The following is a 72089-nucleotide window of genomic DNA, read 5'->3' on the forward strand; positions in this document are numbered from 1 at the left end:
ATTTCCTCTTTTTATGTGTAAAGCAGAATGCATCACGCGTGGAAAGAGGAAGTAATACAGACATTTCTTCTCGTTACACCTCTCTGTGCTAGGAACAATCCCAGAGTTATTGCTTTAATAAATCTGGGATTTCATCAAATTACAATGTTGGATGCAATGACATGCCCATGCTCAACCCATGAAACTCCTACAACAAAAAAATGTAATGCATCGAACCGCAGGCCCCAGCATTATATTACTTTTTTTTGCCAAGTCATACAAGGCAAGGCAAATATCCCCTTGTGTGGCACTGTAAATCCCACTTATGGACTTGTGTTGCCTTTGCGACAACTTGTGTCATGCACAGACAACACAAGTCTGCCCCCTTGCTCTACTGTTTGGAGCGTGGACGCCAGAGTGGGGCATGAGATATCTGGATTTCTCATTAAGCTAAATGCAGAGATCCTGGACAAATCATCTTTCTGTTTCTCAGCCCCCTTATATGCCAAAAAGTGTGGGAGCCTGGAAATGATTCAATTGGCTGTGTGTGCATCCGAAAATCACTCCACATTTTGTTAACACCAAGACAGAGCCAGCTAGCTCAAGTACCGTGCAGATTACACAGACACAAGTGGACTGTGCACACAACCACAACAGGATCCTGCACACAACATGCAACTAGCACTATTACAGAGAAAACCTCAGAAAGTCCCACCAGCCCCAGGTCAGTGGAGCACAACACGCGGCCTTTAAAGTCTTAATAAATCTAAACCTTCACAGCTGCTACTTTATTACCATTATTACAACAAATTGTTCCAGAGTTTCTGAAAGAAAAACTATCAGGAGAAAAACATAACCTTTTGCTAACATCTGCAGTTCAATTAACTAATGATGCCATGCGGGACCTTTGCCAAGAATCACAGGGAAATATTTGCAGCATTTCTCCGGTATCACTGATCCCGTGCTCAGATTGGGGGCTGGTGGGGGTAGCCGAATGATATTTTCACAGCTGTGCAGGGGCGTTTGTGTGATGGGGTGAACCGGCCGCCTACATATGGGAGCAGAGGGGAATTAGGGGGATATCTCGCTCTTTCTGCTTGTCTCCTGGCTTAGGGCCTGATTTAAGAAAAGTGGCTGCATCCAATGCAGCGCCACATTTCTTGCGCCCTACCGCCACCGTGTGTGCACCATATTTAATATTCGGCGCACCATGGCACAAGGTAGGGGCAATATCGTCAACATTTTTAACCCTATTGATGTACTGTGTAGGATTAGTGACAAGATGTTGGCGCTAATCCTGCACAGTAAATAGGGGCCCATTGAAAGCAATGATGTACCGCCCTTTTAACGCCTGCTCTATGCAGGCGTTAAACGTAGCCGCAAAAAATGACGCAGTGGAACCTCTTAGATTCAACTGCACCATTTTTGCAGTCCCCCTAATGGGGGAACGCTTCCTTACATACATTATGCCTGGTACAGGCATTATGTGGCGCAAGGGTTTACAAAGTGCCACTTTGTAAATATGAGGCAGCGCTTTTTGCCTCGTTGAGCCACATGAAACGTAAAAAAATGACACTAATGTGGTGCAAGTCAAATCAAATCAAATCATTAACATTTATAAAGCGCGCTACTCACCCGTGCGGGTCTCAAGGCGCTAGGGGGGAAAGGGGGGGTTATCGCTGCTCGAACAGCCAAGTCTTTAGGAGTCTCCGGAAAGCGGAGTGGTCCTGGGTGGTCCTGAGGCTGGTGGGGAGGGAGTTCCAGGTCTTGGCCGCCAGGAAGGAGAAAGATCTCCCACCTGCCGTGGAGCGGCGGGTGCGAGGGACGGCAGCAAGTGCGAGGCCAGCGGAGCGGAGGGGGCGGGTGGGGACGTAGAAGCTGAGGCGTCTGTTGAGGTATTTGCAAGGAGGTGCTAGACCCTCTAAAATCTGTGCCTTAGTCCCACAGTCTACCGTTAAACCTACCTAGCAGAAACATAATTACCCCAATTTTTAAAGCCAAATGTGTACCGTAATTAAATGTGTGTGCGCAAATTGTCTGCTTTACCAGTGCAAATTGTCGTTTCGTATGCACACAAATGTATATGCACAAAAAGTTAATTATTTACCCTTTCACATGGTTTACTCGCAAGTAACTACCACCATGCTGGCTAGCCCTCTTTTTTGCTTTTTGCAGGATGATGAAAACCCTCATCTGGTGTACACATAAGCACCTCACTATTTGAATCCTCTCCAGTAGCAAACACTGAATCCTAAGAGAGATGTCAACCACTGAATTTCTTTCCACTAGGAACATATCAAACCTCTCAAAGGAGAAAACTTTGTAGTCCCAAAACAGAAGAACATCGAGCCCTGACCTTTAGAGAAGAAACAACTCCATGCCTAACAGTGTGGCAGTGTGACAAAACCAATCTCCTAGAGATAGCCTCTTCGATTATTCCCAGTACAAGAAGTTGACCTTTCGACACAAAAGATAAGGGTCTCAGGCTTGGACAGCAGGACAGTGACACAATTACTGTCCCACTGGATTCAAGGTAACCTGGCTGATGAAGGGTGATACCCTGAAACCGGTCCCAGGATGCCTGTTTCAAGTCCAGGGAGGATCTGGCCTGGCAGATCGGGCTGGACTGGGAGACACGGTCAAGACAGATTTACATAGGGCTCGGTCCAAACTGTGCTGACATGGTGAGCAAAAGAAGGATTGATTAAACCCAGATCTGTGCCTGGGGTGGTGAGTGTTTGAAAGGTTTCAACACTCCGTCCTTCATCCTTTTGTGTTGCTATAATTACTGTGGTACCTTTTAGTGGAAAGCTAATTTCCTGGATTAATGAAACTATCCAGTTTTCATGATTAGCAGGACACCACAACATCAGGATTGGGGCAACCACCATGTCCTCACATTCTGAGGACTCCCCGTCGCAAGGAACATCAAGTCCATCCTTCCAAGTATGGCAGTGCAGCATCATACAAATGTTACTACAACACTAGTAAGTAATGGAAGGATCCAATAAAATACCTGTAATAGATAGTCACTACAACCTTGAGGTGTAGAATAACCAAAACTATTGCTGGTTTTAACTATTCTAACATCTTCTGTAAAAGTTGCATATCTTCTAGGTGAATGTAGGAGGTCTTGGAGAAAGTGGTGTTGTGGGTCACTCTACCACTATTGATTACTCCATCGGTGCTCATGTTTTTTGTGTTAGCTCAGAAGGAAAAGTGTTAATACAAGAGAAAGCCCTAACATCCATACCTCATATTTACACATATTCATGGAAAGTGCCCCTTAGTGAGATGCTAACTAAAGTTTTGCCACTAATTATGTTTTAAAGTGAGGCATAAATGTATTGCTGCAGATGTTTCTGAAAGAAAGGCTTCATTTTGCAATCATGAATAATCAGATATGATGCAGTTCCCTTGCTAACAATGAGTGTAATGCTGCCTATGAGAATGGGTTCATGCATGTTGTACATGTGTTGCTGCAGAATTATAAATGTATAGCTGCATAATTTTATTTTGTTAATTAACTAATTTTGCAACCATGGATCATCACTTGATATCCATTTCTCTCTTAACCAATGATTGCATTCCCTCCTATGTTATTGGGATTTTGCAATATTCTTAAACATTGTGCACATGAAGATAAAATTGATTTGACAAGATTAACAAAATCTTGCCTCATCGACAACCACTCCTCCGAACATGGAACCAATCACAAATAAATTGCTAGTTTGAAGGAAGACTCAAACCACCATCAGGAGTCAGCTATCTCTCACATACCTGCACCCTTGGCAGCACCATTGCCGACCTAAGACTGGACTGTGAGCCTGGGCTGAGAAGGTAACTACTGCACAGTTTCCATTGCAGACTATGAGATTCCACAATATCACATCAGCATAAAGCCTGTAACAGCTTTAGAACAGTGGTTCCCAAACTGTGGTCCACAACAGATTAGAAAAATAAATGATATTAAGAGAGTAGGTCCACAGCTTTTAGTAATGACTCAGTGAGGGGGTCTCCGGAATCCAATAATAATTCACTGGGGGTCCCTGGGTTCCAGGATTGATAAAGTTGGGGTCCACAGAAGTCAAAAGGTTGGGAACCACTGCTTTAGAACACACTACAGCCTGGGTTGTTGTAGCAAGAGACTTCATTGAGATATTCACTCGCATGTGAGCTTGAGCAAGCCATTCCAAGATTGGTTGACTGCAGTCCGGGCTCTAGATCCAATCAGGCAGGCCACACAGTAGTGCTGGAGTGTGATCACAGTCACATTCCATGAAAGGCTGAGCCACCCACTAATGTTAGGATTGATGTAATCTATAACAGTCAAGTAACCCACACTTGGTTCTTTTAGTGCATGCACAATCCATATGGATTTTATAAACTGACTCATTGGGTCTCGTAAGATCTAACTCAGCATATTGCACAAAGAATTGTAGAGTAGATCCTTATTTCAAGCTGTCCAACTTAAGAATGCTCTGTAGCAGTGGTTCCCAACCTGTGGTCCGTGGACCACTGGGGGTCCGCGGAGCCTTCTCAGGGGGTCCGCGAGAGCCTAGAAAATTAAAAAATATTAACAAATATTGACAAATTAGGTCCCCAGTTTCCAGTAAGGACTCGGATTCCCATGATGATTCAGTGGGGGTCCCTGGGTTCCATTAATGTTAAAGCAGGGGTCCACAGAAATCAAAAGGTTGGGAACCACTGCTCTGTAGTAAAGAATTTATACTTTTATCATTCAACGTAAGTACTGGAAGTAATATGCACAATATAACTTGTAATTGTGTTGTGTTTTTTGGAGTTGTGAAAGGTAATGCAATTCAGGGAAATCAACAAAAGCTGGAGTGATTTGTCTCCTCTACACTGTTTGAGCTTTTCAAGTGCCCGCGTGGGACTGAAACAATTAGTCTGAGTTAATGGTGTTTGTGTGAAAGTAAATATACCAAGTGAAACTGCCTTCTGCAATATGCTCTGTTGGAGGTAATTCAGAAAAGAGGAAGATAGATGATTGCCTCAGAAAAGTATCAGTGTTCAAAGCAAATTTGTAATAACGTCACATTACTGATTACCTCTCAGCAAAGAGCAAAATGGGTCGGGGTTAGGAAAAGGCTATGTATTAGGTGCAATATCTCACTTGTGAAAACCTAGGCAAATGGGACCAATAACTGAAATTAATATTTGCTGCAGATCTGTCCTTTCAAAGTAACTACATATTTTAGGTAATATCACCATCACACTAGCAATACTTCTGGCTGTAACTTTCATATGCAAATTACCTGCATCAGCATTGTTTTTTTATAATCATACTGCACAGCAGAGTCCCTCTCCATCTGCCCTTCCTGACCCTGCATGTGCAACTGCCCATTTGAAATGAAACTCCTCTCTCCAACCTGTCATGCCTTTTCTGCCCATGGACGTTCTTTGCTTAGTCCCCCACTGTTGCCCACTTTGTGGGTCCACTTTCAGTTTCTACTTCCTACTTGCAGGCCTGCTGTCCCCCTTTTGGGAATGAGAATTTCTGGTTGAAACCTGTTGTGTCACTCACTGCAGGTCCATTTCTGACTGCCTTCTCCCCAAAAACTAACTTATACAGATAAAGGTCCTCATTACAACCCAGGCGGTCGGTGTTAAAGAGGCGGTAACACCACCAACAGGACGGCGGGAAAAAAATTAGATTGCGACCTCGGCGGAAACCGCCAACATAGACAGTCACCTTAACACTCCGACCGCCACGGTGGTAGCAACAAACACCGTGGCGGTCACTGCCAACAGACAGGTGGAAGACAATGTACCTCCCACCCTATCATGAGAGGCCAATCCGCCAGCTTTTCCGGGCCGGTGCCAACAACATCAAAAGCATGGTGGAAACAGTACATCACATGTTGGTGTATCTTCTCATACACCATGAAATAGAAAGAAGGCGGCGGCGACGACGGTGAGTACTGAACCTAGCACACAGGGGAGGGGTAGAGGGAAAAGAGAGTGACACACACACGCAACACCCCAACCCTCACCCACAACACCATACACACTAACACAACCAAAAACATTACTGATACACCCCGTCATCCCCCTGGAAGAACGCAAGGACAAAAGGAAATTAGTTTAACCAGTGATATATTGGAACATTCAGATATAGCAATAGAATTTCAAATAATCAGTAAGTACAAATTATCGCATTATATACACAAGGCCGTACACTGTCCCTTGTAAATGCCTGTGGACCAGTGGTCCCAAAAAGCATGGGTGAAGCCCACACATGACACCTGCCTCAAAACGGAGAGAACACTGCAGGGACATCAGGTCGAAAAAACACAGGCACCTCAGGGGGAAGGGGAGAAGGGGCACCTCAGCCAGAAGATGGTACGATGCCACTGCTCCTTGAGGGGGCTCCATGCCCATTGCTTGGTCCTGGGGAGTGCAAAGCCACAGTCTCTCAAGTCTCTCAAGTGGGTGGGTTGCCCACTGCTTGGTCCTGGGGAGTGCAAAGCCACAGTCCCTCAAGTGGGTGGGTTGCCCACTGCCTGGTCCTGGGGAGTGCAAAGCCACAGTCTCTCAAGTGGGTGGTCTACCCACTGCCTGGTCCTGGGGAGTGCAAAGGCACAGTCTCTCAAGTGGGTGGTCTGCCCACTGCCTGGTCCTGGGGAGTGCAAAGCCACAGTCTCTCAAGTGGGTGGTTTGCCCACTGGTTCTGGAGGGGGCTTTGTGCCCAGAGTTCTTCATCCTGACAAGGATAGTGATAGTGGATGCATGTCTCCACTGGTTCTGGAGGGGGCTTTGTGCCCAGAGTTCTTCATCCTGCCAAGGATAGGGTGAGTGGATGTATTTCTCCACTGGTTCTGGAAGGGGCTTTGTGCCCAGAGTTCTTCATCCTGCCAAGGATAGTGATAGTGGATGCATGTCTCCACTGGTTTTGGAGGGGGCTTTGTGCCCAGAGTTATTCATCCTGCCAAGGTTAATGATAGTGGATGCATGTCTCCACTGGTTGTGGAGGGGCCTTTGTGCCCAGAGTTCTTCATCCTGCCAAGGATAGGGTGAGTGGATGTATTTCTCCACTGGTTCTGGAGGGGGCATTGTGCCCAGTGATGCTGCACCTGGGGTGTGGCAGTTAACATTCTCTCACCTGAGTGTCTGAGCCACGAGATGTACATGGAACAGGTAGCATGATACTCCATGGAGGCAGAGCCACACTCCATCCTGCAGCTACTTAGGCTTCAAACTGCTTGTACTGCCAGTGCTGGTGGTGATGCCTCATGTGGTGTATCCAGGGACCAGAACATCACCTGCAGCCTCGGACGGCTGCCCACTGTGGATGCTGCTGACATCCGATATAGTGGCACCGGCTGGGCACGTGGCGGTGCAGATGGTGGTGCAGGTGGCGGTGGCGGTGGCTGTGGCGGTGGCTGCGGTGGAGATGCTGCTGGTGCTGCCCATGGTGCAGGTGTCTGTAGTGGTGGAGGGAGACACCAGCCTCAGATGGCTGATCTTTGGGGAGGATGCTGCAGACTGACGTTGTGGCAGCAGCGGTGCAGGTGGCGGTCATTGCAGCGGTGGTGACCGTGGCACAGGTCGCTGGCATCTCTGGGGAAATGGTGGTCACCAGTCCCTCACCAGGAGGCTTCATGCCCTGAGGTGACTTGGCCTTTGTCTTGTGTCCCATCCCCACCTTGCTAGTCGCTGCTGGGACCTTGGCACCGTCCTCTTTGGGTTCAGATGATGCCTTGCTGGGTGGGTGGTGTGACTTTCTCCTGCTGCATGCCGGCCCCTTCTTGACCTTGGCAGGTGGCGGACTCGGGTGGTCCTTCCCATCTGTAGGTGGCACATTGGTAGCTCTGACGGGTGCCCCCTTCGATTCCCCGGACTTAAAGGGACCACAGCGGATGCAGATTTGGGGGCTGAGGTGCTGGCCTGGGATCTAGACATCCTGGCCCTAGGGGAAGGACAGGGGGGAGGTGTAGGGAAAAGGTCAATATTAGCCAGGAAAGGTTTCTTTGACACACTTGGACGGGCAGATGGAGGGGGTGTGGGAGTGGAGGAAGCGGTAGTGGTTGTAGGAGGTGTACGTCTGCTGAGGTTGGGTGAAGGTGCATGGGCTGGAGGCTGTTGTGAGGTGGATGGCTGTTGAGTGGGTGTGTGCCTGTGTTTGTGTACTTTGAGAGGAGGGCTCACAGACACAATGGGAGAGGACACAGGGGACGTGTGAATGGTTGTGGGGGTGGTGATTGCTCGTGAGCAGTGTGTTGTGATGGGCGTGCTGGTGATGGAGGCAGTGGCTGATGATGTAGTGCATGCAGGTGTGAGTGGAGATGAGACTGGGAGGGAGGTGGAGGACGTGGAAGAGGGGGACACAGTGGAGGAAGTAGATGTTGGTATGTGTGCATGGGTATGGTGCTTGTGTGAGTGCCTGTGTGATGATGTGTGGTGCTTATGTTTTCCTGAGCCACTTTTATGTGTTGATGTGTGTGCATGCTGGTCTGAAGGTGTGCTTGGGATAGGCTGAGGTAGAGGGGATTCGGTGTGAGTAGTGGAAGTTGTATGGGGGATGCTGGACACAGGGATGGCTGCCATCAGTGCTGAGGCCAGAGCCTGAAATGCTCTCTTTTGGGCCGCCACGCCAGAATGAATGCTCTTCAGGTATGCATTTGTTTGTTGCAAATGCCTCTCGACACCCTGGATGGCATTCAGAATGGTTGACTGCCCAAAAGTGAGGGATCTCAGGAGGTCAATAGCCTCCTCGCTGAGGGCAGCAGGGCTGACTGGGGCAGGGCCTTCGGTGCCTGGGGCAATGGAGATGCCCACCCTCCTGGTTGAGCGTGCACAGGAAACACGCTGAGGGGCTGCTGGGAGAGCAGTGCTGGTAGGGGGGTGGAGGCTGTACCTGTTGTTAGGGTGGGCACAGAGGTGTCCGCCCCGGCAGGGAACTTCCATGAGAAGAGGAGTCGCTGTCACTGGTATCCCATCCTGTCCCCTTCGTGGAGCTCCCCTCGCCCTCCATCCCACTGGTGCCTTCACCCTCTGTGGATTCACCCTCAAGGGCCATGAGGGATGCAGCTCCCTCCGTTGCCGGTGCCTCTGCTCCTCCTCCAGATGATGCTAATGCACACAAGGACAGGGAGACAAAATCAAAAAGAGGGGGAGAGACAGAGGATACACATGGTTAATGCCAGCAACACCACTACCTTTGGGGGACACAACACACACTGAGCTGCCCTATGCACTAGGCCTTTCCCAACCACTCACTACGGTAGTCACCAGCCCATGCGGTACAATGCCTAACGCCAGCACCTGCACACCTGACACCCACAGGACCCTGCACACTAGTAGTTGCCCAGTTGTACCATTGGGTAGGGGTGCTTCTGAGCCTGCAAACAAGGGACCTACCCTGGCATGATCTTCCTGGCCTAGGGGCACTCACATGCCACATCCCCCACCCAGCCAGTTCCTAAAGCACGCAAAGTCATCTTAATGAAACTGTACTCACCCCCTTGTGGCTGCTGTGATGCCCTCAAGCGCCCATCCAACTCCAGATAGACCACCGCCAGGATGAGGAACATCAGGGGGGTCATGGTGCGACGGGCACCCCTTCCACGTTGGGAGGCTAGACCCAGCTGGGCCTCCACCGTCTTCTTGCTCCAGCGGCGCAGGTCCTCCCATCTCTTGAGGCAGTGGGTGCTCTGCCTGTGATAGACCCCAGGGTACGCACCTCCTTGGTGATGGCACGCCAAATACCCTTTTTCTGGTGGGAGCTAACCTAGAGGGTTGACAGAGCGAAAAACTTTACTTACTTACCCGTCCTGACCGTCATACTCATTGCCCACCATTTCCCACCCATGCCCTGATGCACATACACTCACCACCTCACATGCAGCCCTCAGGCCACCCCCCAACATGTGGCTGACATCCACACCACTCCAAACAGGCATTGCCCACGCATCATGCTCACAGTGTACTCACCTGTTTGTCCGGAGGACCGTAGAGTAGCGTGTACTGGGGGAGGGCCCCTTCCACCAGTTTGTGCAACTTCTCCACAGTGAAGGTAGGGGCCCTTTCCCCAGACACATGAGCCATTGTCGCATCCAGACACAGGTCACAGCAGCACTTGCAGTGTAGGTCCTCTCCTGTTGATGGTCAGGTATCAAGTGAGTGAATGGGTAGAAAATGGTGGTGATGTCCGTGGCGGTGCATATTGTCACCGCCGGCGTACATCGCCATTGGACCCATAGGGCCCAATGATAACCAATGCGGAGTTGCGCGGCGGTGTTTGACCGCCTACCACGACGCTTCACAATGCCAGCGCAGTTACCTCATTTCCCCTTGTCCCTCCTCACAAGTCAGGCAGCTGCCATTTCAGGGGAGCACATGGCATGGCACCTAACTGCGTCACAGCACATATTGGCACACATACTGACTCACAATTTAACACACGGCTTCTGTAACATTAGTTCAGACACAGTTGTACTATCTATGTGGTAAATGACCTTCTGCTCACCGTTTCAACTCAATAGGCTACAACCGCTAAGGCAGCATATGGGATGGCTGCATACTCCGGTGTACAGACCCCTGGTGGACCTGTCGACAATGGAAGACAGACACAACATAATCACATACAGACTTGATCATGCCACAATTCAAGAACTGTGTGCCCAATTGGAGCCAGACCTGATGTCAGCTATCCGCCAGCCCACAGATATCCCCCCTCTAGTGCAGGTCCTGTCAGTGCTCCATTTCCTGGCAAGTGGCTCCTTCCAAACTACAGTGGCCATGGCATCAGGGATGTCTCAACCAATGTTCTCAACCGTGTTGAGCAGGGTGTTGTCTGCCCTGCTGAAACATATGCGCAGCTACATCGTGTTCCCCCAGGTGTAGGATTTGGCCAAGTGAAAGGTGACTTCTATGCCCTGGGACATATCCCCAACATCATCGGTGCCATTGATGGTACCCACGTAGCATTTTCCCCCTCACCCCCCCCCCCCGGAGAAATGAACAAGTGTACAGAAATAGAAAAAGCTACCATTCGATGAATGTGCAAATGGTGTGTTTGGCGGACCAGTACATCTCCCATGTGAATGCCAAGTATCCAAGCTCTGTGCATGACACCTATATCTTGCGAAATAGCAGCATCCCTTATGGGATGGGCCAACTCCAGAGGCACCGGGTGTGGCTAATAGGTGAGCCCAAGGTCCCCACACAGTATGAGTAGGTGTCTGGGTATGGGGTTGTCCCTTAGGGTTAGTGTGTGTCTCACAATTGTCCCTCGATATTTGCAGGTGACTCTGGTTACCCCAACCTGTCATGGCTACTGACCCCAGTGAGGAATCTCAGGACAAGGGCCGAGGAATGCTACAATGAGGCACATGGGCAAACTAGGCTGATTATTGAGAGGACATTGGCCTCCTGAAAACCAGATTCCGGTGCCTCCATCTGAATGGTGGCTCCCTGTACTACTCACACAAGAAGGTGTGCCAGATCATCGTGGCATGCTGTATGCTGCACAACCTGGCATTGAGACGCCAGGTGCCTTTTCTGCTGGAGGATGAGGCCAGTGATGGTCTTTTGGAAGCGGTGAAGCCTGTGGATGGTGAGGAAGAGGAGGAAGAGGAAGAAGATGTTGACAACAGGACAAACATCATCCTGCAGTACTTCCAGTGACTCACAGGTAAGAGACTGTAACTCCTCTTCACATATCACTTTACTTTAGGACATTGTATATGGCAGCCTCTTAACCTCTGTCTATGGGCACTGACTGTTCCCTTTTTTCAGATCTGTGTCCCCCATTCTGGCTCCTGCTATGTGTACTGCTGCCCACCAACTGTCATACATTGGTATAATTCAATGAACATAGACGTTGCAATGCTTTGAGAATGTTGTAAGAATACATCTTTCAAATCATTACACTGACTCCAGTATGGGTTTTATTTAAATGGTGTTTATTTTTTGTGCTAAAAAGATGGGGGTACGGGCAAGGGGCTGGGGTGATGGTGGAGGAAGTTCCATGGTAGAATCCAGTCTCTTGGTATCACAGGTGCATTGTTCAAGGGGGCATAGGAAGTGGAGCAATGGCAGTTGAAGGTGGACAGGGAAACAGAGTGGGACAGAAGGGTGACAATCAGGAGGGTTCTATTTCCTGGCGGTGGTCTTGGCAATGTTCTCTGTCTTCTGCCTGGATCGCAGGGACCATTTGCTGGGTGGTTCTCCTTCTGCAGGGGGTGGGGTGCTGGTGGCCTGTTGTTCCTGTGGCGGGTCCTCCTGTCTACTAGCGCCGGCGGAGGTAGAAGGCTGTTCCTCGGTTTGGCTAGTGTCAGGGGCCCTTTGTTGAGCCATTGCCTCCCTAATGGTCTTGCCCATATCAGCCAGCACCCCTGCTATGGTGACCAGGATAGTGTAGATTTTGGTGAGGTCATCCCTAGTCATCCCTGATCCCCATGTACTGTCCCTCCTGCAGCCGCTGGGTCTCCTGAAACTTAGCCAGTACCGTGCCCATGGTCTCCTGGGAATGGTGGTATGCTCCCATGATGTTGGAGACTGCCTCATGGAGGGTCGGTTCCCTGGGCCTGTCCTCCCCCGTCACACAGCAGTCCTCACAGCTTCCCTGTTGTCCTGTGCCTCTGTCCCCTGAACCGTGTTCCCACTGCCACTGACCCCAGGTCCCTGATTGTCTTGGGTTTGTAGGGTTGCCTGGGGTCCCTGTAGTGGTGGACACACTGCTGATTGATGTGTCCTGGGGACGGTGGCATGGGCCCACTGGGTGCGTGCTGTGGTATTGTTTCCTGAGGGGGGAGGGTCTGTGGTGGGTTAGGACTGTGGCAGGGGAACCGACTGTCCAGAGGTCGCAGATGGGCCAGGCTGGTCATCGTGATCCAAGCGTGCAGAGCTACTGTCATCACTAAGGTCCTCTTCTGTGGGGGGACTGGATGTAGCTGGCTCCTCCTGTCCGGTGACGTTGGGTAAGGGTCCTGTTGGGATGCAAATGCATTGTTATTGTATCTATGTATGCCATCTTGTGCAATGAGTGTCTTTCCCTTATAGAATTGTGCTTTCCCTGTCGCCTTGGCCTTGTGTGATTGCTGATTGTGTGGGGTGGGTGAGTCTCTCTAGAGTGCAGATCTGTGATGGGGGTCCCTGCATTGGAGTTGCATACAGGGCTTGGTATTGGGATGTGTGGGTTGTGATAGTGGGGTATATGTGAGGTGGTGGAGTGATGGGGTGAGGGTAGGGGTAGGAGTTAGTGACGACATGCAGGTATGGTGGGGGGGATACTGTAGTAAAGATTTGACTTACCAGAGTCCAGTTCTCCTGCTACTCCTGCGAGGCCCTCAGGATGCATGATCGCCAAGACTTGATCCTCCCATGTTGTTAGTTGTCGGGGAGGAGATTGGGGTCCACCGCCAGTCCTCTGTACAGCAATCTGGTGGCTTAATACCATGGAACGCACCTTCCCCCGTAGGTCGTTCCACCTCTTCCTGATGTTATCCCTGGTTCTTGCATGCTGTCCCACGGCGTTGACCCTGTCCACGATTCTCTGCCATAGCTCCATCTTCCTTGTAATGGATGTCTGCTGCACCTGTGATCCGAATAGCTTTGGATCTACCTGGATGATTTCATCCACCATGACCATTAGCTCCTCCTCAGAAAACCTGGTGTCTTTGAGGTGCCATGATGTGGTGTGTGTGTTATGTGTGAGGTGATGTGTGGGGTGATGTGTTGTGATGCATTATGTGATGTGCGTGGATGGTGTATGAATGACGGTGTTCTGTGCCTCTGAGTGAAGGTGTGCTCTTTGCTTTTCTCTCTCTGCTTGTTCTAATTTTTTCATTGAAAGGGTTGTGGGTAATGTGGGTGTGTGTTTTATAGTGGTATGAGTGTGAGGGTGTGGTGTGTGTATGTGGGTCAGGTGTGTGTATTTCGATTTGTCCAATGTTGTGTGGTTTTGTAAGTGTGTGTGCATTTTGAGCACACCAGTGTGTACCGCCAATGTTGATTCGTGGGTCTTGATACTGTGGGCGTGTTCCTGTTGGCGTGACGGTGTGGGTTTTGCTATCGCCAGTTTATCACTGACCTTTGGTGTGGCGGACTTGTGTGGGTGTCTGTATTGTGGTGGTATTCTCTGTGTGGGTCATAATACCCATGGTGGTTTACTGCCACGGTCACAGTATGTTGGCACCCGTCAGCACGGCGGTATGAGGCATTTACCACCAGGGTTGTAATGAGGGCCAAAGTGAGTTAAGGGTTTTTGGACCACATCTCATCAGCAGTGAAGAATTACCGTTTACAGTAAGGCTATTGCATATTTTAGGCACTTGTAAGGCCACAACTCTTGCAGTAAATTGCAGGACAACATAAACTAAAAAAGTTTTTGGATGTGGCTACTTTATCAACTTTGTACTGGTTCATGTGCTTGATGAAGCATTACCTATGCAGGATCTTCCATGATGGGCTCATTAGTCGACAGTCATATGCTAGAGCACATCTATGTGGGTCCATGCCATTGTAACAGGCTTATTAGAAGTTGCATATTGATGTGGAACCTTTATGTGCTCAGTGCTTCTGTATCTGGTGACTCTCTGCCGTAGTTAATGTGTAGTTACCCTTCTGGCAACATAAGTCCAACGTATCCTGGGACCTTCACAGCTTAGCCACTCAAATCTGTTTGTTGAAGCCAGGAATGATTAGAAAGGGACGGATTATGTATAAACTTTTCTATGCAGAAACCTTGTGTTAATCCTTTCTATAGGATCCTCCGCCTTCCGTTGTTAGGCTTCCTTTAAGAGCAACAGACAATAAATTCGCCTTGCTTCTGCAGTAGTGATCAATGCAGTTCCCAAGGGGAAGAAAGTACATATTAGGTGGGTTTAAACTTTAATATTGCCCTTATGTCACTGTTGTGTAATTTCACGAGAGAAGCAATAACTTATTGAGTAAATCTACTTGTTGGTGGGACAGAGGTGCTGTCACACTAGTAATTGGGCAAATGAAGGACAGCGAGGATGAATTGGGGAAGTTATGTTTACATAAATATTTTTTTATTACAAATCAGACTTAATAATAAGCATGCACCCATTGTTTAATGTGGTCCAAATAAGCAGTGATTACAGCTGAGACTGAGTGTGGGTTTACGTGTGAGAGGTCTTTTGCTTCCCCCTCACCATATACAGGGAGCTTGTTGCCATCAGCATAAAGCTGAACGGAGAGCCACTGGTATTAGTTGAATAGAGTCCCTAGTCATGCATGCAGTCAAAGGCTTCTTAAAAAGCAAGAAACATCGTTGCATACAGTATATCTTAGTGGTGTGGCTGTGGAATACTGTACCATCCTTGATCAAAGGGTCAGCTCAATGATGAAACACTGAAACCAGTTCTAGGCTGACCTCGCGATTTCCATGTGGCCATTTCATTACTGATGTAGTCTAAAGTGGTAGAAAACATTAAAGTCACCTGATGAATCAAGGATAATGAGTGCTGCTAGCTTCCCAAGTACTGGGCAGTCAGAGGGTCCTAGCAGATATCTAAAGCAGTTGGCACTGCCACGTGGGTAGGACTATTCCTTTGTTGGGTGCAACGGGTGTCTGTTTTCTGGGACTTTACTTATCATGCATTCTATAAAAAATAATATACATTGAGTTTAAAGTGAGCCGGATTCAGCATAGGCTTTGTTAAGGGACTAGTCATTTGTTCACTGGACAGGAATAACCACACCGCTGAGGAAGAGGCTTGTACACTGTGGGCAAGACTTCTGCCTTCCTCTTCCCAAAGAAGGTTACATTTGTAGCTCTCACGAGCTGATAGGACACAGTGCTTCAGTGGATTATGAAATGCTTTGAAGAATTTGCAATGTAACCTAACCAAAGCTAAAGGGTGGAAAAGAGTCACTCAATGAATGCAAGGCATATCCAAGAGAACCTTGTTTGGTCAATGAACACGTGCCTTCTTTTACAAAAAATGTCAGCATTTGCCTCCTTATTGTCCAAGGACTCCCATGTACCCAAGAGAACATTGACTGAAGCCAGTGCACTGCAGCACTTAGAGTAAAGAGAAAATCTGAACTGTATCTTGACTGCTTGTAATGGTCGTTGAGCTTTACTGTGTCCGCATGATCACTTATACTTCTGTCTGGGGCATGAATATGGGAAACCCTTTGCTTTTCCAGATATCACATTCTGTACCAAGATTTGATTCTTCCTATTCCCTCCCTAACCATCAAGTGCACTCCAACCAGATCACCTTTCTGTGAGGCTCACATATACTTTGATATCAGCATGACTCTGAATTAATCTGTATGGCACCATATTTAAAGGCATGCTGAAGAACCATAGTCAAGATACAGTTATAATTGCAAATTAAAACTCAGAAACCATTGAAATTAGGGAGCTATAGATAACTCCACAAACTATAACTTGCACAACAGCGATGCATACCATAACTCGCCCACCAAATGCAATATTCACAACCTCAACCTAACATTGATAGATGCAATTACAAATGTATAGAATCTTTCAGAGGAGAATTCATACCACTCAACCTGCATTGAGATTGGAAGAGACAATTATATATGTGGCATTGTTTATTAGACTGTGTGTTGTAATTTAATTACCCTGTGTTATTAGGTGTTGTTTCTTATTGGTACAAATATTGTGAGTTGATAATAATTCGATCTGGTGTGCAATTTATGGTCCAACAATGGTCCAACAGCTCTTGAAGCAGGTTTGCGGACTGCTATGTCAGAATTTGTGAACATGTGTGGGAACACTCCTGGCCCACAAACACTGGCTCAAGGTCCTCCGACCCCACTGCAAAATCTATGTTTCAAAAAATGTTGAACCTAGGAAGAGTCCTTTTGCACCTTCCCCATCAACTGAGCCTGATGGGCGGGGATGCTTGAAAGGCTAAGACTGCTCAAATTGTGTTCCTGCAAACATGCAGTCATGCATAGGTATGGGTGTAGGAGAAAGGTGAGAATAGACTCTGTTCAGCATCTACATACTTACAATCCTTGAAGTTTCACTATTCTTAGAGAGGTCTTTATAATGCAGCTACACCACAAAATGGCACAGGAAAGGGGTGGGATGGGAGGTGCTACGATTACGCGGTGCAATCTTCTACCAGCTATAAAATATAGGCCCATATTTACACTTTTTTTAGCACCGCATTTGTGCCACTTTTTGAAGCGAAAGTGGCGCAAACTGACAAAATTCAATTGTATTTTGTAAGTTTGTGCCGTTTTTGCGTCAAAAAGCGGCGCAAATGGGGCGCTAAAAAGTATAAATATGGGCCATAGTGTGAAGAGTCTGCCCAGCTGCAAAGAACAACTAATAGGAAAGGCATTATACAATCAGTCATAGAGTATGATCTCTGTGTCCACCCAGGAGTGAGAGATAACACCCTACCTGAATGGGTAAATACACAAGGATCAAAACTCCTGAAGAATCCACTCAGGAGCAGTCGGGAGAAACCTCTATGAATCTCCATTATACAATCAGCCTTAGTACGTGCTCTGAAGGTTTTACCGAAGTTTAACTGCTATGAATTGCTAAATACACATCCAGCTGTGGACTATGTTGTGATGGGTCCTCACAGGAGCAACAGGTAACAACCCATAGGAATGGATGATTATGCAAGCACCCCGTTATCTGAGGACCTCACTCAGGAACACCAGGAACCAAGTCCTATGGGTGACCTATGTACACAATCAACTATAGTATGTTCTTTGAAGGGTTCACCTGGGTGCAACCTATAGGAATGGCTAAAGATGCAGCCAGCTATGGTATATGCTGTGATAGCTCCGCCCAGGAGCCACAGGGTGCAAACCAGAGAAATTTGTAATTAATCAAGAAGCCATGGTGCATTCTCTTAAGAGTGGCAGTCAAAAGCTCAAGGGAATTCCCCACTGGAACACGTCAAGGGGAGACAGGAGCAATGACGTCACTGCACCTACAATAAGGTCCATAGAAGCACACATTTAATGGTTCATGTCAGCTTTCACATTTCAGGGGCACTAACTGTTATTTTTTCGTTCCCTAGGCTGCATTACTGTCACCGGGCAATGCTGGGCACTGATGTTTTGTGTAAACTTGACATGCCATGGGCAAACTTGGCGTCCACGTCACAGGAGACCCCCAAAGATAAACAGGGTAAAAGCAAGCCGCTGGCGCCGACAAAGGCCAGCTCTGCGTTCTCGTTAACATTAAAAGGTGGGAAAACATATTCACGTCACCTTCAAAAATGAAAATAAATGTTCATTGTCATCAGTAATATAAATAGGCCCATTGCTGCAAAAGGATTTTTTTCATTTCCTTTAAACAAGACGAATGTAATGACTTTTAAGAGTCCTCCAACCTTTGATTCAAAAACTTAATTTACATGAACTATTATCGACCGCTATTTGTATTTTAGTGCAGATCTCTCCAACAGCCCCATTTTTCCAATTACTGATGTCAAGTAGCGTTATATGCGGGATGGAAAATCATTAGAACACCAACAATATGAAAGATTCGTTCTGAAACAATTGTCTTCAATATCGACCCTGCTTCAGACTGATTGCCAACCGCATTCTCACTGTGCCTGGGTGACTGCTGGGAAACGTATTACAATAATTATTTGGGCCTACCATAGCTTGAGAAAATGGGCATTTTATTAAATTAAAGAATTGTAAATGTGACCATCTCCTGGACAAATGTAAATGTGGCCATCTCCTGGACAAATGTGACCATAGAACGTGGAGTGCACTAAGTGCTCTCCAATGGTACTTATTAATTAACTTATATAGTTCCGCACTCGTTTGTAGAGAGTTGCTTTTCAGAAATCCATATTTGCATAGGTTTCACCCTAATACAATTCTATTTTTTATTGTTATATATCTCCTTCAATATATCAGCGCCAGTGCACTCCGGAGCAGCCATCCTCTTGATTGCACCTGATTTCTATCATAAGGCAGGGTAACCTCAGCCTTAGTACGCATGTAAGTGGGATCTACAGGGCGTGAACCCACCCAAAAGGCAGTAGAGTGCTGTTGAGGGTTGGTGTTGGGGCAGCGGTCATGTGCGTTTAATAGTTGTGTGCAGGAAGCAGGGCCACACATTGGTGATGAGTGTGTATTGGACTGTATTATTTTCCACCTACTGAAGTCTTTACCAGCTAGAGTTGGACTTCACCTTGTTAGAACTGCTGCTAAGAATGCAGCTGCAGAAGTTTTTATTTTACTGCACAATGCAGCATCCTTTGCAGAGACTGTAGTTCCCAGGTAGGCCTGCTAGGGCTTTAAACAATAGAGCTGCACAGGCGCAGGAGAGGCGTGTCAGCGGACGCTGTTGTGCACAGCTGTACAAAACACCAGCCCCAATGTGTCATCCGGATAGTTCGGCACCTGGACTACGGTTCTTGGTTCTTTTTTCTCGCATTTCACTTTCTTGTTCTGCTTTGTCTTGGACTTGGATCTTAAACAGGAAGGGATGTTGCACAGGCCAGGGCTCAAACTATGAGTAACTCGGAGACCACCTAAAGGAAATTATGCTTCCCTTTGTCCCGGAAACTGCTGCATGTCATTTGGGCATCATCTTGTGGCCATCAAGAAAACAAAGAAACAATGTTCAGTGACAATAATTCTGGAGGTGCTGGCGTTCACAAAGGAAGTAAGAACAAAGGAGGATTTTTGTAGGTCAAAAATGGCTTCAAGTTCCCCCATACCAATTGACAATGAAGCTAGATTTGTTATTCAGTTTTCCACTTACACATGGCAAGAGTTTAATATGGATACAGAGACATTAAGGTCTACTCACCAGCCACTTATGCTTCAACTGGATTTGTGTGGCCTACAGACAAGGTAATAAACCAGACTAATTAAACTAAGGAATTAAGGGCCTCATTATGAACATGGGGGTCTGCCCCGCCATGCCGGCGGAGGCGGTAATCACCGCTGGCATGACCCTGTGCACAGCCCTATCGTGCATGTCATTGCCCGATTTACAGGCAGGTATATGCGCAATGGGTGCTGCTGCACCCGCCGCACTGCTACATTGCCACCGGCTCCATGTGGAGCTGGAGAAAATGTACAGGCCCTGCATTCCCCTGGGCTGGCTGTTGGAAACAATGTTTCCGCCTGCTGGCCCAGCGGAATGTCAGTAATGTGGCCGGTGGGGTCTTGAACCCGGTGAAAGTCTTTTGTAGGCCACCAGTGCCAAACTCAGAGGGTTTCCAGCAAGTTCGTAATGACCATCTAAATGTCATTCCTCTATCGCATTTTCGCCTTCATTCTATTCATGTTTCATTGGGGGTTGCTACACTCCTCAAATTAGATGATGAAGCACTTGTCAATGTAAACAATAATATCACCAATTTCATTGGTCAGTATGACCCTAAGGGAGGTAATGATAAGTTGAAAACTTAGAGCCTGGTTTAGAGTTTGGCAGATGGGCTACTCGGTCACACATGTAACGGGTGTCCCTTCCTCATTGTTAGAAGTGCATTATATCCTATGAAACTTATAATAAGACAGAAAGGATATCTGTAGTTTGTGATGGAGTACACTTTTGCCATAACCTAAATGTGGGCCTTACTCTACGCCCATGGTCACTATGCCCATGAAAATATGTCAGAAAAAAGAGGGAATGGCATCTAAAGTTAGTAACTCTTTATTAAAGGATGTTTATAGTACAATATATATTGTCATAATGTAAGTGCTGATTAGACTAAACATCTGTTGAAGACTGAATATCTACTACATGAGGGACACATAGAACAATTATTTGGACTACTTGGATTTAACTTAGTGATACAAATACTGTATATCAGAAAACCCCTACCACTCATGCAAATGTGACCTATCAATCTTTAACTCTACGACAATTAGAAATACACAATGAAATGTGCGAACCGTATTTTCTTTGAATGTTTTGTAAATTTTAAATTGAAATTTCACCTTGCATGCCTGAGAGGAATGAATGAAAAAGACTGAACGAGAGCGATTATGGCGAGTGAAAAGCCAGATGTGGCTTAATCTAATGATTTCATGCTCCTATCCCTTTTACTAAAACAGCAATACTTTAGCTTAACTTTCTATCAAAGGCTGGGGTGTGATCAGCATCTTTGATGCAGAAATGAGGACATATAACTTTTATTTGAAGAGGTGAAATGATGCAGCACCTAAAGGCCCTTCATAGAGGAAGTGTTGGCAAATGAAGCAAAGACATACCTTATGGTAAAAGGGAACCAGTAGCAACTCATCTTTCAGGCAGATGGGCAGACCTGCCAAGAAGCACTGTCTGAACCACCATTGTGTGGGGACAAGGAGCTGGGTAGCAGCCATGCAGACAAGCCAGAGTGATCCATATATGCACCGCATACATTTATCAGAGGCATGGACACAAGGCAGAAGCTCATTTGTCACAGAGCAGCTGGTGAAAGATGATCCAGTGTAAACCCTTGATCGCCTTCAGGTTAAAAGTTCAGAATAGTCCCAAAGTGAGACGGTAGAAATCTTGAGATGCCTTGAAAATCTTAGCGTATGAATATCTGTTTTTGGTCATAGTCCAAACAAACATCAGACATTGACCTTAGGATAAAAACCACTCTTCTTTTTCTCGTCTCCTATTACATTGTAGACTTATAGTTGTATATTCATGGTTCATTTGTTAAATAAAATTACATATGACTGCTCTATGAACAGCTGCTATAACAGAAGTTTTGAGTAAGAGTTTTTTGGTGGTTAATTGGTAAGCTCTGATTGTTGCCTTGAGCCTGTATCATGCTTCATCTTGAGCGTTTCCATTTCTTCTACTGTGAGATTTCCATTAGGTGGTCACCTTCGCAGAGGATTCTTCCATAATGTCATCCTGAGCACATCTCCAGTATTGGGTCAATGGGAGAATTGCCAATGTTGATTCAGCAGTTTGGTCTTTTACTGACTAATTAATACATTTGAGAAGAGGGTTTCTAAAGTGCTCCATATGGCCTTTCAGTTATTTCAGAGGACCAAACGTAGTAAAGAGAATTAAGAATTTTGGGGAAGGTAGAATTTGATTGGTTACGTGAGTTATCCAGTTCAATGGCCTTCAATTCTTTCTGCTGATCAGTACGGAGCTCAAGATGAAAGCAAGTCTAAATAATTTAGGGCCAGATGTACGATCCAGAGTTTTCTGACTCGCAATTTGCGACTCATTTGCAAGTCATAAATTGCGAGTCTCAAAACCAAATGTACAACAGTTTACTTACACTGTTTGCGATTTCCAATGGGGTCGCAAATGACCTACCTCATTAATATTCATGAGGTAGGTTGCAATTTGCGACCCCGTTGGGAATGGCTGCATTCACAGGGATGGTGGCCTGCTGGAGACAGCAGACCACCATGTCTGTGACTGCTTTTAAATAAAGAAGTTTTTTTTAATGCAGTCCATTTTCCTTGAAGGAAAATGGGATGCATCTCAAAAACATAAATGAAAAGTTTTCTTTTCATGTTTTTCAGAGCAGGCAGTGGTCCGTGGGACGACTGCCTGCTCTGAAAAAATATTTTCACTACCATTCACAAAGGAGAAGGGGTCCCATGGGGACCAGTTCCTGTTTGCGAATAGGTTAGCACCAATTTGAAATTGGTGGTAACTGCGATTATTTTGTGAGCGCATTCACGGTCACAAAACAATCATACATCGCACTGCGATTTGCTATTAGGAAGGGAACACCCTTCCTAATTGCGACTTGCAAACCTATTTTGCAATTTGGTAAATAGATTACCAAATCGCAAAATACGGTTTGTACATTCCAAAATGCTTTTTTCTTGTTGCAAACGGCACGATTCTGTGAATCGGGCCGTTTGCAACAAGAAAAAAGCTATGTACCTGTGGCCCTAAGTTCATTTAGAAGTTTCCAGAAGGACTTGTGATCGGTTCAGATCAGGTAGGATTAAGAGCACCCCAGTTTTTAAGGCCTTGATACCTTTGGATTACGCCTCCATGTGTCATCCTGTTTTATGGCTCATTTGTTGATGAGATGAGATGACGCTGAACTGAATTTTTAGCTGGTGCATTGTGGGGTGCCAGTTTCTGCATGCATCCATGATCTTTGCCCTAATAAAATGTATAAATCTGCAGAAAACATTTAATCCTGATGTCTCATAAGATAGCCTAATGTAAAAGGTGCACATTCCCTGTTTGCACCTGGCCACACATTTACCTCTGTGCATCACGAGTAAGAAAGAGAGTGCACTCTATTGCACATTATGCACTGTCCCAGTCCAACTGCAAGCTGGTAGGTGCCATGCAGGCAGTGAATTAATAGCCACTTCATCTTTCCAGTGCACTTGACTGCTTTACAAAGGGGGATAGAGATCCCCCTGCGGGAGGGTGCAGTGAGTGGTTGCATCTCACTGCAGGGGGAAGTCTTAGGGCCTGATTTAATGTTTGGCAGATGGGATTACTCTATCACAGTGGTTCCCAACCTTTTGACTTCTGGAGACCCCCACTTTATCAATACTGGAACCCAGGGACCAACAATTAATCATATTTGGAATCCGGGGACCCCCCAACTGAGTCATTACTGAAAGCGGGGGACCTAATCAGTTAATATTATTTCTCAGCAGTCACGGACCCCTTGAGAAGGCTTTGCGGACCCCTATGGGTCCCCGGACCACAGGTTGGGAACCACTGCTCTATCACAAATGTGACGGGTATCTCGTCCGCCGTATTACGAGTCCATTATATCCTATGGACATCATACTACGGCAGATGGGATATCCGTGAGGTTTATGAGGGAGTAACCCCATCTGCCAAACTCTAAATCAGGCCCCTAGTGTCCATGGGACTCCTTTTCCCTCTTTCACAATGCATCCTCAGGGGTGTACTGACTGTGCAACACCTCTTTACGGTGCACAGTCAGCGTCCTTTCAGATTGACTCTTTGCCTCATCGCTGTTATCATAATACTCTGCGGATGCAAAGACAGAGGGTCTGATTTAGAGTTTGGTGGACAGGTTCCTCCAACACAAATGTGACGGATATCCTGTCCGCTGTATTACAATGACCATAGGATATAATGGCATCATAATATGTTTGTGATGGTGGTACCCCATCTGCCAAACTCTAAATCAGGCCCAAAGTGTTTCCATCGTATGCAAATGAAGGAACACCCCCTCAGGATCAGGCCGGTCCGATATGTGCACCAGCACTATTTGTATTTGAGAAGGGGCCACTCAACCATCTGCGGCCCCTCCTGTAATACCAAAGAAGAAAGTGGGCACATATGCCCGTTGCATCTACGGGGCACTTCACTGCTCCAGGTACGGGTGCATCACTTTCCGGGTGAATTTGGTGTTATTGTGCTTGTCGATCTTTAGACCCTCCTGCTGCTTCATTCACTAGGCCTTTTTTACTGGCAATGAGTTTCTGAGTGGGGCCTCTGTAAAGGACATTGCAGAGGTGGCGTTCATGACCAGGGCTCATGTTTCCTGATGTGGAAGTTTGTCGGAAGTATTGGAAATGTTTGTTGTAGCAAACAAATCCAAAGATGGACACCCTAGGCATGTGTAGACTTCAAGAGGAAACCTAAATGACTTTGTAACCTGAACAAAAATGCTTTTATCTTGCACCACAAAAAAATTAGGGTGTGAATCACAAAGATATTTTCAGAGAAATATGCAGTAGTAAATTCCATGTGGTTTGGGGATGGCGGTATAAACTGTGGTTAGCCCAGTGCTTAATTTGTGCTTGTTGTTTCCGGTGCTGAGCACAGGCACTTCTTTTTGATGGCTGGCACTTAGTCTTCTGCCTCAAGCATTTGCTGCGAGTAAAAGACACATTTGGGAAAGACGGAGGAAGAGAAAACCAAAAAAGCGCCATAAAGAGAGAAAGCAGAAAGCTGCAAGAGTGAGCTGAAGGGGCAGGGAGTGGCTTTAAATGGATTGAAGAGGCCCGAGATGGCTTTTTTTTTTTTTTTTACAAATTAAGCACTGGGTTAGCCCACAGCCTGAAATACTGGACCTGGCATAGCGTTAATGATGTAAAACTAGGAATGTGTGTGAATGGGAAAAATGTATAAGTGCATTCAGGCACATACATAAATCTCTGCTTGGACTTTTTTTTTTTTTTTAATCATCTGGGCCCACAGCAGCATATGGTTTGCATGGGAATGTACCTCGGGCTATACTATGCAGATGCATGGCTTCCAGTGTCACTGTGTCATAAATATATATAAATGCAAAAATGTAAATGAAATATTAACTAGCTGTGTGATTCACGTAATTTGCTTTTCTGTAATTACGTTAATTTTGTTCACAAAATATGCAAAATTATGCATAATTATGCAAAGTCCAGAACTGGCATGTTGCACTATATTTTATCGTAGAATGTGGCCTGTGGTGCAAACAGTTGTCGATTCCATTCTGGTCTCTTGCGTTGTTCCCGTGCACTTGTGCTCAATTTTTACCAGAAAACACAGCATAATTACATAACTGGCATAATAGTATATTTGGGGGATTTTTCACTAACAAGCGTAAAGCAAGCGAAATTTCGCCCGGACCTATTATTAGCAGTGGAGCACTGAAAATAGGGTTATGGGGTTATGGGGGGGCAGCCGACTGCAAGGGAAAGTCTGCACTCCTGGGGACTTCGGGAGAGGATGCAGTCAAAACTAACTGCACTCCTCATCATTTTGGGAGTTGGGCTCTTTGGATCCTAAAGTAGCCCAAACGGGCGATATACTGGGCTTCTTTGGGCTCCCAGCCACAGTTAGGTTTTACGGTGAACCTGGTGGCTGGGGCCCATGTAGTCCACTTCCTTTCCCTCCCACCACCAGGTGTTTTAGGCTTAATGGGAGTCAGTGTTCCCTGTGGGGTTTTCACTTTCAGGCAGTGGTGTGGATACAGGGACGCAAGGGGCGTCCTCTTGTGTGTTGCTTAGTTGTTAGTTGTGGAGTAGTTTTCTAAGGCAGGTTGCCCACGTTTGTATTTCCCTTTCTTCACCTGTTGGATTAAAGCAGCCTTTTCCACACATACAAGTTGTCAGTGGGTTTTTGTCTGCGCCCATATTTCCCAATGTGTGCTTGGATAGCAAGGAGCGCCAACTAAGCAGATGTTATTGAACCTGAATCCTGTCAAAATCCAAATCAATTGTTTGGGTTGATCAATGAAATATTGCAACCTGGGTCAAAGCAGCTTGCTTTCAAACAGCATCTGAATTAGGAAAAATTGCCCCAGCGCTTGGTATATTTTAGAATTAGCACCGTCTGTCCTGGCAGGCCCGCTCCACTCTAATTGCCTTAAACGAACTGAGGACATGAAAACGCGCCATTTGCAGCGGGGAATTATCATTAAATTGTCTTTCAAAGTTCCAGAGCGCTGCTGTGTTTATTCATTAGAAATCATCCTCGCCGAGAGACCGCTGGCAGGAGAGGGATAAGCATGCGGTTAATAGGAAAGGCTGAGACGCCAGGCTGTTCTGATCCCAAGCCAAGGCGACGAGCATCCAAAAACAGCAAAAGCAGAGATCCGCCATTCCAGGCAGAGTGTGGACCAAAACAAGGCCAATTTCCTCTAGTGATAAATGTCTGGCAAGGACTTCCTGAAGCCTGGGGCTGGGCAGACATTTCTTCCTGGTCAAGGAACTCCTCCTGACTTGCTTTGGCTCTGATGGGCTGAAACGGATCCAGACCCGAAAACATTCCAAAGCAATCTGCCCCTCTTTCTACTGCACCTAATTAGGCACTTCCCTACTAATTGGCCTTCTGTCAGTAAAGATGAGTATGTAAATGCACGCTTCTCTTTCCTCTTTCCCAGGAGCTCTGGCTTCTTAGCGCCCACTGTGCATACAGAAAGCTGTTTTACATCACTTTCATGCTGGCTTTATTAGTTTTCCAACAGTTGGATCAATTGAGCTTGCACTGAGCAAGTACCACGCTATTTTGCCTACGTTTTCAAAAAGATAATGTTTTTGAAGAGTTTGGAAGGGAGATCCCCACCTTGCACTCTGCTTTCCAAGTTGAGCAGCAAGCTATTTCAGTTTTGCGGCAAATTTCCTTTTTAGGGTCGAGCCTGCAAGTGCATTCGCTAGCTCATCTGTCTCACAGGCGAGACACTGTTGTGTTCAGTAAAGGGCTTGGAGCCCGCCTGTCGCTCACCATTTGTTGGTTTGGGTGGTACTCTTCTTTACAGCCTTGAAATTAGCCAAGGTAAGCCTGGCATCATTTCCATTCCTCTGTGTGGAGCAGGGATCAATTACTAATTGATTGCAATGTAAATAGTGCCTGTGTGATGCTCCCAAGGCGATTGAGGTCCCATTTTGTTCTTTGTAACGTCTAGTGCCCTACAAACAGAAGGCTTGTGACTGGCTAACACAAGCCCAGCAGAACAAACACATTACAAAGTTGTATTTTTTAAAACTAACTTTCTTTTATTTTGTTAAGTTGTCTTTTCTCAGTTTCCACTCATGTTTTCTTTTGTTTTTGCTCGTGGGCACTGTTGTCAAAAGATGACAATTGATCACAATATGCAAGACTTATTGCACTGCATTGCTTGTTCCTCCTCTTTATATCATGTTCTCCTCTCTAGTATGAGAGCAGTTTTCTTGGCAATACATTATCATCAGTGGCGTAACAAAGGCCCCCACAGCCCCTGCAGTGTTGGGGGTGGGCGTTGAGTTCCAGGGGAGGGGGCCCCTCTGCACAGTGCACTGGCCTGAGAGCTCCAAAGTGGGATCAGAGGGGACCCCTTCATGTACGTTAAAGGGGGGCCGCCCTCAGGTTTTGTTACGCAACTGATTACCACTTTATTTAGGATGTTATGCCTACTCTGTGTAAATCAATTTATTTGCCGATATGCAGTGATTTTCATTTATATTAATTCTGGTTTGACTAGTTCTGTCACAAGACATTATGTGAACAATGGAACTCAAAAGAACCGTTTTGAATGAGTTTGATTGGACTTATGTTTTAGCATGTTCATTGGCAAATCATCCAAGAACTTGACAATGCTCATTAGTAAATTTTAGTCTTAGCAAATAGGAGAACCTGGATGATCTACCCACTTATAAAGATTTTAACATCGAGCTGCACTTACAAAGGCCCTATCATGACGACTACCAAAATACGTTTCAGGTAAGAAGATGCTTAGTAAGAAAGCGTAAATCTATGCTTTGCTATGTATGATTAGCTTGATGACATATTGCTAATTTATATTCTGGAGGATATCAATATTATTGACCATGGAATTTTGATACACAACCTAGGTCACCTACGCCTCTCCATCACTTTCCCAGCATTCTTACCATACAGGGCTCATGCTGGTTTCTCAAGTTGAGTTCCTTGGCCCATGGCTAGCTCATCATTTTCAGCCAGTCTGGACAATCCGGCCAACATTTATAGGCTTTTGGTGCAGGGTATTGAAGCAAGTCACCTTGCTGTGATGCCCTGCGTCAAAGGCAAAGGGCAGGTATGTACCTATGCAATACAGTGCATTCCTCTCCTTACCCACTGTGCTGGTGGCATTTTGGCTGCCAAGCGCCAACACAGGCACCCTTGCACCATGGTGTAAGGGTGCCTGCATTGCATGCAGGATTGTTTTTGTGCAGAGAGGGGCTCCTTCCTGCACAAAAACAATTCTGGGAGGATTTTTACTCTTTGTGTGCTGCATTCTGCAGCACACATAGAAAGAGGAAAAATGAGGATTAATAAGCATATTTCTCCTTTTTGCGGCTTACCTGGGAAGCATACGTTTTTAACGTATCTTCACGTTTACCAGGGTTAGTAAATCTGGGGATGTGTCAAAACCCATAGGTGATGCTTGGGAACACCCACCACAATGCTCATAGAATGCCTCCCTTGCTTAGGGTAAGGCAAAGCAGCAATTTGCTTTGCTCTGCCTTACTCCATATCTGTGAGGCCATTCAAAGCCACACAAAGTAGCTTTGCATGGCCTCATAGATATGGTTGCAAGGAATGCACCACCATTGCATCACATAAAGTGACACAATGGTGCTGCGGGGAGTGGGGAGCCATAAATATACCCCTCATTGTTTTGGGCAACCAGCTCTTTCTGTGATCCAGGTGTGTCCCCAGCTTGGCTTTTTCTGACACAAAATTGAATAGTTCTAAAATGTTACATTTTGCTCAGTGAGATATAACTAAATCTGTAAAATTTTGCAAATTTCATCTAGAGGTGTACTGTTTCTGCCACCTCTGCTTTAAGACATGGTCACCATGTGGGCAAAGCTGGCAATGAGTCACTCAAGAAGGACTAGCAGGAGTTTGCTTGAAAAATCCCTTCCCTTTTCAGCCTGAGCTCTCCTGCAAGACGGTAATGTGTGGGGGGCTTCTCTGGAGGTCTCGGTCCATGATGTGCCTGGAGGATTAATATAAGGCATGTGTGCTTCCCATATATGTTCAGAATAAATAAATACCTGATCGATGAGGTCATTCGCTTGGGTGAAATATGAGATGATCACGGAAACACTCTCAGTGGGGGCAGAACAGTGAACTCTTAAAAAGAAAATGGATTGCAGGAAACGTTAGGAAAGTGTTAATGGTTCCAATTACTGCAGGGAATGCAAAAGAAATCATTAGAACAGATAAAGTTTCACAACTGCGAGGGAGCCATTCCCAAGAAAATAAATGTGAACAGGTGTCCTGCGTAGTATTCAATGTATCTTTCCAGCAACTTTTTGAAAGTTAGTTATTCCATAATAGAGGTGTGGCAGCCTAGTACCGAAATTGCTGAATTTTAACCCTAAAGTGCTTCCTACGAGTCCTAGAGTATACCACATTTTCTCAATAAGATTTAAAATGGAAGAGGGGGCAGCCTGCTGGCACAATAGCGCAATATAAAACACCGACACACATAATTACATGAAGCAGATGAGTCTCACATTCTTTCCTGGCAATACAAAATCTCTAACCAAACCCAAATTGAGGGGCTGACTAGGAGTTTGGCAGATGGAAACACCCGTCCACCAAAATCCCGACCGGGTGGTCACCGCCATGCGGTCAACCTCCCCGCCGGACCCATTACGACTTTCCCACTGGGCTGACTGGCAGAAGGCGAGGTTTCTTCCAGTGGGAAGGGGGCAGCAGCATTCTCATTGGCCTATAATAGAGCTGGCTGCAAAGTTTCAAAGCGCAGGGGGCACCAGCACCATCGAAATGCACAGCAGACAGGCCGCATTTCGAGCGTGCTGGGCAGGTGGACCCCTGTGCAGTGCAGGGTCCCCACTGTGGCCTCCTGCCCTTGTTCTCCACTAGGCTTTTCATGGTTGTTGAACCGCCATGAAAAGGCTGGAGGAGGACAAGGTTGTAATCAGCAGGGTGGTGCTCAGTTCAGTGCCGCCTTGGCTGATTGCAACCTGCACCATCGTCAGCCCATCAGAATCTGAGATCCTGGTGGGGGACTGAGGGAGGATGGTGAGTCTGCTCGTCAACCTTGTAATGTGGCGGCCTGACAGCCAACGCGAGGCTGGCGATCTTCGGACCGACAGCCTCATAATCTGGCCCTTAGAGTGCGGTATGTGGTACTATTAATCCATAATTGTGGCTTCTCCTTATTGGCTTGAGTGGTTTTACGGATATAAACACGTTTCTTGAAGTGATATTTGGACATGGAATGAAATGAAATACTAACAGGATAAAAACGCATAGAATGAAATAGTGCTGTACCGCAAGAGATCTTATGCTAAAGAGAATTGTTTGTTGCAAATTTGCAAATACGTTGGTGGCAAATTTACAGCAATCTGAAACTTGACACCGTACCGCATACCTAGTACAAGGATCAACTATCGAACAATGGGCAACCATCATTGACAAAAGGGATGGATTCTGGCACTAAACCCCAGACGTGTTCGAGCAGCGCTCTGTAACTGGTATAGAAATGTAGCACTCTTGGTGCACCTTGGAAAACAAGTACCTCTTTGCAAATGAACAACCCAACACCACTCCTAGCAAAAAGGAGCTCTCTATCCAAATGGTGCATGTGAGTAGCAGTCTGTTACTGGGATTCCTCGTGGCATAATGAGCATCACTACTGATGTAAGTAAAAAGATGAACTCTCATAACCGCGAAGCCTCTGGAGTGGCTTTTGAACCATGTGGGCATTATTGAGCCTCATCACTTTGAAAGTTGGGAGGTACCACTCTCATAATTGAGCAGAACCAGCAGTGTGAATTGTGAGACACCAGTGACATGATTCGGAAGGAGTGCTTGCATAAGTAGTGGGCATCCTTGCTGCAGTTCATGAGTGACACTGGAATAACTGATCATCAGCTTCATATTTGGGTAGCCAATTGAGATTTACCCGCAAATAGAATATTATATTGCCATAACCGATAAGCGCCAGAGGTATCTTGGAGCAGCACCACTGGAACCACACAGCAGAATCAGTGGTATAAATGAGGAGTGGGCTTTTATAACTAGAAGGTTATTGCATGTATGAGGAGCCACTGGCAGAACCAAGCAGCCATCTGCTATAACTGTGCTGCACTGCTTGCCTACTTGAGCAGCCTGGAAGAATTGAGGTGCATCGATGGAATAAATCAGCAGCCCAACTAGTCCCATCCATCAGCTAAATGACACTACTGGGCAGACCAATAGCTTGACAAACATTCCATTAGCGTGAAGAAGAGTCATAGTCAAGAAGAACCACCAGTGTAATCCATCAGAGTGCAATCATAGTTCAGCATATTTGTTGCATAATTAAGAACAACTTGATATTTTTGGCAGCACAGTGGGCTCTGTATGTACCACTCAGCTGTACATAGTCATCACTCTGGCATATTGGGTCACCTTCCTCACACATGATAGGACCAAATGATGGTAACTGATTCTTTCATCCTTCTGTGGTTGTTGCTGTGCACTAATGAGCTTGTTAATTGTAGTGCCTTGTCTATAGTGAACTGAAGAACATAGGCTCAGTAGCAGTCGGTGTTGAAGACAAAACTTGCTTGGTGTAGTTTTTTAAGTTCCTGGTGCATGCATTCTGATGGGATGATCATTCAAAGAACATGAATAAGAACTAGAAAAGATGATTACGGGTAGGTTCAGTTATCTTTTTTATTTTGATTGCATTTGATATTTTTATATAATTGGTTGAGGATTATGCATGGGTTAATACTTAAATATATTTAAAAGTTTAAAAGATAGTTATTTCTCTGAGTAATCTCATCCAATTAAATCTGATTTAATCTAATTGAAGTATCAAAATTATGGATTCTGGGTAATTATTATTATTATGTATTTTAGTGTAATTTACTGTGAATTGGCAAACTTTTATGGTTAGAGCTGGAAGGTGGATTGGGGTTACTCAGAATGTAATTTAATTAAAAAACAAATTAAGAAGTTAGTATTAAGTTGAGGTCATGGATTAATATTTCATTTCTTTTAATCAACTCATTTAATTAAACTTAGGGCCTAATTATGAATGTGGCGGTCCTTAGACCGCCACACTTGCGGTGGCTGTTGGACCACTGCGACTGTGGCGGTCCAGATGCCACATTACGAGGTTGGTGGGCAGCCCTGCCAACCTTCCCCCAGGATTACAGGGGTGCAGGTTAGAATCAGCCACGGCAGCGCTGAACTCGGTGCAGCCCTGATAATTACAACCTGTTTCTCCAACAGCGTTTTCATGGCGGTTTCACTGCCATTGAAAAGGCTGACGGAGAACAGGTGCAGACAGTGTACATTACGAGGGTATTGGTGTCCCCTGCGGGTGGCAGCATTGCCGCTGGCTCGATTACGAGCTGGCAACAATGCTGCCGCCACTTTCCCGCTGGGATGACTGGCAGAAACCTTGGTTTCCACTGGTCAGCCCAGCGGGAAAGTCTTAATTGGACCAGTGGGGAGGTAGCCAGCATGGAGGCAACCACCCCATCAGGAGTCTGGCAAATGGGTGTTCCCGTCTGCCAAACTCATAATCGGGCCCTTAAAGTTGAAAAAATGACTTTAACATAAATGAATTAAATGGTATGATAGTTACTATTTACTTAAATTAATCGTAGTTCAAATTATTTACAAAATTATTGGGCCTGAAAGTGTTTTTTCTTGAAATTAAATAGTGTTTATCGGTTGGCCATTAAGATCTTGTTTGGAACTGCAACATTAATGGTAAGAACTGAGACTGAGATCATCCTGATGTTGGCGAGAATACAATTTAGGACCTAATTTTGAGTTTGGCAGATGGGATTCTCCATTACAAATGTGATGGATATCTTATCCACCTTATTACAAGTGCATTATAGCCTATGGCACTTGTGATAGGATGGACACAATATCACCAAACTCTAATCAGGCCCTTAACCCTTCAGCATATCCATGAACATGTTACATTTTACCAGAGACCTATTACAGAGGCAACTCCCATCTTTAATGACAATGGAAATCTGATCTGCTACTGCTTCCAAGAGTGCCTAGGTATGGACCATTGTGAGTGTCCAGATTTGAGTTTAGGCCCCCGAGAATCATAGACGCTGAAGGACATCTGTGCTATGCTCCTTCCATTAAAGGACCAGTTTTTAATGTAGAAAGTGATTAGCATTCTCTGACATTTGAATGTAAGGCAACACCCCTATTTTCTGGGATTGTCACAGATTTGGACAAATCCATGTCTTATTACCTGCAAATGCCACTTGATATAAAGTCAACACTCAAGGCATCAGAGCCTATATATCTACTTTTAAGCAAAGATGTTTTCTAGATGATAAGAATGCACCATTTTCAATTTAATGGTATTGAATATTTCGAAACATATTCAGGTTTTATTGCACTGTCAGCCACTAAAAGAAATTGTCAGGTTTGCTAACCAGGGAACACAGTTCCAAGAGCCACCAATAACTCTAAGAGTAAGAATAGTAGGGGTCTTATTGCCCAGAGCACTGTGTACATTGTTTGACACTGAGAGGTGACCTTAGTAAGCCTCTTTGACAATTCTGGGAGATATAGACAAGCAGTTAAGGCCTAGCCCAGTGCAGGTGGTGTTAGGAGTGGAGGATGGTGGGGTCAAGGCATCCTAGTTACAAAAAAGGCAATGTATAGCCACTTTTGTGGGAACACAATATTTTATTAACAACTCAAAATATAGATATAAATAAATAGTAGAATGGCAATTGAAACAATAGAAATTGCACAACATTCTACAAACTGATAATAAACAGCAAATGTAATCCAAATTGTAGTAAAATAAACACCCCTTGCACAGCACACTGTGTACACTTTCTGTTCACTTAATGATCAAGGGTATCAGTGTAGTCTTGTAATGAAAAGCACAAAGAAGCCATAATGGAGTTACTGAGCTGTTGGTAAGTTTAGGAAATGTTTTTATTTAAGCAGCATTCTCCTTTTGACCCACAATTAACAGACAGCAAAGTCAAATATCACAGTCGTCCCATCAAAATGCAGGTACTTTTTTATGAGGAGTAATGTTTACTGTACTTGATCCTACTGTATGTAAACACATAAAATAAAAATAAAATAATACAGGAAGCAACAGCAATGACAAATGAGAATGTACCTCATTACTTACATCAGACGAGGCAGTGTATTTGACTTTGGAAAGTGCTTCTTCTGGGTTTGGGGTTAACAGTGTTGGTCAGTGTGCCACACAAATACTGCTTCAAACATATTGTGTTACAGAAATATTGTGTCTAAAATATTATGATGTGTAGATATCTGGGACATAGTATATCACAAGTAAGAATATTGTTTTTTTAAAGTTTCTTTACTATTATTGTTAAAATAATATTTTGTTTTATCATCCTGGTAGTGTGTATCATTGTTATATGTTATTTAGTACATTTTTTTTATTGTTTTAAAATGCTATATTTTGCAGTATGGTTTTAAGAACATGATTCTGGGGTTATAATGTAATAGTGAATACTAATTTGTATTTTTTTTCTTTATTTTTATTGTGTTTTTGTGACAGCTAAGTGAAATGTCGTTAGTCGTATTACAAAGAATTGGCTAAATATTTTACATTGTTTATATTGGGATGAAACATTTTTTTCTGTGTATTTAATGGTACTTAAAATAAATCTATGCATGGTTCTATATTATGATATGGTTTGTTTTTTAGGTATTTGTGTTGTTTATATTATTGCATTCAAGTAATTAATTTAGGGTTTTGTTTTTCATTTGTGTTATTTAATGTCATATCATTAATACATTTGAGAAATACTATAGGTTTTGTTTAACTTTCAATTACATTTAATATTAGGTTTATATAAAATGTTTTTGCAAAGTCTATTTTTTAATGTAAAATTGATTTCATTAATTTATAATTGATGTAGTAGTATACATAATTAATGTTATTTTTTTAATTAAAAAAACGGCTTTTAAAATAGTTTGACTTAAAAATAAAATGTTTATTATTAGAATGTCCTAAATTTTTCTAGTTTGTGCATCAATATGTTTATAATCCATTTTTAAATGTAAATATAGTTTTATGTCAATTTAATTGTTTTTAAATTTGCATCTGTAACGTTTATTGATGCTTGCTGTGCACACTATCTTTGGGGTATATTTATATTTTTGTATATTGTGTTGTCAGTTTTAGTTATTCAAATTCAATTTGTTTTGTTTAAGTGCTTTACTGTGTTGTATAATTAAGCCAAAGTTTAACACTTTCCCCAGTGTTGCTAACTTTGGAGTGGAAATAGTAAATTTGTCCTACCCAAAGACCAACCCTTTCCCCAGGGATTTTAAATTTGGGGTAGAAATAGTAAATCTTGCCTTCCCGTGGTACAATGCTTCCCCCGATATGGCTTAGTTACAGTGGGATTTATAAACCAAATATCTCTGAACCTCAACACTTTCTCCAAAGTGGCTAAGTCTGGCGTGGGAATAGTAAGTCTGAACTCCCAAAAGAAAATCACTTTCCCCAATGTGGCTATATTTGGACCCTAAACAGAAAGTCTAAGCTCTCCAAAATCCAACAATTTCTCCAGTGTAAGTAAATTTGGATTAGGAACAGTACATCTGACATCCACATTTGCTATTTTTTTTAAAAATCTTGTTGTTTCCATACTTATAACAAGTTTAGGTATACATTATTTTTAATATACTTATATAGTTTTATTGAATTATATATTTGAATTATTTAGTTAAAATATTTTCTAAATACATAGTTTAATATATATAATTTCTAATTGCAATATTTTAAAATATTTTTAACTATTCATACAATAATGGTAACGTATTTTCTAATTAACAGGTCAAAATAGTTAGTTTTTAGTGCAACACGAATAGCATTTTACATGGACTAGACTTCTAGGTCCTGATTATGATTTTGGTGGTCCAACCGCTGGGCGACCAATACAGTGATAGGGAGAACACCACCAAGCCGGTGGCCTCCCCACCTACGTCTTATGAAGTTCCCATCGGGCCAGATGGCAGAAATAGTGTGGCAGCATTGGCTGGGCTCTCAGGGAGAGCTGAGGCCAATGTCACCAAACTGTCAGGTGTGATCATCAAGCACGGCGGTGCCGATGTTGGCACCGCCCTGCTGATCATGATTGGCCTTCCAGCAGGCCTTCTCATGATGGACTCCCCACCAGGAAAAGCTGGCGCAAACCCAGGGAAGGGTCCACAGGGGTGCTCCTGCACTGCCCATGCCCATGTCATGGGCATACACTGGCCCCCCTGTCTCCACACTTGGAATGTGCACATGCCCTTTAGAAAACCGGCCCTCAATGTTTACTGTTGGAGTTGATTAGAGTAGTATTTTTTGTGTTATTTTGCTATGCTGTTTGTGAAGCCTGTATTACATACGTTAAGTTACTTTAGTAGGCTTTTTTGTAATTTGCAATGCTTTTATGTATTTTGAATGTATGCTATGTGAATGCTAAAGTGTTTTCAATGATTTGCAAGTGAGCTGTGTTTTATATGTGGTTTCTAAATATTCTTTGGTTTTGCTGATATGTATTTGCTTTACAAGTTGTTATTTTAGATATCAGGCATTATTTTTAACCTGGATGTGTGTGTACTTTGTTTTAAAACTGCAGTTATATTTTTCCTTTATTTTTTGGTTTTCCTGGAGCATCCAGGTTTTGGATAGATTCTCAGATTAATGAAGTCTTATTGGATTGTTTATTTTTGCATTTTGGAGATCGTTTTCATGGATACGTTTTGGGAATTGCTTTTTTCCATGATTTCATTTACAAGGACTTCAACAAAGAGGAGGCTATAAAATGGTAAGTGTAATTTTTATTTATATTTTTATATTATTTGGTGGAAAATCATATTTTTAATGCCATTTTTGTTATGTTATTATGTATTACGTGTTTTGTTATTAGGTTAGGACATGGTATTGTTGAAAGAGAACTGTTTTGTCATTTAACTTAATTAGAATTTTGTTAGTTTGTTTATTCATCGATATCCTCAATGTGGGACTCTGCAACTCTTCGCAATAAGCACTTAAGGTACAGCAGGCTAGCTGGGTCCTTGTAGCCTGCCCGCACTCCATTGTGGTCGGCCTTAGCTTCCCTGATAGCAAATACTTAGTGAAGGCACCTCAAAGTGTTTTGAGTAGCAAAAGGTTGGCCATTTTAAGGGTGATAGCAAGTGTCCCAAGCAGTCACAGCCCACCCTGGTGGGCAGATACTGGGGCTGCCTAGTGTAGCACTTGTGGAGGAGTTTCTAATTCATTCTGCCATGTCATTGTTGGTGACAAACATAAAAGTCACTATCCAGTGGCTTTGGTTACCTTTGATTGTGGGGAGGTCTCATATTTCTTAAGGGTAGCTGTGAGTTCGCCCATGTCTGTTGATTGTTTGCTTAGCTATGACCTAGAGCATGCTATTTGGAAAGAGCTGAAACTCTGGTCCCACCTGGAGATGTTAGGGTTGCCTGAGTTGTTGTGCCTGACTCCACAGTCTATGACCACCCAAGAGAGTAGTCAGGAGGACTTGGAACCTGGAAGAATGGCTCAGTGGTCCAGGTGCCTGGCAAAAAGAGGAGGAACAGGTTGCAGAAAGCCCACTCTTGAGGGTCCCATAGTCAAGGAGGAGGCTGATCCTGAGGGTGATGCCCATGAAACTATAGTGGACAACAATGCCACCCAGGGTACCATCTTCATGTCTTCATGCAGGAAGTCTGTGTGAAAGAAGTGTAGGGTTACCTATAAGTTCTCCACACCCTATTAACCACAAACTAAGGTGCTTGTGCCAGTATAAAGGAGGGGGTCTTCAAAATGCTGAAGCTAGGGAACACTGAGTCCTAAAACAGTCCTTGGTCCAGCCGAATTGTGCTTCTGCTCAAGGTTCCCATCCATTTACCACCCCTGAATTTACATTCTGCATGGATTACCGGGGGCCCAATACGGTCACCAAGAAGGAAGCACACCCCATCCCCTGAGCTTATGAGCTCATAGATCAGTTCGGAGCTGCTAAGTTCCTCTGCACATTTCAATTAACATCTGGGTCCTGGCAGATTGCCTTGACCAAGGGTGCAAAGAGAGGTCTGCATTCTCCACCCCAAAGGAACACTTCCAGTACTGGGTGATGGCCTTCAGGTTGACAAACACCCCTGCCTCCTTCCTAGGTTGGTCAACCAGGACGGGACTGGAGAACTTCAGAGACACCTACATAGACAGCCTTGCGATCTTCAGTTCTAGCTGTTAGTACCACTTGTGTCACCTCAGGGAAGTGCTTCTCGATCTGCAGAAAGCAGGCCTGGCTATAAAGGCCATTGACTGTCAGATAAGGCAGAGTTCAGTGCTCTACTTGGGATACCAAGCAGCAGGAGGCAAGGTGCAGACCCTCCAGGCCAAAATCCAAACCATTCTGGCTTAAGTGCCCCCTGAGACCAAGACAGAGGGGATGGTTTTCCTGGGCCTCACTGGGTACTATAGGAGATTCATCAAGGGGTATGGGACCATTGTTGCCCCGTTGACAGAACTGACCCTAAGAAACAGCCCAAACAGGTGATCTGGACAGAGGCATCCCAGAACCGTATAGACACCATCAAGAAGGCTAGGTGCACAGCACTCGTGCTCAAGGTCCCTGACTTCTCTACGGAGTTCACCGTGCAGACAGATGCCTCAAAACATGGCAATGGGCTATGCTTTCAAAGCTAAATGAAGAGAGACTGGATCAATCCGTAGCCTTCATCAGTAGAAGGTTACTTCCCTGGGAACAGACATGGAATGCAATAGAAAGGGAAGCCTTTGCTCCCTTCTGGGTTTAAACAGATCCCTTGAGTGGCCAGATAAGTGTGATGATGGACTTTAAGGAGGAACGCAGCCCTGGAACAGTCTATGCCAATAATGATGGTCTCTCCAGATTTTTCTGCTTTAGTAATTAGAACTCCCACAAGATTGGGTAGTTCTCCCCACTTTCAGCTGGGAGGGACATGTGTTAGACCTGTCATCCTTGGTGTGATTTTCCCCTAACTCTTTGCCTTCAACCCTCCTGTGTTGCTGGCTTTGTTTTTGATAGCATTAGGGCTCTGCACTTTATTATTATTATTATTATTATTATTATTATTATTATTATTATTACTACTACAATAAGAACAATAAGAAAAATAGTAATAACATTAATAAAGGTAATAATAGCAACAATTATTATTATTATATCAACATTAACTATTATTTTATTATTGCTGGAGTTATTAATAACAATGCTACTACTACCTTCACTTCTGCTATAACAATAACAATAATACCAATAATAATAATAATAATAATAATAATAATAATAATAATAATAAGTTAATGAAACAGAAAGACTGAAAAAAGCAAAGCCCCAAAGTTAATGATGCCTTTGAGCTCCTACGTCTGTAAACGAATGCATATTAATAATAATGATAATAACAGTAGTAATAATAATAATAATAATGATAATAATAACAATAATATTACAACTACTACTAATAATAATAATAGCAATAATAATAATAACTAGTAGCAGTCGTATAGTATTGTTGTTGATGTCATTGCTACTGCTACTACTACTGTTACTACCACTACGAAAAATATGAATAATAATTATTTCATTGCTATGGCAAATGTAGTCCCCTGGGATGTGTCTGGGAGAGGGTCAACAAGGAACTTACAGAGGCTGAATAAGTTCAATGTCCCCTCAAAAAAGAATATGGGTTGGATGAGAGCTTACGTCAGAAACACCATGAAGTAAAGAAGAGTTAGGATAAGAACAGTGGTCCGTGCATCATTCAAATAGCGAATGGACTTCCATAAAGAAAAGGGGAGATCACGGGAGGAATGAGTATAGCACTATAAACTGAGGTTTGTTCTAAACAACAGCAGTGACTGAAAATATGGCACATCATAAGAAAAGGAAGGCAGTCTATAATTGCTGGGGAAGTTAAATTCAAACGAATTGGATTGAAGAAAAACGATGGAGGATGAGGACCGAATCCACAATGAGTGAGAAGAAAATGATGTTGATTCCACCAGTAGTCATAGGTCGAGAAATCTGAAAAAAAGAAACAAAGGGGCAAAATAAAGAACCACAGGGGTACCACTGTTAAAGTTAAAATTTAAATTGCGGTGCAGAAAGGAACCTGAAGGATGATAGTGTAGTTATTTTCAGGCAGACTTGCAGACAGGGGGAACTTAACTAGGTGTAGTTATCAGCATAGGCCAAGCAGACAGGTGCGGAGTTGGAAGATATTACTGGAAACAGAAAGAGGAGAAATCGAGGTGAGTGGTACGTGACACCAGAGAGATGCGGATGCAGTGGTGTATTCAAGGTGGATGGAAAAGTTGCTTAATGTAAATTTCTAGGAGTTGCCAAGGAATGATCCCTAAAACCAAGATGGTGGTTTGGATGACAAAAGTGCAGGACAAGGTGCCAAGTGGAAATTACATTGTGGCCCTCATTCTAACCCTGGCGGTGTAACCGCCAGGGCAGAGGGCAGAGGAAGCACTGCCAACAGGCTGGCGGTGCTTCCTGGGCCATTCTGACCGCGGCGGTAACGCCGCGGTCAGAAAAGGGGAACCAGCGGTTTCCCGCCGGTTTTCCCCTGGCCCAGGGAATCCTCCATGGCGGCGCTGCTTGCAGCGCCGCCATGGGGATTCCGACCCCCTTACCGCCAGCCTGTTTCTGGCGGTTTTCACCGCCAGGAATAGGCTGGCGGTAACGGGTGTCGTGGGGCCCCTGGGGGCCCCTGAACTGCCCATGCCACAGGCATGGGCAGTGCAGGGGCCCCCTAACAGGGCCCCACCATGATTTTCACTGTCTGCTGAGCAGACAGTGAAAATCGCGACGGGTGCCACTGCACCCGTCGCACCCCTGCAACTCCGCCGGCTCCATTCGGAGCCGGCATCCTCGTTGCAGGGGCATTTCCGCTGGGCCGGCGGGCGCTCTTTTGGAGAGCGCCCGCCGGCCCAGCGGAAATGTAAGAATGGCCGCCGCGGTCTTTTGACCGTGGGGCGGTCATTTGTCGGCGGGACTTTGGCGGGCGGCCGAGGCCGCCCGCCAAAGTCTGAATTAGGCCCTGTGTGTTTTAAAGGGAAGACATGCAAACCAGAGAGCCTTGAAAGGCTTCTTGTGTGCCCTCAACTGTGCTGTGAGAAGAACCTTGTAGCTCTCTTTAAGAAATGTGTGAGATGTTGAATGTAGATGGTTCAAGTGAAGGGGATGAAAAAAGAACCCCTAGATAGATTTTTATTGAAATATCAAGAATCCTTTCCAGAAGGAGGAGTATCAGTGCTTAATTTGAGCCAGTGGTTTCCCGTGCGGGATACCAGCATTTATTTTTCTCCCTAAAGCATTTACTGCGAGCAAAAGACATATGGGAAAGATGGAGGAGGAAAAAAACGAAAAACGTTCACAAAGGGAGAAAGCAGAAAGCTGCAAGAGTGAGCTGAAGGGGCAGTGAGTGGCTGTCATGTCTTTTGGATTACGCTGCCTCAGTATTCCGTGCTCATACATTTAACTGCAGCAGCCATGTGTTTCCGAGGGGCCTTTGGGCACCAGCACGTTTTTATTTACAAATTAAGCACAGAGGAGTACAGCCTGATAAATATGACTGCAACACACTGTCCTCCTGCAGATGCCACGCATAAATGAAAGCATAAACGTCTGCAGGTCAGGGCTCAATAAATGTGTCCAGGGAGACCTTTCTTACTTCTGGAATAGACCAACTGAGGTTGACTAACTGGTAAAAAGGGTCAGGATGCAGTTGTTCGCTTTTATGAAAGGTTGAAGTGGTCCATAGTAACCAACCATGATGGAGAATGTGATCAACCATACTGACCCCCAGAAAATAGACGGCTATGTTGACATAAAAGTCTATGCCTTCAATAGAAGACTATCCACCAGACTGAGGGCGACAGGTATGACGATCTCTTCACCAAACATACTCCGCACTGCATCATCAAATCCAGGATAGACACATGTTTTTCCCATCAGAATTTATGGAACAAGTTCTCCCCTACTTTTTCTTTCTTTTTATAGGCCCTACTATAAAAATAAAAATACTGCATTGCACTTACATAACTATTGAAATAAGGCACCGTATGTTTTGATGTGGTCTCGCAAGGATGCTCTCTGTTCTTTTATATTTACTCAAATATTCCTCAAGTTGATTTCAAGCTCACTGTGTATGTTGAAAAATCCAACTTGCAGTACTAGTATAGCAGGGGTCGGCTCAATGGATGAGTCCACAATACAGATGATGGTGTTTGGTGGAAAATAAAAGGAGGTCTCAACTTTGCTGGCAGTGCCCAGTCATTTTTAGAAGACTGTGGTGCTCCTAACTGACCTATCAGGAGTTAAATGCTTCATTGAAGAAGTTAGACCCATATTTATACTTTTTTAGCGCTGCATTTGCGCCGCTTATTGACGCAAAAGCAGCATAGACTTACAAAATACGATTGTATTTTGTAAGTTTGCGCCGCTTGTGCATCAAAAAATGGTGCAAATGCGGCACTGGAAACGTATAAATATGGGCCTTAGTGTTAGGTGTTTTTTGAAAGATGCTTAAGTGGTGCTTAGAAGAGAGTTTGGGCAATTTGTGCTCTGAGACTTTTTTTGCTATGTTTTTTCTCCCCAACTTGGGATTGTAGATCAGATTTCATGTCTGTGATCTGATATCCCAACCAGAGCTCTATGAGGGCTCAGAGGTGTTAGGACTTTCTTTAACAGAGGATTTGAGGTCTGTACACAGAATTTTGGATTTCATCTTTATATCCTCCCAGCATACGGTCCCCCTTACTGCACCCCAAGCGTAAACCTGATCCAGGAATGGACTTGCCGATTACACACACTCAACATTTCTTGCCTTGAAGCAGTTGCCTTTACTCTGCCATTACCTTACCCCAAAGGCAATAGATCTTCCACTCCTCCAGCTATCAATAATGCACCTATATTCAAGTCTAAACAGTGTATGCTGTACTATCGCACTTTTTTCTGCTAATTCTGCAAAATTTCAGAAGCTCAATTAAACAGGAGCGCAGCTATACTTGATTAAATATGCTTTTAATTTTAACAACATAATTTGTAATGTTTGGCTGCTTTATCAGATTATATCACTCCCACGGAGCCGGCAATGTCTGGAGATGTTGGAACACTGCAGGCAATCTGCATCTAAGAGATTTTTTTTTTATTATTAAAAATGGAAGATATTAAGTCCGGCATTAAATTATGTGTTACACATTCCATTATTTTATATTTAGGCAGAATGAATTAAAAGAAAAACTAGAAAAGTTGCTGTGCACAATATTCATCTCATTAAAATTTAAGATGCAACATAATTTATTGATATTAAATGTGGGATGTACTTTCGTCTAAGTTTAAACTTTAAAAGTTGTGCTTGGAGAAAAGTAAGTATAAATCACACCAACTAAAGTACAAGAGCATTTAGGCTTCTGAAGACCCGGACCACAATGGTGGATAATGGGCAACTGGGCTGTGAATGCAATGAAGTCTCTAGGTGCAGCATGGAGAATACAGGAAGGTAGTGAGGGCCGCGTAATGAGTTGGAAAAACCGGTGCGTGTGGGGGATCACGAATTATGATATAAAGGGTCGGAGACTGGAGGGTAGAGGATCAACTGACAAAGAATGAGGCCACATAAAATTAACTCACACAACACAGTTTTAAAGTGTATATTATTTAATGAATTAATGAATAAATAAACATATTCATCATCATGTTTAGTTGTGGAACCATCGCCATCATAAGCCTGGGTGCATCATCAACTCTGAGTGTACCATATTCCACTCCCTCAGGTGATGGGCACTTGGTTGTAGATGGAAGGACTGTTTATGTTCCACATCTCCTCCACCCTCAGTCGTTCTGATTAACTTTGATGTCCCAGACATCTCAAAGTCAGTGCTTAATTTGAGCCAGTGGTTTCCGGTGCTCCGCACCCGCACTTAATTGGCAACATCAACACTTATGACAGTCTGCCACATAGTGGAGATGTTGTTACTTTACAGATGTGCACAAAGCAGTTCTTTATTAATTCCATATAAATATGAGTAATACATGCCGCCCAAGCCATCCTTATCCTGGCATAGTCTGAGTTGCCACACTTGTAGGAGTGTGGTGGTTTGAATGTGTTGGTACTGTCATTGCGGCGCTGGGAGGGGTAGTGGGTGGTGTGAGGTGCAGTGGACTCCTGATGTGGGCCATAGCACTTACTTTTTATCAAATTATGCACTGCTGAAAGTTAATACTTTGACCGACTTATATGTTGAAGTTAATCTCGCTACTTCTAGGCTAAATTCTTTAGTTTAAATTATGCCTCACAGACAGGCTTAACAATGTCCACCTGCCTTTCACGATGTGTTCAAAACCTCTCCAATCAGCAAGTTCTGACCTTTCTGAACTTTGGAGGTCAAGAATTTCTGTAGGCCTCCACACAGTTTACTGTAGCTTAACAAAATGTTAGCCAATGAAATCCCTATTAAATTTCATAGGTGTGGGTAATTGTCTGTGGACAAAGGCAATGATCCTTCTACATAACAAAGAATGTCACTCACACCTTAAGTCAGTGGTTTTCATATTTTTTAAAGTCATTGCCCCCCTCATAACGTTTCACAATTATTTTATTAAGGTGGCGATATTTAAATATGTCTAGACTTATTTAAACATTGCAGTTAAGTAGTGTTACCTTTTTAAAAATGCAATAACATGTCTCTGCTTAAAACAAAGCACTGTTATCTGTACAATGCTTCTTTTGGCCAGAGCCTGGCACCCCCCCTGGAAGCAATTGAGGCCCCCCTAGGGAGCCCACCTCCCCAGTTTGAAGATCCATGCCTTAAGGCATCATGGATAAAGTGTGATCTATCATAAACCTTGATGTCTTATCTTTTTCTTAAGGTGGTATCTGTTCTACAAATGTAGTAAGAGGGTTGTCATTTCTCCCGGGAAAGGTGAGAATCTAATCAGATCCTCGTATGACATTCTTGGTTTTGGATTTATTTAGCTAATGCTAGTACTCTTTCATTCATGTAGGAATTTGTGAAATACAAAGTTGCATTCTCAAGGGTTGGGCTTTCTCATTTATTGGAGAAAGAAGCAGCTGGGTGTAATCAGTATGGATCTGAAAATTAGTGCCAAGGCATTTGGTACTGTGAATCAAAGGGACCATCAATTTATTTTAAAAAGTGTGCATGAAGGGACGAGCTTGGCGCACCGTGCAGATGACAGTCAGAGTCCTGGATTAATGGCATCTTAGGCCACTGATCATGAATGGCAACACTGGCAAATTCCTTTCTTTGAAAGTTAAAAAAAGAAGATTCCCCCGATAGACGTTCGCTCAATGACAGCCAGCTAGAAAGACTTCGATGAAAGAGGTCTCCAGATGAATTCCATCATCTACAAAATCCAGACTAGGACTCTGGCCCAGATTTAAGAGGCCTAGCGCCTCATTATACCACATTAGCATCATTTTTTATGACGCTAATGTGGCCTAACTAGGCCAAACTCGCCACGCCATATTCACAAAGTGGCACAATGCATGCATTGTGCCACTTTGTAACCCCTTGGGCCACATTATGCCCGTGCCAGGTATAATTTATGAAAGGGGGGTGTTCCCTTTTAGGCGGACCGCAAAAATGGCGTAGTGGAATCTAAGAGATTCCACTTGCGATTTTGAGCAGATATTTTTAACACCTGCACAGAGCAGGCGTTAAAAGGGGGCATACCATTGTTTTTAATGGGCCCCTGTGTACTCTGCAGGATTAGCGCCAACATTTTGGTGCTAATCCTGCACAGTACATCAATAGCGTCAAAATGTTTGACACTATTGCTACTACTTTGCGCCATGGTGGGCTGTATATTAAATATGGAGCACACATGGTGGCGGTAGGGAGCACTTAGGGGTGCAAGAAAAGTGGCGCTGCATTGAATGCAGCACCACTTTTATTAAATTCGAGCCTAAAAGACAACGCATAGGGGTGGAGCTGGCTGAAAATACTCCAACACAATGGTTAACTAGTTTACTAAGTTGCCATCGTCCTACTTCACATGGTTTTTCCTGCAAGATTTTGAAGAACAAACTCCTCCCATTGATCTGCTGGAGGCCCTGCTATGTTATCAGCTCACCACTGTTGGATTGATATTGACAGTCTGTATATTGCTTTCATTTTTGATTAGTCTGATTTTTACTGTCCTTTCAGTCTTTCCACCGAAATGTGACCGTCTTTATGGAAACATTAAGTAAAGACAAAAGATTGCATTTCACATTGCAAAGTGTCTTAAGTTGATTCTTTCTGCTGATTGTGGACATATGTTAAATTCCCATTTTATTATGCAAAATTACATGCAGTTAAGTAATTACAGCTTGAGAAATTGAGACATTCTCCTTTAAAAGGACAACATTAGATTTCGGTTTCAGCCAAAGTGGCCTATTTGCCTTTAAACACTTTAAACGTGCCAATTTCGTTCCACCAGGATATTTTAGCATTATAGAAGGGATATCCATTTCAAATCTTAAACAAGGGTTTTCCCTGAGCAGTGTTTCCTTGGGAGATTTGGCCAAGAAAATGATGGAGTCACCACCTGGGCCATTACAAAATAAGGGCTAGTTTTAAAAGGCGATATCGCCACTGCATCGTCACTTTTAGTGAAACTCGAGTGGTGATATGCACTGCGCTGTATTAACAAGGTGGCAATAAGCCACTTTTTGTGGCTTAACGCCAACTTGTAAGTACAGCCCCTTCACACGCTGCACTTTGCGTGGAAGGGGCGTGCAGTGGGTGTTGCTGTGGGCGTGCCACAGCACCACCCATTGCATTTTGAAACTGCCCCAGAAATATGAGTTTTCATAAACCTGAGGCAGCGTCAGACTCTAACACCACCCCAGGGGTGGCGTTAGCATGGCGCAATGAGGAGAAATGCTTTCATTCTCCTCATTTGTTTCTCTTTCTGTTTGTGCTGCATTTTGCAGCATACATAGAAAGAGCAAATCGCCATTGAAGGTTGTTTTTATGCAGGAAGGTATGCCTCCCTCGCAGCGCAGCCATCCTTGCACCAAGGTGCAAGGGAGGCTGCGTTGCCGCTTGGAGGCCAGAATTAGCGCCGGCAGCAACACAGGGGTACGCTGTATTAGATTCCCTGCATTTTAAAAATGACGGAGTACGGCGCTGCCAAATGTGGTGCAGCATCGTGCTCGATCATTTTATTTAAACTCTGGGCCTAAGTGCTTCTTCAAGGTCTTTCATAGAGATGGTGAGACCTCCCCTTTCATAGTGATGTATATCCGTTAGATGCAACTTTTGCAATGCAGATCTGCAAAACACACATAAAGCACTCCAGTGCATTACATGCACGTTCCACAAGCAGAATGTTACAAAACTAAATAATTTGACATCTGATCTGCTGACTTGGACCAGTTCATTATTTAATTTTTACTGCTCCAAAATGGCTGACGGTGATGGATTGCAATATGTTAAACTCAGTGCTAATTTGATCCGGGGGTGTCCATTTTTAGGCACCGGCAACTAATTGTCAACCCCGGTACTTATGGCAGTCTGCCACATGGTGGCGCTGTTTGTTTTTAAAAATTACTAATACTAGGCCTGTGCAAAACTCGCAAAGTTTCATTCCCCGGAATAGTGCAGAGTTACATAAAAACTGCAGGAGATTCTGAGGAGTTCCACGAGTAGGCGGAATTCTGGCACATTGCACTGCGTGCATTGATTTTTAGCTCCGGCAGCTTGTTCCGCACTGTAAAATCAGGGCGAACAGCACCGCATGGCATGCCAGAAGGTGCTGCTTCTTTCTGATGCTCAAGTAGATTTTCTACTTGAGTGGCAGCTTTCTCAACGTGAAAGGTAACCACATTCCGTGAATACCCGCGTTGAGAAATCTCACCAGGAGGCGTTCTAGCTCCCGAAAATCATGCTAGCGGTTGCTAATTCTCACTCATGCTCACCAACTTAACGTTGGCAAACCGCGCATGAGAAAATATTTCTTCACACAGTGGTTAGCAGAGTTTTGCTGGAACTCTGCACTCCTAGTGAAACGCGGAGCGGGCAAAACTCAGTGAACTCCACCAACAAAGCAGAGTTTTTCACCCACCCACCCCTAACTAATACTTGCTGCACAAGCCATTGTTTGGTGGCCTGGAATAGTCTGAACTGTCACAGTTGTAGTAGTGTGATGGCAAATAGTTCTGTCTGTCATTGGTAGGGGCAACGGATGTCGCAAGCTGTAGCGGGTTCCTGTCGAGGGCCCTTGCATGTGTTTTTTTGCAAATTAAACACTGCTTTAATTTTGGCTAAAATTAAACTATAACCAGGGCCAATGGAATTATGTGGGATGGTAGGACTAAATTATACAGCAGGATTACATAAATGATGTGGCTAGAAAGGTAAATTATGCCATGCAATGCATCACATTTTATGTTAGTATTACCTCATTATTTTGTCACTTTTACACATTAATACTATGACAGCAAAGGCTTCACCTCACTAGTATCACTTTGTCACTCAAAAACAGAAAAATACCAACAGAAACGTGACCCATCAACCTTTGTGAAATGCCCTCCACGATGTGAGAACACTTATTGCCTCATTTTTAGTAATAATAGTTTTTTGGGGGCTAGAAATATGTTTTTTCTGTAACCTGCAGATTATGAAGCAGATGATGGATTATGTGGCAAAATGCTGTAAATCTTGAATTATGCGGAACATTTTGCACCCACAAAGATATATATTTACAGTGGCCTTGTCAGAAGCCCAGAGAGCCTGGCGGCTTGGAAGCCCGGACAGTGATAGAACAGTATCCCACTGGACGGCTATCCAATGGAGGTCAACAGCTCTACCCCCATCTCACCTGAATGCACCAAGGATGAACACTCAGAACTAGAGTTTAGCCAACTCTGCACTCTGATGTGTCTATTGGGAGATCTTGAGATAGCCGTAAATAAGGGGCATGGTAAGGAATTATTAAATATCTATTCGGGGTTAATCCTCCATGATATGATTGGGGCTGGGCGTCAACTTTAGTGCTGGTCAGCGGTGGTGGAACACAAAAAACTCTTAGTGGGCATAAACGGTGATCATACACAGTGCTTAATTTGAGCCGGTGTTTTCCGGTGCAGGACACCGGCACTTATTTTTCTGTCTCAAGCGTTTACTGCGAGCAAAAGGCATATTGGTAAGACGGAAGAAGAAAAATGCGAAAAAACGTCACAAAGGGAAAAAGCAAAAAGCTGCAAGAGTGAGTTGAGGGGTCAGGGAATGGCTCTAAATGGATTTAAGAGGCCCGAGATGGCTTCAGGATTACGCTGCCTCAGTGTGCCGTGCTCGCACATTAAATGCAGCGGCCGCGGGTTTCAGAGGAGAGCTTTGGGCACAGGCACGCTTTTATTTACAAATTAAGAACTGATCAAACACTTTAAACTGCACAGCTCGTGAATGTATTCTCTCCTATACTAAATTTGCCATGTCATCTATGTATTACTGCCTGCAATTATCTTGTTCGTTGGTTTTTATGTCATTACAGAATACAATTATAAGGATTCACAATTTGGTTTTAACTTTTAGCTTTTAAATGCATGAAAAACGGTGGCCCTGAAACGAGTGCAACATTACTGCCTGTTCTATTACACCGAAGAGTCTAACAAAAAGATATTCTGAAGACGAATTACCCTCTTGGGCCGACCTGGTTAGGGGGGTCACCTCTCTGAACCATAGTAACTCTTTAATTATAGGCAGGACAAATCTGGACACTTCCCGCTTGAGGGAAAGTGCTCCGAAACAGAGTTTGATAAAATATAGGCCATCAGGAACATTTATTAGGCTTTAATAGAGAATATTTTACGCAACTGACAATCCTCTGAAATGAAACAAAAAGTGGATTTTAGATAGAAAACACATTTTAACTTGCAGGTTCCTAATGGGTCTAGGAGATGGAAGTTGGGAATGTTGATGCTAGTCCAAGAGATTAACAACTCATTTCCAGGACCCTGTGGTTCAAATCTAGAGGTCAGCACAAACTTAATAAAGGGTAAATGCCCAACTACCTCAAATAACTTTTAGAAAAGTGGGCACATATGTTCCTTAGGGATCAAGTATGCCTGGTACAAGTCAGTAGAGACCCAATAAAGAATAATGGGACCCGTAGGAAAAATTTGGTGACGGGGCATCAAAAGTTTACATCTGGCCTATGGGATGACATGTGAGCATGGGGTAATCTTCAAACCTCCCTAGAGTTGCTGGCCTTCTCTTCTGAAAATCCTGTGTGCAGTGAACAGAAGCAGGAGAGCAGAACCAGGAAAAGTGTGGTGACCTGCCGAGTCGAAGAGAGTCAAGAACACAAGTTCTGGAGAGGAGCAGCATTCACTCACAAGATGGCGCATCTCCTACACAGAAGGTAAAGGTGCTGGTTGAGTGGTATCACCAGGTGAAGACAGCTGCTGGGCCAGATAACACTGGAGCATGATTGGAAGAAGGATGGAGAGTTGGCCTCACCAGTCCAGGAACCTGATCGCCCGGGACTGCTGGAAGAGTGAAGGACTGAGTTTGGAGATGCCCTCCGGAGCATCTGCTCTGTGTCTCTACCGACCCCAACCCCTAGCGGACGGGTTGATGAGATGATACAAGAGCAGCCATTAGCGAGATATGAGCAGTGGTGCCTGCAAGGGATGGCGGATGCAAGATGGCCCCTGAAAGTAAGCCTGATCAGTGTGTACAGTCATGGCTGTGCGACTCAAGCTCCCCTTCAGATTGTAAACTTCTTATGAAGGGGCAGCTGAGCTAATCTTCCAAGCCTGAATGTACCACATGTTTGATGCCTGCATAATTAATGGTTTAAAGGTATAACATTTGCTCTAGGACAAACCACGGAAGTACTGAGCAGTGTATAACATAGACTGCCACAATCTGTGTGATTTACAAGCACCTTGAAAGTGATGCCTTAATATTGGGGACATGTCTGGTAGCAAGTCAAGTGACACCCTGACATAGACGGTAGCTGGAGCATGATCTTCCCAGTTTGAATATATATTGTATCTTGATCTGAGGATGAGGACCAGGTGACTGTCCTCATCTCACAAAGTCTCATCCGTGACTGGAAGTTCTGGCTGTGGGAAATGGACAAACCAAGTTTTGACACTAAATGGTAATTTACATGAGAGACAGTGTAATTTCAGAAGAACAGGGCCAACTATTTGTCCCCATGAAACACATCCAGGAGTCACATAGCCCTGGCTCTTCTAATACTTCTGAGAAGGATAATTACCCACTAAAATGGTGGACCTCAAAGCCTGTCTCCACGGCTTCCACAACAAGAGACATCAGGCTGAAACGGAGCATGTGAGGAGGCATTTTGTGGATGTCGTCTTCAGGTTACCACCCACTGAGACAAGCCATGGCCAGACCCTTGGAAAATAAAAAATAATTCAGGACCATTGTCAGCAGAAAATGTACTGCCAAAGCCAACATGTCTCGCCTTTGAGGCTTATTAATTTTCCCACTGGCTTTAGCCATGCACACACATCCCCAATGTTGTGCCGCATGGCTAAAAATGTAGAAAATAAAATCGTTTAACAATACTGGCTAGGTCATTTTGTAGGCGCACACACACCACGCATGTGTGCGCCTACAAAATACAGCTGTTTTTTTTTTTTCTTACTTATCCAAGTTGGACCAGTTACTAAAATCATTTAAAAAAACATGCAAAGGTATTGTTTTAAAACGGGCTAGGGAAACCAACGGGGGTGCTGAAACCATCACATGGGCAGAACCAACACTCGTGGGCATAGTTGGGGAGCGACAGCAATGAGGACGTGGAGGGGTGGAGTCACAATGGGTGGCTGGTTTTTAAAGTGGGAGAAGTAACGGGGTATTAAAAGCAAAACAGGATGCACAGGTGGGGGAAGAAGCAACATGGGGTGTGGGTGGAGGAAGAAATGTCGGGGCATGGATGAGGGATCAAATGGGCAAAAGACAGCAACATGGAGATGTCTGGGAGAAAGCACACAGACGAGAAGGCAACGTGAGAAGAGTGGGGGTATTGTACAGGGTGAGAGAGGAAAACCCAGGGTGGTGAAGAGGGAAGACTGCACCATGAAGGAGATTCCAGGAAAACACATGCACTCTCATGGAGTGTTTAAACAAAAGGAAAAAAATAGCGCCTAAAAAACGAGCAGTGGAAGGACATAATAATGCATTCATGGTTAAGAGTCAGTACAAACACAAGAAGAGGAAGGAAAGTCTACACAACTGATGAATAAAAAGCAACCAAATGACAGTGACAATGAAGTCAAATAATGGTAAACAATGGGTGGGCTCTCAACCCACTCTAGGATAACAATGTGTCTTACAGCAGACACTGCATGTGCTTCCTTAGGTGGTACCTAAAACAGAAAGAGTGTCACTGCTAGATCCAGCATAGATGCACTCCTTTTGAATTTCAGGGTTTGGAGAATTGTGCCAGGAGTGGCAAGATTAAGGGAGACACATGAGTGAGGAAGCTAAAATGTGTGTTCACCCAGATCCTGTAGTTGAGAGGGGGTGAGGTGGCCAACATTAAAAGAAAGTGCGAGGGTACACTATGAGCCATTGTTATCATAATGGCTTCCTTTCCGACAGAAAAATGATGGATAATAAGGAATGAAGAGAGGCAAGCTTGAGTTGGTTTGGAAAAGCATAAAGTGCTTTTTTCCAAGACATGGTCCAAAGGACACTAATGAAGAGGGCATACATGAAACCAGTGAGAGATGTCCTGCACAAGAATGAGACTTAGGACAGGTGACTCTTTCCATGTGGTATCCAATGTCAACTGTACTAGATGCTCTCTAATCTAACAGTGGTAAAGGAGCATATCACGTCAATAGAAATTGGCAGGGAGGGCCAGCACTAAACTATTTGTTCTGCTGGCAAGATTCTGCCACAGGCCGGTTGCTGCACCATGCCCTCTCTCACCTCTATAGCATCAAATAAGATAATTCACCAGAATAACAATGATGAAGTACTGGGGTGTCATCATTTTGATGCTTGCCAGGATCCAGTTCTGACCTTGTTTTGGAACCAGGTTAATGATCTTTTGAGTGTGTCAACTGAGTTTTGAATGTAGAGAAACACACACAGGTTAACCCTCTTCTCCACTTGGTGGCTTGTGGTTGCTATTCTTTCTTTGAATACCTGGTGCTTAGGACATGTCCTTTACTGTCTTGGTGGTTGCAACAATATGCTGTTATATCTTTTAGCGAGCAAGGCGTGCTATAAACTAAAGAATTAAGTAATCTGGCAAGTCAGATTAGTGCACACACTCACCTGCTCATGACCATAGATGTTGTAAATGAATGTAGCCTAGACCATGCATTCTCCTCATGTGTTGGGCATTGTTCAAGGAAAGAGCAGATACCCCGTATGCCGGGATCTCAAAGTATATCCTCGTAAATGATTTGGCATAAGTATGTTACCTAATGTATCTACTTTTTATTTTACATCTTTGCAGGTTGCATGTACCTACAGTTTTTATGAAAACCTCCAAGCTGGAAAGCTCACAAGCTAACTGCAGACTGTGCTCAACATACATTGAGCAGGAACTCTAGGTATCTAGACGAGTCCTCAAAGCCAAGCAAAGGCTGTGAGGGTGTAGTTTTCAATTTACTTGAACTTTAAGAGGCTGATGAGATGTGAACCTTTCTACTCGGCCCATTAACCGCTGTTCGTGAACCCAATGCCTATGATTTGTGGATCTGCAAGCAGAGTACAGCAACTCACGATATTTTCCTAGGGGAACAGGGTAGCATCTAACAAAGGCAGCACCAAAGGGCAAAGCATCAAAAGATTGGCAGCTGTCAGCAGAGTTAGATGGGCCTGGCACCACACAGCAAGGTATGGGGTAGGTTGTGTGGATGACCCTGATGCCCTGAGGGAACATTACAAGAAAAGACATATATCATAAAAGGGTATAGAATGTTTTGAAGAAAGAGTTGACAGCCTTTAAAATACACAGGCAGCAAACTCATAGATGGAGGTAATCGAGGTAGGTTTGTTAGTGGTAACTCCCTTGTCAGAGGTATAGGGTTGATGGAGGAGGTCGTACATGCTCTCACTCTATTGTACTGGCTAGGCAGGATTCTGTGACAGGCAGAGAGAGGGCACAACATACTGGAAGGTATAGCACAAGCCACAAACAGTATATGCGTTGCAATTCTGTGATTTAGATGTGACTGGGGGTTTTGACAAGCGTGAGCTCATCAGGTTTAAGAGACAGATTTCAGTGCATGTGGTCCTTGGGGATAGTTCCCATTATTGAGATTTGTGGCTGGGGAAGGATGACTCCAAAGGTTTAGTTAGATGCTACTGAAGGAGGGTGTGAGTGAACCGCCTGCAGAGGCAGGCCAATGTAGGGATTACAGAATGTTGCAGCTTTTCTTTTCTTTTTTCTATCTAGTAGTTAACTGGTTTTGTTTTGGGTTTCACTGAAATAAGTTCTCATTGGTGGGTGACTTAGGGGAGTTCAACTAGAGTAGGTGGATATTTGGTCTAAGCATGAGCAAAGCCATTAAGTTCCAGATATTTGAAGACCTTGTACCAGTTATTCCAGTGTGCATAAGCTGTTCCAAAAGTCAGTGTAGGCTCAAAGAAACCTACTATGTCTATGTTTCTAGCTTTTTCAATGCTGTTTAAATGCTGATTAATGGGAACAAAAAAGAAAATGAAATTAAAGTTTGGGTAAAAATACTGAATGTACTCCTGGTTGTACAAACGTGTAATAATAAACTGCAACTAATCCCATAAGTTAGTGGTAAGCTAAGATAAGTGATTCCGTCTTGTAATGATGAAGGAATTTGTGTACACACATAACAGTAATGCACATTCATCGTGTCCACATACTCATACAGCAAACTATAATAAACATTAGAAAATAAATCTCCCTTTGTGTCATCTAAGTGAAGAAATCCTCATCTTTATAAAACTTATCATGCCTAGATGTTTTCATTCTCAGCAGTGGAGTTGCTGTGCTTTGGACATCTCTTTTCATTGAAACACTCATTCCTGCAATCAATAAAATGCATGCTGTCATACAAACTATCACCAAACCAACACAAACATATTTACACCTACTGGTTTTGCCCTGTTCAGGATTCATGGCTTCTGTAGAATCGGAAGCCATGTTGAATCGGAGAAGGAAAGAGAAATATGAAAAACAAAAGTGAGCAAAAATCAAAACAAAAAGTTCTTTTAAAGTCTCTTTGCACTATTTACAGCAGTTCTCAATCTTCGAGAAAATACTTGTTGTAAAAGTAATCAAAATCAGTTCAATTATTTGTTTCAATAGAACACAGTCTGTTGATTGCTAATCAGTATTTCCAGAGTGTAATGTCTCTGTTGGTCAATCAGAAAGGTTATTTCAAACCTCAGTTCAAAAGCGATTTCAAGTACCAGAATATTCAGCTGAATTCTCACTGTCAAAACAAAAGGTCATAAACTCATTCTCCCATTCATTTGTGAAAAGATAGATCTATTCAGGAGAAGAGTATCTGTGGCTTGGCACTCTTTTTCATTTCGTTCTCCTTACAGCACCATCTTCATCTTCACTTTGATTTGACTCTTCGACTGCTTCTGTTATTGATGGGAGTTTATCAGTGCCCAGTTCATGTTCAGCTGCAGGCCATTTGCCTCCTTTCCCAGTTCTTTTTCCAGGTGTAAATGCTTTCACAATGTTTGCTGCACTGGCAGGAATCAATTGATTTTGACTTTGATAGTTTGACTCTCTTCTCCTGCACTTCTGTCTATTTGCAGGCAGCCTGCACCTTTGTCTGCGTCTTTATCTGTGCCTTTGTCTTTTTGCAGACTGCTTGTGCCTTCCCCACTTTACACATTTTCTGCTTCAGCCACTGGTTCCATCCTTACAGCTTGGTCAAGCCGAACACCTCTTCATCAGCATTCGCTCTTGCAGGATCAGACTCTGGGGCAGATTTATGGAAAGCGGTGCTGCACCTAGTGCAGTGCCACTTTCCCTGCACCCCTTAGCACCCCCCACCACCACCATTTGTGCGCCATATTTAAAATATGTTGCACCGTGGAGCAGGGTAGGGGCAATAGCATCATTTTTCATGACGCTGTTGATGTACTCTGCAGGAGTAGCACCAAAATATTGGCGCTACTCTTGCAGAGTACATAGAGGCCCATTCTAAATAATGGAAGCCCCCTTTTAACGCCTGCTCTGAGCAGGCATTAAAAGTGCCATATCAAATGACGCAAAGAAACCTGTTAGATTTTCGTTCACCGTTTTTTTTTTTGCCCCCCTAACGGGAGAACACCCCTTTTGCATACATTATGCCTGGTGGCGAGGCCAAAATCTTAGCACCATATTTACAAAGTGATGCAAAACATGCATTGCACCACTTTGTAAATATGGTGCTAGGATTTTAGCCTCGTTGGGCCACATTAGCGTAAACAAATGACACCAATGTGGTGCAAGGTGGCGCTATGGGCTTATAAATATGACTCCTTTGTGTTTTCAAGAGGACACTGAACTTTGCGCATATGGCTTGCATGAATCCAGGTTGGAAGACGGGCACACTTCACAGCTGTAGTCTCCTTGGCTCCAGGCAAGTCTTCCGCATGTGCTTTTGAACCAACATCCACTCCCCAGCCTTCAGGCTGTGGCACTGTTCATGTGTTGTTGAACTGTTGCTGCTTCAACCTGATGAGACAAAGAGTGAACCACATCAGCTAGACCTTTGCAACAATCCAGCACCAAGTCATCTGTTATGTTCACAAGTGCATTTGCAGGTACCGCTGGCAGTCAAATTGCATGACTCATTAGGACTTCATCGGGGGACAGTCCTGTATTCCATTCAGGGGTAATAAGCATGCTCATCAGGACAAGTGGCAATGTACCAGGCCATTTCACTGCTGTTGAGGCAGAAAGCTTTGGCAATCGAGCTTTCAGTGTTCCATTAATTTGTTCCACCAATCCAGATGCTTGTGATCTGTAACTCCATTGTAATTTTTGCTCAGTGTTCAATGTTGCACTCAACAACTTTTTGATCTCATTATTAAAATTAGTTCCTTAATCTGATTTCAAAAAAGTTGGGAATCCGTAGTGCGTAATTAGTTCCTGGAGCAGCAGCTTAGCTACAGTGAGACTATCATTTCTATAGGTTGGATAAGCCTCTATCCACTTGGAAAAGACACACACAACAACCAACATATACTTCAAGCCATTGCAAACAGGCATCTCAATGAAGTCAAGTTGCAGCATGTTAAAAGGACATCCCGATCTGCCTATGTGGCTCAAATTAACCACTGTGCATTTCCCTACATTCATTAGTTGGCATGTAACACATCTGTGACAAACCACTTCTGCAACCAATCTAAATCTGTGGTTGTACCATGTCTGTTTAAATGTGCGAATCATTGCATCTCTTCTGAGAGGAACCTGACCATGATAATACCTAGCCATTGAGTTCAATAAACAGTCTGGTAACATGACTTTCCCTTTATTTGAAATCCAGACACCATCTCCATCTCTTTGTGTACAACCTGCTTTTATCCAACTTCTGTGTTCTTCCTCGGTTGCTTCTTCCTGCAACCTCTTAATGTCATCCCCTGGGTTTCTACTCCTACAGCCTGAACTGTCCTTCCTGAAAGGGGCACATACAGGACTTCTGCAGACCTGACAGTGGAACAAGTTGCTTCTGTGTCAAACAGGACTCAAACATCATGACCCATCACACTCACATTCACCTAAGGACCATGCTGGTCTACCTCCAGTGAGGCAGCTAACACATATTCCTCCTCTTCTGAGCACTCACTCATGCATTCTTCACTCGCCTCATCATCACTGAACTCAATCAATTATATTGTATTTAACTTATTTGAGTTTGTGTTTACTCTTTGGTTCACATTCTGCTGAGGAACCAACACCTGTTGTTGTGCCATCGGAGCTTGTGGAATCTGCATCTGCTGTAGGACATGAATTTGCTGTTGGGGAAACTGTACTTTTTGCTGGGGAACCTGCATTTGGACTGCTCCTGAGGGAACATTCATACTTGAATTTGTTACTGGATCTCTCTGTGGCTCACGCGTAGACTAATCAACACTCAACCCATAAACCTGTTGGAACCACAGTCACAAATAAAGTATTTAAATCCTACCACAAACACTTTGCAAGCTTGACAGACCTCTCTGTTTGCTGATACCATTCCCCTGGTTTCTCCCACAACTTTGGGTAATACTGGAATCCCTCTCAATGGCATCATTTTTGCAGCTCCTCCAGCCTGCTGTGCATCATTTGAAGATGCAGTCGACTTCTTCTTTTGATCTCTTGTCTTTGCCCATCTGCCTTCCCATGTATCTAATGCTCCCCATGTTTCAATGCTTTAAATCAATTCCTTAATGTGAATTTTCATTCCAGGTGTCTGTTGAATCAAACTCAAACTTGTAACTCTTCTTCAACTGTTCATATTTATCTATTTTGATTTCATATATTTTTTCTCCCATATTTGCTAAGTTCTCATCAGCATGTTCTGCTCTAATAGCAAAATCTTTGCACATAAAGTGCAATACATTTTCATTGTAAGAATCAAATCTCTCTAACTCAAGTGTTTCCTCAATCATTTCATTTAATTCAAATTTTAATCTGGCCATGTTCCATGTCTTTTCTCCCTTTGGTGTGTTTCCTGAAACTGAAGTTCCGCTTAAACTGTCTAACCCTCAGTCAACTGTTCGGCTGTCAATCCCTGTAAACTGTTATTGCTGTAGTTTCAGGGCACAAACTGTGGTACATTACATGGGGCTCTCATAGCTTGCTCTTGAGCCATCACAGATGATGCCACTAAGCATGGGGGACATGTCACATTAATCAGTGGACCAATTCCATTCTGTGTCTGGTTCAACCCAAAAGAATTCATAGGGGTCATGTCTGGCACCGAGGTGCTCAGTGTCTCCATTTCTGCCTTAATACCAAAAGGTGAATTTATTGCTGATACTGGATTTGGAATCTGGGGACTACTTCCGTTATTACCCTGGGCATACAATGGGACTACTGGACCTATAGTTACAGGAACTGTCAATGCTTCTGAACCTGACAAATTCAATTGACTTTGCGGAAACATTAACCCTTTACTCTGACCAGTCAATATTGTACCAAAAACTTGATTCAATGAATTCTGGGCAATATTCTGTGTTGTAGCCACTGGGGGATATATAGTTATTGTCTGCCTCTGATTCACAAACTGTGTAGGGGTCTGCACATTAGGTGTGGGCTCAATGGGAGTCAGTAATACATTCTGAATTTGCTGTGGCATAACTTGGACTGGGACATTTTGAGGTGTGTTAAAATTTGGAAGAGTCAGATAATTTTATGGCGCCAGTGCAACATTAGCAATTGGCACTTGGAACTATCTAAACCTGGCTTTGTACAACAAGGGCTGTGGCAACACTCAGGACTACATTCTGATTTACTGATTCAACTGGATTGTATGGTGACGGACGATTCTGCCACAAATTAATTATAAATTCATCATCTGAATCACTCTCGACATCTGCTGTTCTCTTCTTTTCATCCAATTCTGTTCTGTATCTTCTTCAGATTTCTTTTTGGCTTTGGGCTTAACACTTCCATCACCTTCCTGAGTAACTGATGGAAATAACTTCACTGCATGTCATGTGTTTGCTGTCCACATTCTCTGCTCTGCATCCCACCTAGCTTCTGCTCATGTCCTTTCTGCTTTCCTCATTCTCCTATCAAATATCTGAGCCTCTTTTTGTCTCACAACTAATTTCCAAATAGCAAGTGCTTCAAACTGTGCAGGTACAGGAATGGGTATAGAAATGGGTTTATACATCACTCTCCTCAGATTCTCTAAAATTCTCAAATTAAATGTTACACAACAAGGAAAAGCTAAGGGGCCCTCCTTCTCAGTTAATTTGCACCATTGTTTTATCCAAAAACATGCTGAAACTCCTCTCTCTTCCATTACCTCTAATGCTGATGTACCCTCAGGTGGAGTGGGCTCATCTTCCCTAACTGGAATAAAGACATCTCCTTGCATGTGTGGGAACGGGCTAACACATGCGGACAAAAAGCAAAAATAAAAGATGGCAATAATAATTTGGAAAACATCTAACTAGAATAACTCATTAAAAATATGCTGATGTAAGTGGCTAAGCTAAAGGGTAAACAAGAAACCACCTTAAGTTGTAACTCTCCTCATGGGACAGCATACAGGATGATTCCACAAGACAGAGCATCACCATCTTCTGGAGTCAGTTGAGAGCAGCATCAGGATAGTGCAGAACAAGAGCTGCACAAAGTCGGATCAGCAGTTCAGAATTAGTTGGGCTTATTAGTACTGAACCACATATCAGAATAGGACAGTTAAGACTATGATGCGAAAACTCATCAAGTGACTTAGAGTACAAATGTGAGAGAGCAGACTATGCAAATACACAAACTCCAACAGAGTTCTAAACAGTACCCATCAGGGGAGAAGACCGATGGAGACTGACTTCAAGAAGGTTCAGATGGGAACTGACTTCCGTTCCAAAGTTGTTCACCAATTAAAATAAGCAAAATCCATTTGATTGTTCCTTCCAAATCGGCACCCTCTGGGTGTTGATTTCAGTATCCAGTCACTGTAGATGGTACCACCAAGTTTTCAACTTTATGAAATCTTCTCAGGAAAAGTATGTTGTCATCTTCCTTCGGTTTCCGTCAAAATTTACATTTTCTAACAATCCGGTACTAACTTCCTTTCCCAGGACACACAATAAACTAAGCTAATATTCTTTCCCATAAGCTTCATGAATCTTCCTGTGCAACTCAGCAGTTAGAAAAAATATTGTTACATTAGCTAAACTTGAAACATGTTCTTCTCCTGGAATACAATAGAACATTCAACATTACATTTGCTGCCCAGAGGAAATAATTAAGGTTAAAGGGGAAAACAAGCAAATAATTTTTCCACTGATGCCTACAAAATGAACTTTCAGGTCTAGTCATGTTAAGAAAATCTAATGTACATGAATAAAGTTAATACATTAATAAACTTCTTTGTGCATCCTCTAAATCAAGTCAAATATGCAAACAATTTGTCTAAAACATCAATCATGTTATGTCAAAGCAGTTTTAAACGTGTATTTATTTTTCTAAACATCATGAGTGCATTTACTTCTAATTCATTTAATACTCAAAAATGCATTTAATTTCTACTGTTTCTACTTTGAAACAATACTTTCATGCTAATATTTATTAATAATTCACTCAAATATAAATGCAAAATGTTTTCATGTTAACCATAGTGTCAGAAATCTGACTAATAGGCACAAAATGTTCACATTTTAAACTGTGCACATTTTCATTTTTAGGTTATTTTCTCTGTTAGGCCTTCAAACTGCAGATTTATTAGCTGCCATATGCTACTTCTATGCCACTAATTTATTAATAAAATGTGATCTCTCTCACTTTGTACCAGTGCGCAGCTACACAAAGTCTCTCAAGCAAGAGCATTTACTATCCAGAGCAATAGGTGTTTTGCACTGGAAATGTGCCATTTTGTCAGCACTTCTTTCCATAGCTTTGCATCAAGGGAACATTACAGGGGCAGACCAGAATATGTAATATAGCGAAAATGGGACTTGTGTCATAAAGTAAGCCCATCATTTAAGCAAACATTAACAAGGTGACTTCTGTTTCTTTTATAAACAACCCACTTGTGCAAGTGCTGAGGTGACACTACATATTGTATGTGTGAGTTTGCTCAGTTTGACTAGACACAGGAGTTTGTACTGGAATGGTCTTTTTTCAGTACAAATTCTATTGAAGATAGTTATTGCACTCACCTCTGCACCATTTTGCAGTGCTGTATGCCACTCTAGGAAGTCTGTTTGTTCACCACCAGAAGGGATGACACTTTCAGCGTAACAATCTTAATAGATATTGTTCTAGACTGTATTTTCCCCCTTGTGCAATGCCACACACAGATATGGTTTCTGCACTGTGTTGTGAATCTTACAGACTGGACCTATAATGCTACAACTGCTTTCAATTTAGTGTCTCTTAAAATACTTCCATATAAAGGGGTTATTTACATCATGATGAAAGGCACAACTTGGCAGTAATGGACAATGTGGTTTTATTGTTCAGTATGATCAAGTAAACTTCTGATATATTCTGTGAAATTTCATCAATCTGCTTCTACCTCCCACCGAAGGAAAAAAAGGTGAGCAGTAGGTGGTCTTCCTGCCCACAAACCCTAATCTTTCAGGTTCATGGCCAGTTTGTGCAGGTATATGTAGCAAAGTAAATTTGAGGGAGAAACACACAAACCATACAACAGTTCAGTTCCTGTTCTAGTTTAGGCAGGTCATGTGGATTTCCTTGGACCTACTTTAGAGGAGCAGAATCAAGTAAATGAACCATTTGAAATATCTGAATCCTGCATATTTTTGCAGGTTCATCTGCTTAGTGACTTTGGATGTTTTGTAACTTGCCTTACTCCACAGGCAACATCTAAAAAAAATGGGCAGATATAATAATCATTGCAATTCATTAAATAATTAGACCAACCCCTACTGAAAAGATAGGATTTTAGATGCAATGGGAGCTAATATTGAGGTATCTTAAGCAAAAATGGAAATAGCCCTGGCACACAAAAGATTGCAAAGAGAGCTGGAATTAGCAGATGTGCAAAGCAATCTAAATTTAGGAAGGACCACAGATGTTCAGTAACGATAAGTTCTTAATTGAACATACTCTAGGTCATCAGGTCATAAGTAGCCCTTTTATTTGTAAGCAGGATAGGATCCAAGGTCTATTAGTGAACAGACTGAACGCCAAAACCAACATGGGATTTAGCCTAGTAACTGGAACCCAGAGAGAAGATATGGTGTATCTAGCAAGGCTCAAGAAGGGCTTTCTGGTGATTCTATGAGCCGCTTTTCTCAAAAGTTCCTGAGGGAGTTGCAAGACTCATTCTTGAGAAACTCTAATACCCAGAGGTTACCCCGTCCCAGAGAGAGGAACTGCATGCTTCAATTGTGCAAGAGGAACTCATATGGGGCCAGATGTAGGAAGCAGTTTGCGTGGTGCAAACTGCGAAAATCACAGTTTGCGCCATGCAAACAGCCTAACGCGATGCTCATTCACAATTTGCGAGTCGGTAACCGACTCGCAAATTGTGAATGCGACTCGCAAATAGGAAGGGGTGTTCCCTTCCTATTTGCGACTCGCATCGCAATGCAGAATTGCTTTGTGACCGCGAATGCGGTCGCAAAGCAATTCGCAGTTACCACTAGTGTCACACTGGTGGTAACTCATTCGCAAAAGGGAAGGGGTCCCCATGGGACCCCTTCCCCTTTGTGAATGTGGGCAAAAAGGTTTTTTCAGAGCAGGCAGTGGTCCATTGGACCACTGCCTACACTGAAAAAACTAAACCAAATGGTTTCGTAATTTATTTCATTTTGCAACTCGTTTTCCTTTAAGGAAAATGGGCTGCAAAATGAAAAAAAAAACTGCTTTATTTAAAAAGCAGTCACAGACATGGAGGTCTGCTGACATCAGCGGGCCACCATCCCTGTGAGTGCAGGGACTCGCTATGGGGTCGCAAAATGCGACCCACCTCATTAATATTCATGAGGTGGGTATTTGCGACCCCATAGCGAGTCGCAGACGGTGTCTGAGACACCGTTCTGCATCCGATATTGTGACTCCGAAATTGCGAGTCGCACCGACTCGCAATTTCCGAGTCGCAATATCGGACTTTGCTACATGTGGCCCATGGTGGTGAAAGAAGTCGAAACTAATAAGAGTCAGATGTGGATGACTTTCTCAGCAATCTTTACAGAACATTTCAATTTCTTTCCATCAAGGACAGACCAATACTACCCTGTTTGGGATATGGGTAGATTGCTGCCTTCAGTGTCCATGGGAAGACACAGAACATCCACAAGCAAGAAAAAAAATTAACCTCCTACTGGCTTATTATCCCACTCAATGCACACACTATAATAAAATATACATGAAGGTGCTAGTCAATAGGCTGGAATCTCTACTGCCTAACCTCATTGGACCAGATGAATTTAACCAAACAGTGGCAACCTGTGAAACTGTTAGGCACTGAGGCCATCTTGTTGAGTAGGTAACAAAATAAAACTAAGAGTGGTAACTATCTAGCTAAAGACAGAAAAGACCATTGAAAGAGTGATCTGGTTAAATTGTGGTATGGGTAGGAAATACAAATCATTGATAATGGTGGGCTACCAATTGTCCAAATCAGTGCTTTGCTGAATGGGCCTTCTGGAACTCTGAGGCGGAGGGATATTCTGTCCCAAATGTGACAGATATTCCGCCCGCCGTATTACGAGTTCCATAGGATATCATGGACTCATAATTCGGCGGGTGGGGTATCCGTCACATTTGGGACGGAGTAATCTCCTCCGCCGAAGTCGTAATCTGGCCTTTAGGGGGTCATTCCAACCTTGGCGGGCGGAGGCGGGAACCGCCATTCGGCCGCCATGCGGCCGAAATAACGCGGCCCCCATTCCGACATTCCCGCTGGGCCGGCGGGCGCTAACCATGTTAGCGCCCGCCGGCCCAGCGGGAATGGGGCCGCAACACAGGAGCCGGGTCCTAATGAAGCCGGCGGTGTTGCGGCCGTGCGACGGGTGCAGTTGCACCTGTCGCGCTTTTCACTGTCTGCCATGCAGACAGTGAAAAGCAGGCCGGGGCCCTGTTAGGGGGCCCCTGCACTGCTCATGCCAGTGGCATGGGCAGTGCAGGGGCCCCCAGGGGCCCCAGGACACCCCTTACCGCCAGCCTCTTCCTGGCGGTGTAAACTACCAGAAACAGGCTGGCGGTAAGGGGGTCATAATCCCCAGGGCAGCGCTGCCCTGGCAGATTATCACCACCGGGGGAAAGTCGGCGAGACACCGCCGACCCCGGCGGTGCGACCGCGGCTTTACCGCCGCGGTCAGAATGGGACATGAAGCACCGCCAGCCTGTTGGCGGTGCTTCCGTCATTCTTGCCCTGGAGGTCTTGGACCGCCAGGGTCAGAATGACCCCCTTAGTCTCTTAAGGGGTAAATGTGGGGATGCCTACCTTCCACAAGTGTTCATCTTGCCCATACAACTGCTTCCTATTTCAGTGAGAGACTCTAAACAGTTTTAAGGATTTAGATATTATCTGTGGAAATAAACTAACACTGTTTACTGATGACATAATATTCTCACTGACCAACACAAACTTGTCAATCACACAATTTATGACTTTTGGCTGGAATTAGATCTTGGAAGATGAGTTACTCCATCGTAACGGTTATGAATATCTCAACCGCCATAAATATATATTCCATCGGCCATAAAGGGATTTATATTTTGGTAGATGGGAAATCCATCACTGTTGTGATGAGGTAACATGTCCCCCAAGATCTAAATCAGGCCATTTGTTAGATCCTTATAGTGTAGTCTCTGGCTTAAAAATCAATTTTATAAATTGGAGTGCCACCCCAGTGCTGCCGGGGAAGGTAAAAAGGGCGTTATTACGACCTTGATGGCTCATAATATGGCAGACGGGATGTCTGTCACATTTGTCATGGAGGAAACCCCTCTATCAACGTCGTAATAAGTTTTGATTCAAGTCCATTTAGATCGACATATAACTTGGTTGGCTCTCTGGGCATCAACTTAAGCCTGTGGGTGAGGAAACTATATGAACCCAACATCACTGTTGTTTGGAAGACTGTACAAGAATACTCAGGGATATGAGGTAATTTCTGTTATCTCCCAGTGAGGGCACACTGTGGCAAACAAGATATTAACTATCCAATGCCAACTCTACATCGTTTCTGCTTGTCCCCTCTGAATGGTGAAGGCAACACTAGAAGATCTCTATAGCGCTTCACTAAAGTTTATTTAAAGGGGTTTGGACCTCCCAGACTTGCAGCTCCTACACTGAAGTACCCAAATTCTCATGAGAGGTTTGGGATTGAAAGATATGACTGTTTTTTCTTAAGAGTAGTTCAACTAAGACACATAGGAAAGAGGTGTGGAGGATCACGTCTAAATCCTAAGCACATATTGATCACAGTTTGGTGGGAAACAATTTGCTGGGCATGTCATGGCTACCAAGAAAGAACTATGGGCCCGATGTACGACCATTTCATTTTGTGAGCCTCTAATTGAGATGTTAGACACTCGCAAAATGAAATGTACTAATGTTTCTCAGACACATTTAGTGATTCCCAAAGGGGTCGCAATTGACATACCTATCCAATATTCATGAGGTAAGTCGCAATTTGCGACCCATTGAGAATGGCCAGCACTCACAGGGATGATGGCCTGCTGGGATCAGCAGACCACGATGTCTGTGACTGCTTTTCAATAAAGCAGTTTTTAAAAAAAATGCAGACCGTTTTCCTTAAAGGAAAACAAGATGCATTTAAAAAAGAAAAAAAAAAGAAAAGTTATCTTTTCAATCAATCATGAATTTGTAAAGCAAGGCTTATCACCAATAGGGTCTCAAGGCGATGTTTGTGGGCATGCTGCTCAGTCAAACAGCCAGGTCTTGAGGTACTTCCTGAACTGCATCAGTGATGCGGTCTGCCTGAGCTTGAGGGGTAGTGCGTTCCATGTCCAGGCTGTTAGGTAGGAGAAGGATCTTCCTCCTGCTGTGCTTTTCCTGATTTTGGGAATGGCTGCAAGGGCGAGCTGGGAGGAACGGAGACGTCTGTTGGGTACGTAGAAGGCAAGGCGGTTGTTGAGGTATGCCGGTCCTGTGTTGTGCAGGGCCGTGCAGGTGTGGATTAGGAGTTTGTATGTGATGTGCTTGTTAACTGGGAGCCAGTGTAGGTCTCTGTGATGGGAGGAAATGTAGCTCTGTCGGGGAGTGTCCAATATGAGTGTGGCTGCAGCATTCTGGACTCTTTAAAGTCTTGATTGAAGTTTCTTGGTGATGCCATCACAGAGTGGGCTGCCATAGTCCAGTTTGCTGGTGAAGAGTGACTGTCTTCCTTGTGTCGGAGGGAATCCACTTGAAAATCTTCCACAGGAATCGGAGGGTGTGAAAGCATGATGAAGAGATGGCGTTTACTTGAGGGGTCATGAATAGTGAGAAGTTCACGATAATGCCCAGGTTGCAGCAGTGGTCTGTTGGGGCAGGGGCAATTCCCAGAGCAGCAGCCACCAGGAGTCATTACAGGCGAAAGGGGTTGAGTCGATTACAATTATTTCTGTCTTGTCCGAGTTGAGCTTGACCTCCATCCAGGCGGCAACTGCTCTCATCCCGTTTTAGAAATGTCTCTTGGCTTGAGCAGAGTCCTCGGACAGGGAGACAATCAGTTGGGTGTTGTCGACGTAGGAGACTATGTTTAGTCCGTGTTGTTTGGTGAGCTTGGCAAGCGGGGCCATGTAGATGTTGAAAAGAGTCTGGCTGAGTGAAGATCATTGGGGCAATCCACAGCAAGTCTTTGGGTTCTGACGTGAACGGTGGTAGTCTGACACATTGTGTTCTTCTGGTAAGGAAGGACATCCAATCCAGGGCTTTATCTTGGATACTGGCATTGTGTAGGCTGTCGCAGAGGTTGGAGTGGGAGGCTGTGTCAAATGCAGTGGAGAGGTTGAGGAGGATGAGTGCGGCTGTGCCTCGGCGGTCCAGTAGGATGCGTATGTCGTCGGTGGCTGCTAAGAGTGCAGTTTTAGTGCTGTGGTTGCTTCTGAATCCGGATTGGGAACGGTCTAGGATGCAGTGTTCTAGAGAAATTTGGTGAGTTGTTGGTTGACGGCCTTCTTGTTTCTTTGGCTGGAAAAGGGAGTGGAGAGATGGGTCCGTAGTCCTCCAGCTCCCTAGGATCGGCAGTGGATTTCTTGAGGAGCAGGTGCATTTCGGCATGCTTCCAGTCTGAAGGCAATGTGGTGGTCTTGAAGGATCAGTTGATGGTTCGACGGAGTTCCGGTGCTATTGTGGCGCAGGCCAGGTTGAGGATCTGAGTGAGGATATGATGCTCTCGAGTGGATGGATTTCATGAGTCTAAGGGTGTCCTCTTTGGTGATGGGGGTCAAGGAGTTCAGTATCTGGTGAGGTTCTAGGTCTGTGGTGGTGACCGGTGCAAGCAGGTTTTGGTTTGTGAAACCTATGTAGATTTCTTAGATTTTACGGTGAAAGTAGGTGGCAAGGTTGTCGCAGAGGTCTTGGGATGGGAGGGATGGTTGAGGAGTCAGTCCCATGGTTTGTGAACTTTTTGACGATGGTGAAGAGCTCTTTACTGTTATGAGTGCTGGTGTTGAGGTGTGCTTGAAAGGTGGCTTTTTTTGCAGCTCTGATGTTTTGGTGGTGGATGGTGACTGCATTTTTGTAGGCTGTGCAGTCTTCGGTTGATTAGCTGATCCTCCATTTTCGTTCCAGTCGGACCACCGGCTGCTCTGAAAAAATATTTTTGCTACCATTCACAAAGGGGAAGAGGTCCCATGGGGATCCCTTCCCATTTGCCAATGGGTTAACACCAATTTGAGATTGGTGTTAACTGTGATTGTTTTGCGACTGCATTCATGGTCACAAAGCAATCATATATACCACTGCAACTCGCAATTACGAAGGGATCCTTTGAGACGCCGCTTCCTAATAGTGAATCACAGTTCCTATTTCACAATTCGGTAACTGCATACTGACTCGCAAAATAGGGATGGTACATCGTACTGGGCCATTTTGCAATCGCAAACTGCGATTTTCTCCTTTTGTGACCGCAAATTGGCTTTGTCTATCAGGCACTATTTCCATTAGCTACTCCACAATAGAAAAGTGAAGGAAATGCTGGAGACCTGGGACTTTATTACAGAAAAAAATCTCTGACATCTTTCCCATCACCTCTTTTGCCTTCACACTACAAAATAGACTTTTAAACTTCATGCAGTGGCATCTCATTTAAACCCTGCAGAAATGGATAATGCAAGGCAACAGTTGACTTATGTTAAGGCCCCAAGATAAAATCATTAAGAAATGCAAGGGTCATTTTGGTCTTTCACAGGGCGAGTGTTTTAGTTACCATAAAATACTCCAGTGAGTTCTACATATAGAGATAATAGAAGCAACATCCAGGGACATTATGGATGACTACTATCACTTGGATAAAAAAAGGCTGGTGTCTTATTTTTATAGGACTCTGAATACCCCAATGCACAATGGCCTAGAACTGCATGATGAAATGGGAAATTGAGCTGAGCAGGGATATCCTGTTAGACATATGGTCCTGACTCTGAAATATTACTAGCACACTATAGCAGCAATATATAAAGTACTGTCAGGGTGATATCCCACACTGAGTAGGTATTGTATGGAAGAGGGCATGGCTAGACCAAGATGATGGGAATGTCCTCAAATCCAGTTCTTCTGGAGATCTTAGCCACCATCAAACAAATAGAGTTGCATCAAAGTCTTTGTAGAAAATGACTTGAGAAGATTAAATCGGTGTACTAGTTGTTCCTAAGTGCACAATTGGTAATTGCCATGAAACTAAAGAGGATGCAAGAACCAATCGAGGTATGTTGTATTTGAGACTCTGCACCATAACAATGATGAAGAAGCTGTTGACCGATGTGTCTGAATGGAGAGAAGAGTTTCCGGACGTCCAGTTACAGTTGGTAATGTACATGCAAGGATGGAAATGGAGGTTACATCCCCTCCCACATTCAGGGAAGTGACGACTGTTCAACTGGAATTATGAGAATGTCACTTATGCTAAGACTGATTAGTATTAAGAGGCAGTTATGAGGATCCAGGCATAGCTGTACATGCACAATAAATATGTAAAATTAGAACTGGATGCAGGAACCACCACTGTGATGCAGTCACTCAAACAATACATTCATGATTTTGGTGATGATTCAGAAACTCCATGGTGAAGCTACAAATCACAAAAACATGGCTGTCATACAGTATACGGATAGGTTTAGTTACTTTTTTGTTGGTGGTAGCCTCCATTGACAACCCACTTGCATTTTTTGTAATTAACCCATGCAGATGCCTAGTATTTCAGAAATTAAGATTGAAAAGGGAGCCTTGCTGCCTGGCTACCACAAAAATATATCACAGTCTTTATATAACTTGTGACAGAACATCTAAAGTGCCTAAAAGGGAGCATTTCTGTAGGAAATTGTGTACTGGTTGAGCTGGTGAAACCATATTCAAGGAGCATCCACAATTTCTGTCAGGGTGAAGTCACAAGAAAACCCCAAATTAACCTGCGCTTAACAATCTGGTTGCTTGGCACAAGCAATATGGCTTATCTTAGAGGCAAAGAGTAAAGCATTTTTGCAGCACTTCAAACAGTAATAAAGTAAAAAATAAACTCAAGAAAAATCCCACACCAGTTTAGAAAACAAGAGTAAATTTGACAAAATGTTTGGAGACCAAAGCAACAAAAATCCAATCTGTAGATATGTAAATTCAACGTTTTAAGTAGAAATAGTGCCAACAAGCACAAAGTGCCAACCATGGTTATCTAGTTGCTCCAGACCAGGACAAAGTCACAAGTTCATGCCGACCATGGTGGACTGCACGCCAGATGCAGCAACCAAGTGGGGCCGTCTGAACAAAGTACCTTAAATCTTGGTTGCGGAGTGTTGAAGGATCCCGCTATGATAATGTGTTGCGCAGTGGCGATTTCAAGGAAGCTGCTAGCTGCGATGTGAGATCCTGCATTGGGGATGTGTTGCGCAGCTGTGGTTTCTGATGTGGATGCAACTAGATGCCTCATGCTGTGACAGTTCTGGTCACAAGACCACAATTGGACAGGGAGAGGACCTTGAGGCCCACTTCTGAGGGTCCAAGACCTGGGTGGCACCTTTTAGAGTTGGGGTAGGACTCATAGAAGACATGGTTCAGATGCTGGGTTCAAGGTGGTTTCAACCTTTTTTACCCCTGAGGCCTAATTAAGATGTCAACCAACTAGCCCTTACAGTCACTCTGGTGGTACTGGGTGGATGATGCAGATCCAGTTCCTCTCACTCAGGAAGCAGGGCAGTAGGGCAATAGGCAACAGAGTAGCAGTCCATCTTGAGATCAGCACAGCAGTCCTTTTGAGTCTTCCAAAGGAAAAGAGATGTACTGAAGAGTTGGATCTAAGGGCCAACTTTGAAGTAGGAGAAGTTGCTAGAGACTTCTAACCCCAGAGGAGACTGGAATTTTCTTTCCTCCCTACCCTGGCTCCAGCTTGTCTGAGGTCACAAAAGACTAGTGTCAAACCCTTCATGAGTGAGCGCAGACAGAGCCTTTGTGATGTGCAAGTGTGATAGGTGACAGATTCTCCTCTAAATCGAGCCAGAGATCCTACCATCCTGCCAACACCTATTCCCCTTTGTTTCACTAAGACCAACTAGCAAGTACACCTAAGGCCTGATTTAGAGTTTGGTGGGTGGTTTATGCCATCACAAATGTGGCGGATAGCCCGTCCAGCATATTACAAGTCCCATAGGATTTAATGGGATTGTGATATGGACGACATGATATCCATCACGTTAGTAACAGAGTAAACACATCTCCCATCAGGCCCCTAGTCATGAGACCCAGAATACAGGCTATAGGCACCAAATGTTTAGGACAAAATGGCAAATTTCTAAAAGTGGGATTTTCAGAATTGTGACTTAAAATCTGACATTACTATTGAAAGAGAGTTTAAATTACAACTACTTAGAGATCAAACTTAACATTCCTTTCTGCTCCCCATTGAAAGTTACCATTTTAAGTCTAATAAGGTAATCCAATGTTATGCTATGGAAGAGGTAGGCCTTGC

Source organism: Pleurodeles waltl, chromosome 11, assembly GCF_031143425.1.
Source record: "Pleurodeles waltl isolate 20211129_DDA chromosome 11, aPleWal1.hap1.20221129, whole genome shotgun sequence".
Taxonomy (NCBI): domain Eukaryota; kingdom Metazoa; phylum Chordata; class Amphibia; order Caudata; family Salamandridae; genus Pleurodeles; species Pleurodeles waltl.